The sequence below is a fragment of the Dermacentor silvarum genome, chromosome 3 (genome assembly GCF_013339745.2).
Source record: "Dermacentor silvarum isolate Dsil-2018 chromosome 3, BIME_Dsil_1.4, whole genome shotgun sequence".
NCBI lineage: Eukaryota > Metazoa > Arthropoda > Arachnida > Ixodida > Ixodidae > Dermacentor > Dermacentor silvarum.
This window is the reverse complement of record NC_051156.1, coordinates 167,475,798-167,547,886: the sequence shown is the minus strand read 5'-3', so window position 1 is coordinate 167,547,886 and position 72,089 is coordinate 167,475,798. Positions and strand designations below refer to the sequence as shown.

At 46.8% G+C, this 72,089-nt stretch overlaps 2 protein-coding genes across 2 annotated transcripts in view; one reads left to right on the top strand and one right to left on the bottom strand.

Annotated features, from left to right (window-relative positions):
* Positions 1-12,515: 12,515 nt before the first annotated feature.
* Positions 12,516-42,431, bottom strand: LOC119445007 (neprilysin-1-like). Its single transcript, XM_049664840.1, has 8 exons — positions 42,355-42,431; positions 38,457-38,575; positions 32,089-32,169; positions 27,208-27,369; positions 24,448-24,534; positions 23,598-23,800; positions 15,388-15,570; positions 12,516-12,719 (listed from the first exon to the last, which is right to left on the bottom strand). Exons 1-8 carry the CDS (start codon positions 42,429-42,431, stop codon positions 12,516-12,518), a joined length of 1,116 nt encoding a protein of 371 aa, XP_049520797.1.
* An 8,732-nt stretch (positions 42,432-51,163) lies between these two features.
* LOC119445006 (membrane metallo-endopeptidase-like 1) overlaps positions 51,164-72,089 on the top strand; it is a 30,905-nt gene continuing 9,979 nt past the window's right edge. The window contains exons 1-11 of the mRNA XM_049664839.1: positions 51,164-51,200; positions 52,455-52,605; positions 56,716-56,918; positions 57,473-57,634; positions 59,345-59,443; positions 61,274-61,479; positions 65,402-65,581; positions 66,150-66,233; positions 69,041-69,174; positions 69,971-70,190; positions 71,285-71,389. Coding sequence (XP_049520796.1) covers positions 51,164-51,200; positions 52,455-52,605; positions 56,716-56,918; positions 57,473-57,634; positions 59,345-59,443; positions 61,274-61,479; positions 65,402-65,581; positions 66,150-66,233; positions 69,041-69,174; positions 69,971-70,190; positions 71,285-71,389 — 1,581 coding nt within the window. The remainder of the gene's footprint in view (positions 51,201-52,454; positions 52,606-56,715; positions 56,919-57,472; positions 57,635-59,344; positions 59,444-61,273; positions 61,480-65,401; positions 65,582-66,149; positions 66,234-69,040; positions 69,175-69,970; positions 70,191-71,284; positions 71,390-72,089) is intronic.

The window sequence follows — 72,089 nt, the reverse complement described above, 5'->3', positions numbered from 1 at the left end:
ATGCTACTGTACGGTCACACGTTGCTGACAAAATATTACTTTCGGGCAATGTTCGCCTGTCAATGCCTGCTAGCGTCGAAGCCAGCGTCTTCCGCTATGATGCGTAGAGAGGGCAGTCGCAAAACCGATGTTGGAGAGTCTCAGACACTTGGCAGCGTTCACGGTTCGGGCTGCCCGTACGGCCAATCAGATGTGCATAGCGTCGAGTGAAGGCGACGCCCAGGCGAATCCGGAGAAGCATGTTTGCTTGGCATCGCTTAACTTTAGCAGGGAGGCGAAGAGTCCTGTCACAGTCTATTTCCCGCAGGCGCCTGTACCAATGGCATGGTTGAGCCCTGCAGTAATGTGCTGCGCAATCTCGCATGAGCGTAGTCAACAAAGAGTTTACATCGCTCCGCGAGTAAGGAATCTTTACTTCGACGGCTGTAGGAATAGCTGTTCTTGCGTCAAAAACAACGCGTTCGTGCATTCTGTCATCGGGTAGAATCATCAAAAAGGGGGAGCTGCGCAAGGCACACGGCTATGACCGTCGAGAGGCGAAGCGCTGTCTACCGGCACAACCACATGCATGCTTACAAGCAACTATACGTCGTCAATCCTCCTTCGGTATAGGCCATGCCGAGGGCCTCCGAACCGCACCACTCCCCCGCGACGGAGGCTGCACGTGCGGTCAATGGGAGACGGCGCGTTATTCGAAACTGCCGCCAACAAATCGAATATTGAGCACTTGTACAATGGGCGACAAACGTTTACGGGATGCAAGTCCAGAGATGAAGCTGAATTTCCGAGCGTATAGAAGTTAGTAGCGCACAGCGTACAACACTATGCTTTTAGCACCTTACAGTGCGTGCCTAAACTGCATTTCGGCCTGCCACGCGCTACCTTTAGAAGAAATTGAGCATTCGCCACAGGCCCCGCACCCCGAATACATTCGGATCCGGTAGTATCTGTCACAACACTGATAAGAAGCTGCGTATGAAAAGGTTTATCACCACGTCATTTTTCGGTGACCAGGAGGATGTTAGATAAAGCGACAATTTTTCAGTGACTTCGCGGACATAACTATACCCGAAATCGTTGGCTTTCTTGAATTGTCTCAGTCGGCCGTAGAAGATGCGGTAGTAAATCCTGGTCGCTATGAGCATGCTCCTGAAGAAGTCTTCTTTCCTGAGATCGGGAAGCTGCGGGACAACAATAAACGCATGCAGGATAAATCATTCGGCACGGCTGAAGACAGTCATTAAGAGTGGAATTACCGCCACGCCAAGAGAACCAGCGTCAGTTTATTTCAGAAACTAGGATGACCCGTCCACGTGATCAGCTCGTCTGACCAAGCACTCTCACTTTGAGATAAGCTAGCTAGGAGTGAATATGTCTGCCCTGCTACTTCCCCAAAATTAAAAATAGGGCGATGTCGAATACTTAGCGTGTCCTTTGGAAAAGTGTTTATGATTTTGAATGTTATATATGACGGCTGCGCCATGTGCATAAGTCATGAAGAAGTCACATGTGCAGGAATTATAGACGCCAATTGTGTCATTCACTTTCCAGGTCAGTTCGACAATTTAAATCATTCATATATAGGTACTAATGCCAGTAGCTTATACTTGAAACGTTGCGGCGAGTGCCTTGAGAAAATTGGTCAAGCACTCCAAAGCCGGAATGGAAGAAGTATCTTTTTCTGACTTGCAACAAAAAAGTTGTTTTATATGATACCACCATTAACAGATGATGAATAAAATACAATCAATCAATCAATCAATCAATCAATCAATTAATGAACAGATGATGTAGATAATAAAGTACGCATAGCGTGAGTATAGACAGACACTGCAACAAACGAGCTGCTGCTCGCGTTGTATGAACTTGCAATGTTACCCCAACTAGCCCAAGAAAAATTTTACTAGATAATAAAATGCTATATAATTTATTTCCGATTCTTTGTAAACATCTCCATATGTTACATGCACGTATTAGTAGGCAGTTTGTGTAAAGCTTCATCGACTTGTTGAGTGCAGAACGGAACGCCTGGAACCACAGTGTAGATATGGCATACCACAGGATAGAGATTCATCTGACGCTTTGAATACAATTTTACTCATATGAATGGCGCTGTTGCGCTTTCCTCGATCTAATCAGGTAGAAAACCAATCGAATACACTTCATTATGCATAAGCTATACGTGAGCAAAGAGGGAGTAAAAAACGCAATGCCAATGTACGAAAATGGAGGAGGCAGGAGGCGTACAAGCCCTATAGCTCGTTTGTCTACAGTCTCGCTTTCGCGCTATTACTGTTTCGTAATGTACAATGCCCCCAAACTGCTCTTTTCAAGTACACCAAGGTACCAGAATGCTGTTTCATTTTTAGTCAAAATACATTGCCAGACACCGAACAGCCGAAATGAATCGTGTACTGACTCATCACACATGATGTGCTGTGAAGAAGAACGGATTCCCCGAGATCAGATATGACTTGTAGACATTCTCAAGACATATTGACGCTGTTTTCGTATTATTTACACAGTAAGGAAGTGTTTCGACATCGAAAACACCTTGATTACGCTGCTGGCGGATATGCTACAATAAAGCTTCGCACATTGCAATGACATGAACGTTAAAACAGCGTCAACAGATTCTGAACGGCACCACCCAAGAAGAGAGGTTTCGGCAGTGTGCTGCCCAATATTTCCGCCTGATTTCGCCCGTTTTGTTCTTGCGTTTTGTAACCAACTGGGTCATTCAGCGTAACATTTGCTGTATCTGTGTCTGTGCTGTTATTGTCGTTTTCATTTTGTCTTCTCATTTACTAATGCCGTTCACAACTATTCTAGAAATAACACTATTTCTTGGACGAGCACAATAATTAGTCAGTTTCTATATGACTAATGAATAGCCTGATCACGAACTAAAGGTGTGGCTGATCGGTGTGACAAATAAAACTGCATTCAGTCATGGGGAAGACGACGGCTTCGCGAGGGGAGTTTATTATTATTATTATTATTATTATTATTATTATTATTATTATTATTATTATTATTATTATTATTATTATTATTATTATTATTATTATTATTATTATTATTATTATTATTATTATCAGTGAAACTGCGGCCCAACGAGAAGCAATAACAAGAGTTCCCGTCACACTAAAACCCCCATTAATTAATGGGACAGTAAAGAAAGAAAAAAATTGATCTGACCTGTATTAGTAAATTACGCTTCTGCATTGTGAAAAATGAGACTCTTACCACTAGAGGAGTCTTAACAACTAAAGAAAGACGCAAAAGCAAAAGCCCGGTAGCGACGCCGCAGTGAACCTCCCGCATTGGCTTGCCGTGACGTCATAAATTTTAGCGTGGTATGCCTGAGCCTAATTTAATTTTTATTGGTTAAGATGGACTACAATCTATTCTAAAAAAGCCAAAATAGTAAGCTTAGCAAGTTTCAAGGCCTTTTACTGGGCCCCGGACGGCCCACATACGGAAATATGTATTTTAAATCCGTGACGACACAATGATGCACCGACAGATGGCCTTCTGGTCGTAAATTTGAAAAAAAAAAGGTAAATTTGGTCAATATTTTTTCCTAATAACCAACATATTATATGGCGAAATTAACGAAATTACAGTTTTGAAAGAATACTTGATAAGGTCATACATATTTTGTGTCCTTTTAACTGAGTCGGTTTTTGAAGGCTCGCCAGACAACCTTCATACGACGCCATGCTCAATACAGCTTCAGAAAAATTGGCAGATACTTCAGTGACAAGGTCCGCCACCAGACTCCGATAATTGCTCGCTTAGTGTAGTACGCCAGGTGCTCTAAAGGTAAGAAGAATGAAGAGCACTCTTCCTCTAACTCACTAGAGCTTTATTGAAGTTTACTAGAGCCCTACTATGCGACACGACGACCGGTTCCGGCACATGGGCACTGAAGTTTGTATGTTTTGATAATAGCGGCATGCTTGTTCGGTAGTGCATTTAAAAACATTCCGTATTTGCGTCTAAGGTCCCAGATTCTATCTCATCCCAGAGCTCATCCCAAAAGTATCCATAGCTCATCTTAATATAATCGGCATTTACTCTTACGTCATGTCGCAGGGGACGCAAAAATCAAGGCAGCCGACAGTGCCCCAGAAGTATAAAGTCCAGGCTCAGCACGCACTCACCTTTTTATATATTTAAAACGTGTTGCGTGATCGCGTAGACATATGTTTAGCGTAATGTGAGGCCCAGTCGTCGTTAATTTTAATTCCTTTGTACATTTATTTATCATTACGCGACCTTACATGGTGCACACGTTCCAAGGTCAATGGGATGAATAACCACGTTTGATTAGCTTTGCAAATTGCAGTCTATGAACCCTGACAAGTGAGGCAAGTTGGGCGGGTTGGTAAAGTGTCATTGGGAAGGCAAAACAGCGCTCAAAAAATACCAAGGACAAAGAAAAGGTAGACGCGTGACATGCGCTGTCACGTCTACCTTTTCTTTGTTCTCGTATTTTTCGAGCGCCGTTTTACATTAACAATGCTATGAACCCTTTCAAAGTTCGCGGTCATCGCCTGTTCATTTCTGCGAGAGGACTTCACTCACCTCCTTGTAGTACTCGCTCAATTCGCGATCGCTCCTTATCCACGGCGGAAACCCGATATTGAGCTGCATGCGAGACAGCTGGAATGATTCAAAGCAAACGGAAAGAAAATGGGTGGTGGAGTCAATCACAGATGCCAAATGGTTGCTTTCACTGAGCAATGCTTATCGTAATGACACCCATGCACGCATGTGCACCTCGATGTGCTACTGCCCTAATTTTGCGCACATTTAACAAAGCTCGCCAATGCAGCCGTTCAAACGTAGGGGCAATGCAAACTACAAGCGCAAAAAAAAAAAGAAATGTAGCCGAGTAGCACACCTTGACAAGGGCCCGCTCCTTGGTCTTCGGGTCCATCCAGTGGTTCATGTCGATGAGAACGCTGAACGCTTGCCGCAGCTCCTCGGCCATATCGTACACCTAAGAAGGAATACTCAGTTGACACCTTTATTGCGAATAATTCTTGTCCGAGTAAACCAAGGTTTGGTGCGAAAGCTTACGTCAAATGGCTCATTGAGCGAAAAAGCCGGCGTCCGGCGTCTGTAGCAGCCTAAATTCCCATAGGTTGCGACGCGACGGCACGAGCGCACTCGAGGAAGCCGAGCGGGTGAAACTAGGATTACTGCATATGGCTCCCGCGGGGAGGCATATACATGCGGGCCCGGGAGCCATATATAGTAACTCTATGCGAAACGAAACACCAGCACGCCAGGTTATGCGTGAAGGGAAAGCGCATCGCCGCGACGTCGCTACGTCACCTTCGCTTTCGGAAGCCTGTGTTATCGGCGCCCTTGGCCGCGCAAGCTCTCGTTAGCGTTCTGTGTATCGATAAGGCCAAAACGCGCCGAGCGTCTCAACGTGCTCGCTTGCCCGCGGGGAGTTCATAACTCGAAGGACCCCTGAAAAAGTTCGCTATATGCATTAAAGGAAAGTGTTTGATTCGTTGAAACGACATTGTAAATGCGCGAGTCCCACTAGGAATTTGAAAGGAAATCGCGATTATTTCTTTGTCTTCGCTAGTTCGCTAAAACTCGCTTCGCTATAGCGAGGTTTGACTTTGCGTATACGGCAGGCATATCAAAGCTTACTTGACCTATCACTCGATTTATCAGTTAATCAACGTCTTTTAATCAAATATCATGGGAGCTTGAGATAAAAGTACAGGCACTATCGTTCCAGGGCGTGCGAGTCTCACAGGAAGAGCTCACCGCCTTGAATCGCACTGCTGCCTTGGTGACCTGGCGGTCGTAGTAGAGTCTGCCGACGGCGAATCCCATCAGGCGCATGGTGAGGCGCACGCACTGTCGCGGCACTTCGGTGGGTTCCTGCAGCAGGTACCGGTAGTGGTCGAAGCGGAAGCTAGCCTGCCGGAACCGGGCCATGGCGTGCTGGCCCATCACTTGCACGATGCGCCAGCCCAGGTAATTGGCCACGATCGAGCTGCGAAGCGCGCGCGTTGAGCCGGGATCTCCAGCAATATGGGTATACGTTGGCGGGCCTTGACACTCTCGAGGTTCAGCTTCAACCAGTGGCGTAGCCAGGGGGAGGGGACACTCCAGGCACCATGCCCCCCAAAATTTCTGTTAGTACGTGACCTCACCATCGCCTCATCCCCCCTGTCCTCAGTCAAGTGAGGGCACGCACGATAGTGCATGTAGTTTTGTTTATCTCAAATTTACACCTCAAGAAGACAACTCCCTCTGCTCATCCCCCTGTCCCCAGTCAAGTATGTGCCCCCGCCCCCGAAATTTCGGTTAGTACGCAGCCTGCCCAGCCTCCCTAGCTCCGCTAACGCCCCTGTCCCTCCCTAGTCAAGTGCGTGCCACGCCCCCTCCCCCTCCCACCTACCCACGAAAAAGAGTTCTGGCTAAGCCACTGCTTTGAATCACATGAAGCAAACAGACAATGAAGCCGGAGAAAGCGCAGGGGAAATTAAATGTTCCGTTTAATTGAAATGTAGATAAATAATTCATAAAATTAAAATGCACAAAAAGACAACTTCCCGGTACTTTTCTGAAATTTCCTGCAAATGTTCTCAGAAACTTTATCACCAATTATTTCTGCTTTACTTCCATTAAAACACCAGCGATTAAGCTGTAGTTACAAATTTATGAAGGCAATGTTCACTGAAGCCAGGGAGAGCATGGAGGCAATTATCTATTCTGTTTAGTTGACATGCAGAAATGATAAGCACATAAAGTCATATTTTCGCCCAAAAGGGGAAGTCTTGACAGCGATAGCGAAGTATTAGGCAACTACACGAAGTAAAGTTCGTAGTTATATCGGCTGTATAAAGTGCAGTAAGCATTCGCTTACTATTAACAAGCACGGCGTCACGCGCGCACAGGCGAGCATGAACAGATCTCTCTCGATAACCGCGAACACGCTGTTGCAACGTTGGCGTGATGAAGGGCGTATAGGGAGCGGTAGCGAAGGCTTCGTGCTGCCTCTCGCTTCAATGCGTCCCTGAAACTTGAGAATACGGTATTTAGGCGCGCGGGTAGACAGCGCACATGTAGCCACCAGCCATCTCGGCTCCTCCAAACTTTGCACCCGCCGGAGATTACCTCCAATGTAGGGCGTGCGGTACGCGTAAACGATCAGCCGCGCCCTGCGCTGCCATGGCTGGAGACGCACCCTTCCTATAACACGCGCTTACTCATGTTACTGCGCCTTGCAGGCATTACAGCGCACGGACAAAGGCACCACACCGTATTTTTAAAGATTGCGGTCGTGTTCTCTAGCTCTTTCTTTTATTCAGCGCCCAGTCTGTCGATGTAGCACTTGCCACGCCTAAGAGGAATTTGATACACAAGCACTGCATGTGGCGCATTTTCCGCATATGTCGTGCCATGTTTTCTTCCCGCAGCCTTGCCGAGTGGTTCTGGAGCAGAGCTGAGGCAGCTTCACGGGGCAAGAGAAGGCAATAGGTGCAGTATACAGGGCTGCCACCTTCTTGGGGTTCTGCGTGACCTTGTGAACATAAGGAATCACTGCAGGTATTACGGTTCTTGCAGTTGATTTCTTGTTGCGCTGCCGGTATACCTTTCACCTTCCACAGAAGGAATATCAATCGCAGACGAGCTTGTTCGACAGCTGGTTATCTCAAGTATTGTGATCAGCCTACGCATGCTTGGTTTTGTCTATTCATTCACGAGCCTGCACCCTATAAGTAAAACAGTTGGAAGTGCCGCCAGTGTTTGTCGTCAATGTGCCTTCCATTGTGTGTGTGTGTCCTACTTGTGGCAAAAGGTCCTTCAGCAGTTACTTACACGATGTGCAAATGGCAGTGTCATATTAGCGCATTAACCAAAACTCACTCATTTATTTGCGTTGGCACTGTTTGTTTAGTCGACATGTCGCACTTGCGGAACGGAATCCGGACAGTCTTATTTATTTTGTGTAAACCTGTTCTTAAAGGGCCCCTCACCAGGTCTGGCCATTTCTAGCTGACGATCTCAGTGCATGCAATGCGCGCTAACGATCGTGTCTGCTAAGTATTGCATCCCTACGCGCCATCCCTACGCCACCCAAATTTCACACCAAACGCCGTTTGCCCTTCTCCTCCCGGGCTTTCGTAGCCGGAGAGTCGACGTCTATCGCGCAAGTGCGCCTATATACGTACATGGCGGTGCTGTGACGGCGCTCATAGTGACACGTGACTTCGAGAATTATTCAAGGCGACATCGGCTATTGGTTTAATCTGTTGCTTCTATAGACGAATAAAAAAGTTTAAAGAAATAATGAGACATACAAACGGACCCTCCGAATGTCTGCGTGTTTTTGCTTTACTTCGTACCGTAGCAAGAGAGATGTACTTCTGTTTCGTCTGCTTGTTCCCACGTCGTGCAGTGGCGCCCGCAGAGAACGAAGAAACTATGTCATTTGCTACCGCGTTCCAGCACCGCGATCATGCTCTTTCATCCTCTCACGCCTACCTCAGTGCTCGTGATTGTGGCACTGATCAGGTGTTCTCGTGCAGAGCGCGCAAAATCGTCCGCAGCGCCAAACGAGACAAACGCAACAGCTCGCGCGCGTGACCGGCACTTCAAGTGCGCCACTCAGCAAAAACGCGCGCGAGAGAGAGAAAATAAAAATAAAGAAGGCGGTACCCGTGACGTATTCATGACGAATACCTTCGTGTGCGATATGGGAGAACACAGGGAATGAACTTCGCTTGCGGGGGTTAGAAGGAGCGATTGGAAAGAGTGACTAAGTTGGCGGTGACGCTCGGCATCCTGAAATCAAGGGTTCGTGGCACTTCAAATATTTAAATATCTGACTATTAATGAACTAATTTGAAACATTCTTGCGGTAGAACACTCGCTAGAGGACACTTAACAACTACCAGCATATAACCAAAATCGGCTATGTGGTCTGGTGAGGGACCCTTTAGCGCCATTCTCGGGAAATGCAGGCTCAAATTGTGTCAAAATGCATTCATATTCCAGAGAACCTTGACAGCTATGTGAAAAGATGCCGTGCCGATAAGTATAAACCGGAACACCAGCTGAAAGAACAGGGCCGCGTCAGTACCTCGTACCAGTCGCCGCATTGTCACCGAGGCAGCTAGGCGCGAGCTGCAGCGCAAGCCCTTTTCGAGGAATTATATTACGCTGGAAAATAAGTGTATGTACGCAGACTCAATTCGGGGCACGCTTGTGGTGTTCAGTCTAACTCGAACTCGCAGATTCAAGCACACCTGGACTGACACCAAACTCAGACTCACGTCTGAGCCCGAGTAAAAAGGACCACAAGTATAAGCGGACTTCAGAGAGTGAGTTTGTCGACATATGCTCAATAAAGCTCCGTGTGGGCAAGAACCAAATGCATCCTACGAAAACATAAAGAAAGCGCTTCGTTTTCTGTAAAGTCTATAGTCCCACATGTCGGGCTACTACAGTACCTGGAAACCGTCTTGAGCAGCCTGGAGAGCTTCTTCAGGTAAATAGGGTTCGTCACGACCACGTGATCGTTCAGATCCATCGAAACGCCCACGTCGCGCAGGATTAAATTGAGGAAGAACGTCCAGCGGACCTGCGTGCGGTACAGATGTGTAGAAATGAATAGGCTTTAAATATAGGTTCACGCGCATTAGTTGAACACAAGCATTCTTTCGAAAGTGGCTGCTCAGCATGTGCAAAATTATGCATATGTTTTGTCCTGAGCCCTCCTTCGTCCTCAAGGAAAGACTAAATCAGTGATTTTAGAAGTGTTAGATTGTTGAAGCGTTCCTTATGTAACTGTACAATAAACCGGCACATCGACACCTTCACAACTATGCAAGAACATCCTACGGAAGTACAGACACTTGTCGTCCTCGCTTAGTCGGTCATCGTCGAAAACATTTCCCAGTGCACATTATATACGTCTGGAAAGTGAAGCGTTCAGTGCAATTCCCTTTGCGTATTCCCTAGAAGCAACCGTGACATTGATAGTGGAGGAACGGCATGCTCGCATTTGCGAAAAAAAAAAAAAAAAGTGGCAAGGAGCAGATTTGAACGTAGGTGCCCGTTACAGTGGTCCATATGTGTGCGAGCATGAACGGCGGACACGACGAGCTGGGAGTCTCGGCTCGTCGACGGTGTCGGCGAAAAAGCCACGTTCATACGGAGACCGCTGCGCATTCGAGCAATTTCCCCACGTTCAGAGCGCATGCGCAGCAGACCTGCCGGCGCCATGATGAGCTCAGTTCTTGGCGCTTTCCCGCTGTACTAGGCTTCAAGGCATCATAAAGAGGAAGGCTGAGAAAAATATCATTGTGGGATCTTTTCAACTTAGATGGAAGTTGTCGGGAGGCGTTTTCTACGTATCTCACTAGAATAGCAGAATATTCTTATGGTCACCTCCTTGCCTTTTGATCTCGTGGGCTAAGCGGCCGGGTTTGTCACGGTACAAACACAACATGCTTCCTATACCATAGGCGTCGTTTGGCCACTACCTACTACTACTGTGCCGACATGCCTTGCAGCAACGGTGGCGCCGTGAAATATGTCTAATGTCAGAGAAGTTATGTCGGGCTGAGGCTGCTCGACCACATTGCGAGTAAATCTAACCGCCGGGTGCGGGTTGGCTCAGCTCGACTGGAACACTCGCTCTATGGAAACTCTATGATATCTATGCCAAAGAGTTTTAAAAAATACTACAGATAATTCATGGTGATTCAATCGTTCAGATAGCATGACACGTTCTTTATCTCTCTAAATTTTCAAGCTTTTCAACGTTCACGATCTCTATGCACGGCAAACACTAAAGGGGACAAGATGAACACCGACAAGTATAGAATGAGAGAATTCTGGCACGAAGGAGTGTCCGTTTTTGTTTTCCTTCCTGGTTGATGTTCTCTTCGCACCGGTTACTCTGTGCTGTAGGTAGTCCAATAATAATGAACGTAAATCTACTAACCCAATTCATCACTCTGTTAAGCTATTGACAAGGAGTGTCCGTTTTTGTTTTCCTTCCTGGTTGGTGTTCTCTTCGCACCGGTTACTCTGTGCTGTAGGTAGTTCAATAATAATGAACGTAAATCTACTAACCCAATTCATCACTCTGTTAAGCTATTGACAGTTTTACAAACCCATAAAAACAATAGGTTTCTGCGCGCGTGCATAATCATTGCTAGGCTATTGCATGCAGTTGGACGTCATCTATTGTTGAAATTATCTATTTGAAAAGCCACAAAATTATTCGAAGCTAGACGGACGGAGCAGTCCACGTAGTACCCATCATTCCCATGCCGGCGGAACTGTCCTATATTTGCAGATACACTATAGTGAGTTCCTACTCTTTTGTATAGGATTCAGCGGTGTATACGCGAGATTTCAGCGATGGAACAAAAATAATGATTAAATGCATTGAAGTAGAGATAAGAAGGCCTTTTGTTTCTTCAGCAACCCATTATTCGTGCCGGCAAGCACCAGATATTGTACGATAATCACTTAACAAGTCATTGTTCACGTAACATTCAGGAATTAAGGTAAAAAATAAAAATAAAAATGTGGCTGCAAATTGACGCCACTCAGTCACGGAGTAGTAGGTATCTAAAAGGGGCTTTATAGGTATTCTACGTAAAGCGCCAGTTTAGAGATATCTGCTCGCAAACTATAGCGGCGAAACGGACTGACGTTCTTTTCCCCCGAAAGCTTTCCTCGCGCTTTGAGGTACAAAACTACAGATGAGACAAGGTCAAGTTCCTGCCCACGACACCGGCGCCGACTGCTCCCCTAGCGGGCAGATTCGCACGCAGACGGTCACGTCCTATCTCGTCGGAGGAACGGCGCACCCGCTTGCATTATTGTTTCTGTATATGGCTATAGAAAAACACTATAGTAGCTTGCGTTGGCACGCGTGCTGATGGTAGTCGCGTTTTAACAATGGGAAATGCGACCTCGCCATCCTTCAAGCCTGCTACACAGTATCGCTATGTCATGCAGTAGTACCACAAGAGTCTCGAGAACACGAAACACCAAGACGCGCCAGCGATATTTCACAGATTTCTAAGCAGCATGGCAAAGGACAATCAAGCGTGGATGCAAACTTCGACGCGCAGATGCATGTAATGTGCAGCACCTGGTCGAAGTGTACCAGTAAAGACAGAACGCTGAACTACATGACGCAACGTCTGTTCACATCGCACTGCTGTTCTCAAGGGTCTCAAGGAAGCTGTCTAACGCCTGCGTCCTTCCACTATACACTTCACCGCGGATCACGAAAGTGAATGGCTGTGCGCCCCTCGTCTGAAGTGGTTATTGGCTACTAGATGCGCTTCAGTGACACACAACGATGAATCCTGAGCGAAAATGTTGTAAGGGTATGCTCTCGGCGTCTACTCTAATGCACATGCGTGAAAGTGCGTTTTTCAAGCCCCTCTTCGTAGTAGGAACCCTCCAGAGGCGGTTATTGAAGCTCACTGTCTTCTTAAGTTCTAGTGTGGCGCTATGTTCAACTTGGCAGAATCGAAGAAGAGGTTCGAGTAAAGGCTCGTTAATGAATACGGGGCTAAGTGGTTGGTTGGGGGAGGCTTGAGCCGTCTGAACTTTACCTCGGGTATGGCGCCCTCCAGTGTTCTCAGGGCCATGAGGTTGTAGACCTTTCTCGGGTTGTGGACGACATCCTTTTGCTCCACTATCTGCAGAAATGTCAAGGAACGTGTCAATGCTAGGGAGCGCTATAGCCTACCTGCATGCGTAATTATAATGTATACATAGTAACGGAATGCCGGAGATGCAGACGTGAGCGCTTTTGTGCTTGTATGCAGTGCCTTCCTGTGACGATGAGGTTGACTAAAGCCTGCATAATAGCTGCAAAGAACCATGCTCTGAACTTTCCTGCTGCTGTGAAGACGTCTGCAGCAGCAGCAGCAATAACGCAGAGGGGCTATTTTATTGCGATAGCAATTATATTGACACTCCAGGCGAAATGCCGCTGTCGAGGTCAACGTCGGCATCGCCGTGATGTTCCTGTTGAGTCCAAGTGCGATAACATTATATCGCGCACCGCGGCGCCGCATGTTGTAGGTGCCAGGGAAAGCAGGTGAAGGTGAACCGAGTAGGATTGTGACTTGATCTCGCGCTCAAGGGAGGAGGGCGGGGACGGTGCGCGCCGTCATCCATTACGCGCAAGAACGGGAGGAGGGGGGTGGCAGGTACGCGCGATTCTCTTTTACTCAGACCGAGGCTGCCTATCTTGAAAGTAATCTATGGTGAGCTCAAAGGTTGGCAACGTCGAGATAGCTGATGGCTTCGTGTGCTCTCTGTTCTCGCGCAGCGAGTGTCTGCAGTCATCGAGTGAGATGTGTTCATGTTTGCCTGTGCGCGCGTGCCACCATGCTTGCTAATTTGGTTAGTATATGCCTATGTTTACAAGTTTATACGGCCAACAAAAATACAAACCTTACTTTATATACTTGTCTAATAATTTGCTATCGCAATCAATGATTCGCCTTTCGGGCGAAATTGCGTCTTTTTACTTAGGTGAAAACACTTATTCAACTCCAGAACGTTCCTTAATGCGCTGTGTTGAATAAAGCGCCAAAATATGCCACTACGAGCGCTGCTACTGCCGTCCACGTGCATTTCCCAGAATTCCGTTAATGGTAATAGAACGCGGACGGCAAGACCTCATTCCCACAGCCGTCAAACGTTCCGTCGCGTCACCGTCACGGCACCAGTTTTCGTCGGAGCAGAGGGTTTCCGAATCGTTTTCTCCTCAAAAATGGATCGCCGGCGACTTAGAGCGGTGCTCTATGTTTCTGTCCCCAGCACGGTGACGGAGCCCAGCCCAATCAGAAAGCGGTTAGCGGCCAGTCGTATCCGAATCCACTGCTTCGTTTATATATGCGTTTCACGTGTGGCACATCGATCAATGAGCTGTGGGTTTCGGTGGTGCTGAAATGAAAAATGGGACCGGTCAGTCAACACTGTACAAAGCCGTGCTGCTGTCGAAGTCACCACCACCATCGCCTATTCGGACACTGCTCCGTCACGCCTGCTGTACATTTTTTTTTGACGTGATGGTGACGCGACGGAACGTTTGACGGCTGTGTGAATGAGGCGTAAAACAATCTAGTCCCATATAAATGTGAACTATACTTTTTCTGAATCTTTCAGTTTCCCTATCCATTAGGTTATACTGGTGCTTTCCAGTGGTACCGAAGTTTTCACATTATCAGCGCGTTTCGCGTTTGCTGACAGAAACATTTCCTACGCAGAAGGGATGCGTATTTTCATCGCACTATCGAGGCCTTAAGATACACTTTGTTCACAAGGTTAAAAAATGCGAACTTGTAATTACAGATATGACTATAGCGGGGTCGGTGGCGAATGCTTATAGTGATGGAGGCATCACATTGTAAAACACACAAGAGGAGCTGTTCTTGCAATAAACATCTATGTCAATCACCAGTTTATCAGTGTTACCATTTTTACTATACTCGCAGCCAGATCTGGCGGACTTCGCGCTTGCTTAGCGGCGAAATTTCATGTCTATTTCGAAGCGTTTTATCGAGGATCTTATGAGGTTGCATAGAATAAATTGAGAGGGTTGTTTAGAATGAAGTTACCGAGAGCAGCAAAGCTTAAGCCTTTGGTGCTTACTTTCGAACGCAATATAATCCTTGTTTATTGATAAACAATTAACCAGTCCCGAGGAAACTCTGTGTCGTTTCATGACGTCACGGAGAACTAGCGCTGTAACTGTAAGGACGTCTTTTGTTTTTACATATTTTCTTGCTTACCGGGACTCTTCTCACAGAAGGACTGACATTTCCGGTGTTCCGAAAGTGGAGTTTGCCACCAAATATCAACGTTATTCTATGCAGCGGCGTTTCTAGCACAAGACACTCGGCATCGCTGCGACAGGTCACTGCAATAAATGGAAAGCGGGTAACCTACCATGCGCTCATCACATATTCTGTGGGAATGAGTGACCACCGCTCGGATAAGGCTTATCAAGTTGTTGCCTCTGCGACTTTGACCTGGCAGCATCGACCAGCGGTGCCACCCCAAGCGACGGTCGGACGAGGCCGAGATTGCTCTGCACACCCTGATGGCCTTCGTCGACCAGCCAAGACTTTAGAACGCCATCTGAATACGCAGTCCTTACCCCATAAACTCAATTCACCCACTCCTCCGTCCAATCTAGTCAAGAGCTGACTTCGCGACCACCGAGAGATGAATCACTAGATTTGTCACTCTCTATCTTTAGCGTTTCTTTTGGGTTATTTCGTCGTCGAGGGTCCCGGAGATGTTGCGGCATATGGTGTGGTGTATACGAGCGCGCTGAGATGGGAGACTCACAGCGGCGAGCTTGGCTTCGAAGGCGACGATCTCGTTGACCACGTCGGCGGCCGCCACGTTGGAGCCCATGAGCAGAGCGCAGCGGTACATGTACAGCTTGTACCGGTGCAGGATGCGGAAGAACGGCGACCGGTACCGGCCCTGCAGCACCGACGGCTCCACGCCGAACGACGGCTGGCCGATCTGCGCGAGAGGCAGAGCGTATACTGTCGCAAGTGATCAGCTCGATATTCTACAGGTGGACCGTGCCATGTCGCAGCGGCACCAGTGAGTCCTGACGTCATGTTGGAAGCGTGATGGATTGTGCTAGTTGGCATTTTTTTGGGCTACAGAGCGCGAAAGCGGGGCACAGGACAAGGTAACAGCGCTTGTCCTCGTCGGTTCTTGCTTTGTCCTGTGTCCGGCTTTCCCGCTAGCTGTAACCATAATATAGTCGCGTTAGAGTTCGCTTCCTCGCTAATCAAAGCAGGAATTCATCTCTGTTATCCTCATAATAGGTATTGACGGGCTAGTTGGTGATCCATAATTTTGTGGAAATAGTGCACTTCGAAGAAAAAGACGTTCGCACAAACGTGAATGGTGAGTGCATACACATAGTTGCAGTTCAGCGCCTGTGTATGTCCTCAACATTTATGTTTGTGTGAACGTCTTTCTTTTCCAAGTGCCCTGCTTCAGCAAAATCTGTTATCTTGATAAAATTAGAGTGAGGGAGTCTATGGGCTCTGTAGATATAGCTTTTCTTTTACAGAGACACTCAATCAGCTAACCTTCTACGCGCTCAAAATGAATTGAAACATGTTTTCGAAGTTGAAATGCACGAGCACCCTCTCAAGCCTATGTTGATCCTGTTCAGCTAAGGTTAGGCCTGGTGCCGTCGAGTTCGTGCACCCGCTACCGGTGGATCTGAACTTACGAATAAGCACTTAGGACGACGAAAACTGCTTTTATAGTTCAGTTCTGGCCTTAGCAATTTGAAATTACTTACTCTTCCCTTGGCACGGCGCCTACACAATACGCGTCAAGCGGCGACACAGCGCTGCGCCAACATTTGTGCGTCACCGTTCTCGCGAAGGCTGCAGGTCGCATTCGCTACGTAGGTAGGTGGCTCTGTACGTGTTGTTATGCTGACACGTTTCTTAATTTCAGAGATGCGCTGTTTATCTCTGCGTGAAACGGGAAACTGAGAGACGGTGCATTCGGTACAGCAGCATAAACACCCGCCGCGCTCGGTTAAATATACCAACGGTGTCAGCGATGGCATCCGCGTTTTCGCGAGAGAACTACACGGCCTATAAGTGAGCGCAATTATGCCGAGCACAGTTTTTTTTTCTAATAATGCTTTATGGCACGAACAAACTGTAATTATGGTGAAGTTAAAGACAAGCAAGAATCAGTAATATATCAGCTCGTAATATACAGCACGTACGTATTTGAATCACAGTTGCCGTTGTTTAAGTGGCTCAGCCGCTCATATTTACTGGTCTCAGGGTGGAACAACGTGGCTCATATGCGCAGATATCCATGACTTGCTGCGTTAGGACATTATTTCATATAAGCGATGCGCCGTTTCCACGATATTTGAAGCTAACAACGATATGTTGTTCTATGCAGTTAAACCCGGATATATCGTGTCTGAAGGGGAACACAAAGAAGTTCGATGTATAGGTATTTCGATCTATAAAATGTTCAAGGGAATTTAACTGCTGTTCGTTATACACAATAATTCGTTATATGTAGGTTCGATATATCCGGGTTCGACTGTATGTCGATGTAAACAACTTCATTGTGTTGGTAAATTCGAGACAGAAGGCTGCATGCGCTCGAATACTTCTTGAATATGAGCAATGTCTAAAGAATGTGCAAAAGGAATACAAAAAAAAAGAATTGGCTGAGGTTTAACTCTTCTAAGCCTAGTTATCACGAGCGAAAGGTCTGTTTGGCTTGGTTTTGCAAAGACTGTATGCACACAGCGTTTCATTATTGCATGCTTCCGCGCTTGGTAAGCTTCTCTATAACGTGCTAATCTGGCCTTTCGTTGCTTCGGTGTTTCAGCGGCCAACTTTGCCTATGCTTGAGATTTCGCAGCCTGCCGTCTAGCTAAATCTACTGGATGATTGGATTCAGCCTGTCGCTTGCGCTGAAGCGCAGGCGCATACAGCCCAGCCGGCGCACCACCTATGGCGAGACTGAGTGACCAAGCGCCGGCGAAGCCAGCCGTTAAACCCTCGCCTAGCCACGTGGTACCGCAGTGGCGAGGCTCCAACCGAGCGCAGCTGCGACGCCTCTCCGCAGCGGATCACGTGACGTGACGTCACACCTGTCACGCTTGCTCTCTGGCGGCTCAAGGTCATTGCGACGCGATGAATGACCTTGCGAGACATGGCGCGGTAGAGCTTTTGCTGTAAAAGCGAGGGACAATTGGAGACATCAGCGACAACAAAACTCTCAGGCAGCCGCGCCAGCAGACAGAAAACAGCGTGCACTTATCGGCCGCAGTGTTAGCACAACAGCGCACCCAAGCCGGCTCACCCAGTAGTCAGTGAGTACTACATGGCTTCCAGGAACGACATGCTGCGCCGAAGAAGCCATTAAGAAAATTGACAGTCACTTTAGCATACGCTAAAGAGGGTGAATGCGCAAGCCTGCGCGCTCAAGAGACATTCATTAACTTACTTCACAATCTCATTCGAATGCGTTGTTACTTCTTATTACTTGTTTTTTTTTTTCGACCAAAGGTCCGGGCTCGAGTGCCCTGACTGACGCTACCTTAATTGACTGTGCCTTCATTAAGCTCTGCCTAATTAACACCAAAAGTCGTAGGTGTGACTCCCACCAAAAGTCGTGGGCTCGAGTGCCCTAAATAACTCTATAATAATTAAATGTGCCACAATTAACTTCGCCTTAATGCCAGAGATGGTGGGTTCGACTCCCACCGAAGATCGTGGGTTTGAGTGCCTGGATTAACTCCATCTTAATTAACACGGTCTAAAATTGACCGTGTTAATAGACCCATTGTTAACCGAGAAAGTGTAAGAGTGGGGTTGAAGATTAATATGCCGAAGACAAAGATAATGTTCAATAGCCTGGCAAGGAAACAAGAATTCAGGATCGCCAGTCAGCCTCTAGAGTCTGTAAAGAAATACGTTTATCTGGATCAATTACTCACAGGGTCCCCTGATCATGAGATGGAACTTGTGCCGCACAAACCGGTACAGTGACTCATTCACCCCAAGGCCAAGCACGGACTGGAATCGCATTTCCGCATCAGTCACACTCATCACCGACTCTACCAACTTCAAGAAGACCGCTGTTCAAAATCCCGTTTGTTAATATTTTTGTTTGTTTTTTGACTGCATTATTTGTTGTTTTTGACTCCACTCCTTTCTGTAAAGCCTTCGGGCCTTGAAAGTACGTGAAATAAACAAATAAATTTACAGAAGAATAAAATTGGGTAGGAGTGCATACGGCAGGCATTGCCAAATCCTGACTGGGAGCTTGACACTGTCGTTGAGAAGAAAAGTATACAATCATTGCATTCTACAGGTGCTAACATATGGGAGGTTAACCAAGAAACTCCAAAACAAGCTAAGGACCGCACTGAGAACGAAAAATGTTAGTCCTAACGTTAAGAGACAGGAAGAGAGCGGTGTGGATCAGAGAACAAACGGGGATAGACGATATTCTCGGTGACATTAAGCGGAAGAAATGGAGCTGGGCAGGCCATGTAATGCATATATGGATAACCGGTGGGCCATTAGAGTTACAGAATGGATACCAAGAGAAGGGAAGCGCAGTCGAGGACGGCAGAAAACTAGGTGGGGTGATGGAATTAGGAAATCTGCAGGTGCAAGTTGGAATCAGCTAGCTGAAGACAGTTGTAATTGGAGATCGCAGGGAGAGGCCTTCGTCCTGCAGTGGACATAAATATAGGCTGATGATGACGAATTAACACGGTGACAACTGTGATCCGTGCACCATCAAAATTGTTGCACGAGCGTTACTAGCTTACTCGTAGAAGACGATGACGACGGTGACCTGCACACCGTCACAATTGTTGCGTGAGCGTTTGCATATAGGTAAGACACGATGCCGAGATGGTGTAGTAATTTACTAGACCGAGTTGGTCATCGTGTACGATTTCGCGTCGACGATATGGTTTTCGCTACGCACCCCCGACTCGCACTCAAAACATGAGCGCAGGTACACAAAAATTCTGAGCGCTTATACTACTGTGAAGATGGAAGCCAGCGAAGCTGTGACTATGGGAGGAATGCTGCAGTGAATATTGCTATAGTGAATTTATACATTATCATTATTGATCATATTGAGCGTCTTGGGCATGTTCGAAAGAGCAAGGACACCGGCGCCTTGTTTTCGCCCGGCGCGATGACCAAGTAGTGCGTTTGCTGCGCCAAGTCCGCCCCATCGTCATCGACTATAGCGTATGAGCCACAGCATTCATAGCCACAGCGCAATGCAGTGACTGCATGGCATCGTCATGATCCCGTGAGATCTCTCCCGCTCGTGCCCTTGGCGGCTCATACCCACATACATATGCAACGAGGGTATGAGCCACACGTGCTTTCTTTCTTTCTTTCATTCTTTCTTCTTTCTTTCTTTCTTTCCTTTCTTTCTCTCTTCTTTCTTTCTTTCTTTCTCTCCTTCTTTCTTTATCCTTTTCTTGATTTCTTCCTTCTTTTCTTTCTTTCCTTCCTTCCTTCTTTCTTTCTTGTCCCTGGCTCATACCCGCATATCCCTTGCTCATACCCGCATATCCAATGCGCGTATGCGCCACACGTGATTTTATTATCGTTAATCGTGACGTAACTGACGAGCATGTGATGTTATTGATGTCATGACCTGTTAGTAAACCGTTTTGACACCTTTGGTACGGCACAACTGGCAGGAAACCGCCACGCACAAGGAGCCAAGCCACCACGCACATGGAGCCGAGATTGTTGTACACGCCGGTTGGTCTACGGTCGTAATCTGCGCGTGCTGAGCACGCGGTCGTGCTTAATACGGCATCCAACGGCACGAGCGCAAACTGAGGGGCGCCAACGAGCCAGCTGTGGAAGAAGACAACGACGCTCGAGCCAATGCTGATGATGATAGTTTTATTCTACACGCGGTCACGATCCTGGGGAACCTAACCCTTTACAGCTTCGCTGCAAAACTTCCTTGGGTAGACATATCAACCGGCGAAAGCTCCGGCACCCTTCCAAGACGTTCTCAGCGGCGTGAATGAAGAAGCGCAGGAAAAGACTAGGCTGATGGGTAATTCAATCCAAGGACACACATCTCATGCCTGGTATACTGTCTGCAACCCGTATTCTCTGACTGCTTTTATAAATGATATATTTCAATGTAACTTTCAGAATGCAACGCAGCCTTGCTAATTAAGAAAACATGTGAAAGAATTGGGTGTACAGAGTAAGTCTGTTATATAAATATACTGAACGCTTATAAAAATTTTTGAAAAGCTTGAATCTGTAGTCGAAATCATGACATTTCACGCTTATGACGGGTAGACTGCTTATTGCTTGCTTGTTTCTTTCTTTCTTTGTACGTTTTGATTTTTTTCGTTTGGTTTCTTACCTTTCCTGCTCCTGCTGCCACTGCCGCCTCTGCTGCCATCAACCGCATTTTTTCACCCCTGTTTGAGTCTGTCCAGCGGCCATGGCTTGAGTCTCCCACTTTTTTTGCGGACTCAGTGCATGAACTTACTTCGTATGTACTGACGTAGAGTCTAGTTGGGAATCCATGATTTTGGTGAAGCAGCGCAGTTAGACGAAGCAGTTCAATGCATGAACTCTTGACAGACCTTGTACATCGGTCCGCATCGCGTAAGAGTAGCACCAGATATTTCGATCAAATAAGTTCGCCAGTGAGACTGGAAAACGTTGTTCTTTAAAACTCTTAATTCTTCTTAATTACGAACTGTTCCGAACCCGTATGAACCGGTTCAAACTGGTTCGAACAATTATATTCTTGCTCTAGAGCTGAACCTGAACCTAACCGAAAAATATGTGGAAGCCTGAACCCGAACCCGACCCGAACCCGAAATCATTTCAGTTCGGCACCCTGATTTTCACTGAAACAGGCGAGTAATGGTCAAAAATGTGCATTAAACTGAACCCACTTCAAACTGCCACCTCTGAGCAAAATCGTTATATATAGTGATCAATCAGCAGTTTATCTGGGAGAGTCATGGTATGCCTTGAGCTCTCATTTATGCAGTACTCACTATGTGCCTGCGATGTGTGCTTTCAACAGATGTAATTCCAAGTTGATAAGTCAGTCGACCAAGCCGCCCAACTTCTCGCAATAAATGTGCTCTCTTGAGCGTCAGGCTGTACAGTCTAACCCGGATATATCGAATTTGAAGAGGATCACAAAAAAAATGTGGACAGCTTGCACTATTGGTGCATGACTGGAGTCAACAGCTGACCTTGTGATCACCTAGCTTCTTCCAGCTAGCTTCGTCTGACTAGCTTCGCTTGACTAGCTTCTTAAAGTGGGTTGACGTGCCCCCTCCCGTTCTCGAAACTCGGAGTCCTCGGCTCGGCGACGTCTCTTCCCAGCAGCAACCTCGGTACGGTATTCCGGATCGGCTCGTCGTCGTTGATCGCGTTCTCGCCTGGCAGGACGGCGCGCGCGCTTTCTGGTAAGCCGTTTCTTATTCGGGTGTCGGGATCTTCTTTGGTCCTCCCATTTCAAGGCAACATGCGCACGGCACAGAGTCGACGAGAATTCTGCCGCCGTCGGCTGCTCCGAGCTTTATCTCCCCGGTGATGTCACGGCGCAGCTGCGCCTCCACACTTGCCGGGACGTGGCTGGTCGAAACCTGCCGAGCCGCTGCCAGTGGTGCCGCCTGCAGTCACGGACACCGCGCGCGTTCGGCGCGAACGCTGGGAAACGCGGACGGCGTCGGCAGCAGCTCTGCGCGTTGCCGCGTTGGTGCTGCCAGAATTTCTCTCTCGCGCGCTCTCATTTTCTCTTTCTCTCTCCCGAGCATAGCACGCGCCGCGCGCATGCTCTCCTTCCCTCTCCTTAACGTGTCATGCCAAGGCAACATGTGCACGGCACAGAGTCGACGAGAGTTCTGCCGCCGTCGCGGCGGCTCCGAGCTTTATCTCCCCGGTGACGTCACAGTGTAAGAATTGGGTTGAAGATGAATATGCCGAAGACAAAGATAATGTTGAATAGCACGGCAAGGAAACAACAATTCAGGATCGCCAGTCAGCCTCTAGAGTCTGTAAAGGAATACGTTTATCTAGGTCAATTACTCACAGGGGACCCTGATCATGAGAAAAAAATTTACAGAAGAATAAAATTGGGTTGGAGTGCATACGACAAGCATTGCCAAATCCTGACCGGGAGCTTACCACTGTCGTTGAAAAGAAAAGTGTAGAATCATTGCATTCTACTGGTGCTAACATATGGGGCAGAAACTTGGAGGTTAACAAAGAAGCTCAAAAACAAGTTAAGGACCGCACAAAGAGCGATGGAACGAAAAATCTTAGGAGTAACGTTAAGAGACAGGAAGAGAACGGTGTGGATCAGAGAACAAACGGGGATAGACGACATTCTAGTTGACATTAAGCGGAAGAAATGGAGCTGGGCAGGCCATGCAATGCGTAGGATGGATAACCGATGGACCATTAGGGCTACAGAATGGATACCAAGAGAAGGGAAGCGCAGTCGAGGACGGCAGAAAACCAGGTGGGATGATGAAGTTAGGAAATTCGCAGGCGCAAGTTGGAATACGCTAGCGCAAGACAGGGACAATTGGAGATCTCAGGGAGAGGCCTTCGTCCTGCAGTGGACATAAATATAGGCTGATGATGATGATGACGACGTCACGGCCAAGCAGCGCCTCCACACTTGCCTGGGCGTGGCTGGAGTGAGAGGAGGCGAAGCACACGCCGCTCCGCGAGGTGGTTGCTAGGCAACGCGCGGTGAGGTCATCGCGAGGCGCAGTTCTTGTTCGCACTACGCGGCCTAACCAAGAGCTTAAACAGCTCCGCTGTTAAAAAGTTCGATGTATAGGTAATTCGATATACAAGATAAACATCTTATAGAACATTTGCAAGGGAATTTTACTGCTGTTCGTTATACACAATAATTCCTTATATGCGTGTTCGATATATCCGAGTTCGGCTGTATAGAATCGCACGCGAAGGCATATAGAGCTCGAAATTACTCACGTAGACCAGGTACCGGTCGCTGTCGTAGTAGTCGAGGCCGACGCGCACGGAGACGATGGCGTCCAGTCCCAGCTCACGTATCACGTGTCCCAGGATCTGATAGGTGGGGTACTTCGCCGTCCGGTTCAGGATGGGCCACCGTGAGAGGCCCACGTACGACAGCAGCTTCTCCAGCGGACGCGTACCCTTGCTGTTGCGCATGTCTACGTGGAAGCGTTGTTGATGTGTGAGTGTCTCGGTCGTTGCCCCGTTAGCCACAAAGAATCTCGCCGGGTTGATGAAGGCATAAAACAATATGTAATAAACTATTTGCCAATGAGCTGCATGGACGGAAGCGGCTTGGGGGAAGCGGATGGTTTCACGGCTTATTTTGCACATTTCGCTGTGACTGTATTACTCTTGATCACGAACACACAAGAAATGTGGGAACAATTCCTTGCTCGAATGTGATTTGCCGGCTTATTTCGCCCAGTTGTAACAAACTGTGTAAAATTTCTATGTGTAAATGTGCGCGCTGCAAATTACCGAAGAACATGGCTTCTTGATTTCCTCAGTTCAGGATATACGTGTGCTCGTTCTGATACGTTTTCTCGACGGAAGCGGCATGTATGTGAGTGCATGTGTGCAAAGCAGCGTGCATATGTATTTGTTACACGTGTTGCAGGCGCAAAATCAAACGGCACGCAACATGTATCACAACGGTAGCGTGTATAAGAAATCGAGCAGCCAAGTATAGGCCGTTTAAAGGCATTAGTTCCATAAATATATGCGCGATGATATTAGAAATGACAGTCGAATTTCCGCATAGTGTTGTGGGGAGACATTTCGCGTCTGTCGCCCAGGAGCTCACCGACGTTGATGCAGGATTGGTAGAGCGCGGCTGCCTTCTGCGTTGCCGTCTGGTATCGATACGTCACCACGGTGTTGTTCAGGATCTCTGCGCAGAATGGGAGACAAGTACGAAACTCGGTTCGTCGGAACTTCGGCTTAGTTTTCTCAGAAATCGAGTTCCATGCTGTTGGCCTTTCCAGCGCCTCACTCGTGTCCTCTGCAAATGCACTACTGTATATTGACTTGCAACCGACGCCGATGGCTATGGCACTGCGCAGCTGAGCACGTTCGATCCAGGCTACGGCGGGCACATTTCGATGGGGGTGGAGTAAAAAAAATAATACGTTCGTTCACTTTGATTTAGATGCATGTTAAAGAACTCGCAGGAGGTCGAAATTAATCCCGAGAATCCCGCTACGACATGCCTCATAATCCCGTCGTTGTTGTGACACAAATAAAAGAAAAAGAAAGAAACAAAAAAGTTATTTAAATCAGTTTATGGGTTTACGCGTGGAAAGATTGATCGTACGCATGCAGGGATATTTGATTTCTTCGGTCTGTGGATGGTGGCTGGCTATTGTGGAGCAAAATTTGTTTGATCCGGTTTAACCTCATAACAACAGCATACGCGGTGCAACACTAACGGCGGAGCTTGTATCAAAGAAAACTTACTCTGTCAAATATTCTATCCAGGGCAATACAATTATCAATGCAAATTATGTAAGGGTAGGGCCGATCTGCCACATATTCTATGGGCATGCTAAAGGGCGGCCCCTTTCGAGGGCCGCAAAATTCAAAACAGGCAGCAGTGGGAGACCTTGCTGCTCAGCTCAGACCAGGGAGACCCGGTCTGGGCCGTCCAGCTAGCCGAGGCAGCCGCTGGGACCCACGTGATCTCGGCCGTCTGTTAGGCGGAGGGAGGCTGCGTCCGCACCCGTGACTGCTGGCATCAATAAAAGTTGAACCTCTCTCTTTCTCTGTCGCATACACAGCTTCAGGTTCTGCCGGTGCAGCGTTATATGCATGGTTACAGAAAACACCCGTACTCGTTCGTATATGCATCGCAGAACAGCTCAGGCCACGCAAGACGGCGACGACAACAACAAGAACAAGAGCAGCAGCGACATCTTCGTGGGTAGGTGAAATAAAACCAGAGACCCCGATTTTCTAGCCAGGCTGCTAACACGATTTGGGGGACTGGTGATGCGGAAGAAGATGATACTGATAAAATGCTTATTTTAAGAGAGACAGGTGCGTTGGCTTGCTTTTCGGAGAGGATAAAAAATGTCGCAGTTTCGCCCGAAAGGCGAAGCATCGATTGCGATAGCAAATTAGTAGAGAGCTATTCGGAGTAGGGATAGTAGTTTTATCGGCTGCATAAACTTGGACACATTGGCTTACTAACTGAATTAACGAACGTGGTGTCAGCGCGCACAAACAAACATGAATAGATCACACTGAATGACCGCAGCCAACGACTGTCAAAACGCTGGCAGCAAGAGCAGGTTCGCGTGGTCTATCGCTTCAACGAAACGATAGACCGCGCAGCGGAAACTGAGCGGCGAATGCGCAGCGCATACAAAGGTCAGAGCCGTGTGGAGATAAGAGAAGGTGCGGGCGACCGGCACCGCCGGGCAAAGGGCAGCGGATAAGTTGTTGGCAGAGGAGAAGATGATTTCGCCTCCATCGAAATGCGGGCGTCGTGGGCGGGATTTGATCCTGTGACCTCGTGCTTAGCAGCTCAACACCATAGCCCCTAAGCAACCGCGGCGGGTGAGCTAAGTATAGTACGTACAACCGGTGTACAGTAGCTGTGCGCGACTATCTTGGAACACTCAACAATAAGTACGCGGCTGCGGGCAGTTCATTGAAAAAGGACAAAAAGAAAGAAAAAAGAGGGATAAAAATATTTTGTTACAAAATGCTGGGCCTGTATCCAAAAATATTTTCTTGTAGTATTCCTCTTGCGTTGGAGCTATTTTTTGACTGAGCGCGTCGCGTATTTCGGCTTGATTCCGAAGGGCCTTCCGCTTATTCTTCCAAGTTCATAACCCTTGAATGGCCGGATGATCATTAGCAGAAAATAGGGCAGCTATTATTTGCGACCCGATCCTGATACCAAAAACGCGACGGCGACCTGGCAGGCGATTTCCCTAAGCAAGCTGCACTGCCATATAGTTCCCGGGGGGTCGCAGCACGAGTCTTGAACTTACCCGTCTCTCTATTGCCAGAAAAGGCGCCACCGTAGGGAAGCTATAGGAATCGTTTTAAGCTCCATTGCACCGAGAAATAGGACGGGGAACAACGTTGACCGCGCCAACCATACCGTGGACGCCGCTAAGCTTCCGTTGCTTTCTCCCACGAAATCCCCTGTGTGCTCGCTATTTCGCACTTTCGCTGACCGAAAGACCCAATACGCATTTAGGCCTGTCGTTTCTTACGTGTCACTTCTGAACTGGTCTCGGTGTACACTTAACGTATTAGGACAATTTTATTTAATACTCCCGAGCCAGTCCTCACAACTTTCCGTAAACCTTAATACATCGATCAGAGTGGTTACATTGGCCCGTTATAGTGCGTCATCTTCTAATGTGTTGTAGCGCAGGTTACAACGACACGGACATATAGAAGACACACAAACGGTATAGCTCCGTGTGCTGTCTAGTGCGCTTTCTATGCCGCGTCGTCGTACCTGTGCCACAGCGGATAAGCCGGAGAGATCGACACGTGACTGTGGTGCGGGGAGTGTCGCGCAGAATCCGAGGAAACCACAACGCACCTCCGATCTCGTCCTCGACGCGTCGCAGCAGCCGGGTGTGGACGCTGGCCGTGACCTCGTCGGGGGGCACGACGACGGCCTTGGCCCAACCGCCGCAGGCGAACTCGTAGAAATCCTCGCACGGCTCCATCGACGGGACCTGGCTCGAACGGAGGATGTTCACTGGGTGGAAAAAGCCGAAGGCCCTTGCAGTGGATCACGCGATCTCTGCGCGCGCTGGTTGATGCGCGTCTAAACCGTCCGTTGTAGAGACTTTTTCACCATTACGGGAGAAAACGACGCTACAAGACGCAACGGTGCATATGAAAAGCACCACTAAAAGACATTGCACTGACCTCGTGACTATGGTCGCAGATGGTAGCATGCGCTACCATCGGAGAGCGATGGAATCCGCGGAGAATATCGCAGTATACTTATCCGAAACACCTTCAGAAGCTTGAAGAGATACTGTAGCGAAAATTCGTGCACCCTGCGCTTGTGTACTTCAAGTCCAGCGCTAACGCAACTCCACTAGCGTGAAACCAGGGGAAGTGCGAAGCAGTGATGCACCGGTGTTTCTATTGTGTTTATCTTGTTTTATCCTGTGTTTATCTTGTGTTTAGCGATCCATCATCCAGGCACAACTGGTGGGAAACCGCCACGCACATGGAGCCAAAGCCTTTGCTGATGATAGAAGAGATTTTAAGGAATTTGTGTTAATTAATGCGCTTAATGCTTGATTATTCCTGTCTTTTAAATTATTCTGAATCATGTTAGTTTATTTTGAACCGGTTTTGATCAATTCTGCACTTGTTTTGACCCTGTTTTGAGCACTTGTTTTTGAGCGTGATCACGACAGATCACACGCGACGGACGCCGACGACAGCCCGGGCCCCTAATAAATTAAAGTGCTTCGCACTCAATATTACGTGCAGCTAGACAGTAGGTTGTCATTTTTGGAAACCTATTTCATCTTTTGTCGGGCGAAAGAAAGCGACTATTCACATGACCATAATCCATCGAAAGTGAATGTGTGACACCGGTATTACAAGCGCATGACCATAATCCATCGAAAGTGAATGTGTGACACCAGTATTACAAGCGCGGATCATCGAGCAAAACAGGCCGGCTGATTTGTCGTGGATCAAATGCAACCAAAATGTCTCCCTTCTTCTACAATTGTAAAAAAAAAAAGTTGCCATAGCGAATGGGACCGACGCCACCAGTTTCTGGTCTAGTTCTGAACATTTATCCCTTCGCAAAAATATTTTGGCGGAATTATGGGCGTGCTTTTAATATGTTAAAGACCAAGATGTTACTTAAGAAGTTGTTGCGTGCGGAAAGAAAATAGATTGGGACGGGTAATACGATCAGCTCTACCTTAATTACAAAATTACACAAAATACTAGAAGTTGACTTAAAATCAAGGGTTGTTAGTTGCGTTTTTCGTTTAACATGTGCATTCAAAAGCTCTATTTTAAACATAATATACCTGTTGGTTGCAATGAACTGAAGTTGTGGGTAACGTACGATTATATATTATGTCTCTGTGCAGACAGAAACGTGATTGTAGAATATGCTGTTTAATTTATTTGAAATTGTGACCTAGTAGGCTATACTGCTGTGACTGCTGCCGAAATGTTCTTGCCCGAGTTCTTACGATGTACATTTTATTTAGCATCCAAAGAGCATTCGTTTTGTTGTTCGGCCAATATATTGTTTCTGGCAGAACAAACATTTCATCAAATGACGTTAGAGCAGGTAAAGCAGTATTTCATCCCTGCCCGGTCGCAGTAGCCCAGTGGTTATGACGTTACGCTACTGAGCTCGAGGTCGCGGTTTCGATTCTGGCCGCGGCGGTCGCATTCCGATGAAGGTGGAGTGTAAAAATGCTCATGTATCGTGCATTCGGGTGCACGTTAAATAACCGCAAGGCGTCAAAATTATTCCAGAACCCCTCACCTCCCTCTTACTGTGCAACAATCAGCATACCTTTGCACGTAAAACCACGGAATTTTCTTTTTGTGTGCACATAATCATTTTGAGTGTTTCTAATTTGAATATCATTTTGCGGGTGAATGTAATAAGATATGCCCACCGTTATATCTGATCCACAATTTCAATACAGTCCAACCAACAGGTATAAACAAACAAAGCTTGGAGTTGACTGTGATATTCTTTAAAAGCAGTGCCTGTCAATGGACACTTTTTTTAATTTTGAGAAAGTGTATACGCTTGATTAATCGTATGTTGTATTTCTTTCCAGAGTACACGTGCACCAAGTTCCCATCGACCAGTGTATCAGCATAACAAGTAACCTGTTCCTTATGCTGGCCAGTGAAATGAAGAAGAAATAAATTGACGAAAACCTTGATCAAAAAAGTATTCATATGCTCCTTTTATTGCGATAGCAATTATATGGACACTCAAAAGCAGATTTCTGCCGTCGGCGTCGCCGTCGCCGTCGCCGTGAGGTTCCGTATGACGTCATTTGGAGAAGAAATCGTCGCCCCGCGCCGAACGCTGTATGTGCGAGTGAAAGGGCGCGAGGGGCGCGTCTTTCACGGGGAGTGAACGCACGGCAGAGAACAAACGCGCGTTCTGCGCCGTGCTCGCTTAAGGGCTGCAGAAGTAGGCGTCTCTGTTCTCCTTCACAATCACCATGTATGTAGAGCAAACGCGCCTTCTTCCGACGAGCGAGAGGCCGTGGGGGAGGGGGAGGGAAGGGAGGCGACGTTTAGCTGCGGCACGCAGTGCCTATTTATATCAGAGGCTCCGGCAACAGTCAGCAACGCCGCACGCATTTTGAGTGAACGCGGGCAAAACGCGGATGGCGTCGACAACAGTTCTGCGTGTTGCCGATGCTGCTGCATGTCCAAGTTTATACAGCTGATAAAGCTAATATCATTACTCCGTATAGCTCTCTACTAGTTTGCTATCGCAATTGATGCTTCACCTTTCAGGTGAAACTGCGACAACTTTTTTATTACCAAACTGAATGTTCATTTTCCATAATTATACAGGGAGAGGCGTCTTGGAATGAAAGACTACAAAAGGTAGCTTGAAAGTGTCCAATGCGCGCTAGTGCCTCAATAATAAATGTCAAAATTAATTTATTTACCATTATAGTCCACTTTAAAATCCACAATTTTTATGGTGCATTCGACTTACAGTTCAGTAAAATACAATGTTTATTCAATACATGGGAATCCCATATGAAATCAACGAATAACTGGTAAATGAAATTACAATGGTTCCACGGTGGCCACTTTTCAATAATGATCAACGAATCTACAATGATAGGTCCATGATATTTCCACAAAACCTTTATTGATTGAGCAACAAGACGTCAATGGAATTCCTACTAGAATTCAACAACCATTTTCGTAATGGTACGGTGCGCACGACCACCCGCCGCCGCGCCATGTGCAAGCACGCAGTTGCTCGCAGAGAAGAAGCCGCACCCCCTCCCTCCCGCGCTGCCTTCCCGTTTTCCTCCTTTCGCCTGCGACATTCGTGCCGCAGCACAACGTCGCCCCGCTCCCTCTCTCCCTCCGATCCCCCCACGCCTTTCGCGCAATGGAAGACCGCGCGCGTTTGCTCTCCGCCAGTGCGTTCGCTCCCCGTGAAAGGGCGCGTTCCACGCGTGCATTCACGTGCACATACAGCGCGCGGCGACAATTTTATCGCCCTTGGACTTTATACTGAACCTTACGACGACGGCAGAAATCCACTTGGAATGTCCATATAATCGCTATCGCAATAAAAAGAAGAAAAAATAACGCGAGAGAAAAAACTCGACACAAAACAAAGAGGGTGCGAAAAAAAAAAAACTGCAAGAACTGACGATGTAATGAAGAAAATAATGCAAATGAAAAATACTCTGCAATTCACTGCATGATATTTAATGCCCCAAATTCAGTACATATAGATACATATACCAGCTACGTCAATCTTGCCGCCTTCGCGACAAATTTTGTTGAGACGCTTTTTTTTTCTGTCGAGCTCGAGCGAGCGTCGCACTCTATCATGAATACCAGTGTTAGCTGTTTGTTGACGGGCGAAACTGAGCGCAAGAATTTTAACACAGACACATGGAACCGACAAGGACCAGCGCTAATACCAACTGTCTATGCTTGCAAACACGTAATCGATTTATATTTTAACGCATGCGTATCGCCACCTCTTCGCATGCGAAAGTGTGAAGGCACATTAAACAGCGCGTGACAGATACAAGAATTCAAAAACTCAAGCTTCTTGTGCAACGCAGTTGACGGATCGCTTATGCAGATAACGGAATGCTTGTTAACAAAGAATGTTTCCAAAGTGAACTTGCAGGCCTACCTAGAGTCCCCGTCTCGCGAAACCGCGCCTCGCATCCACACTCCGTAATGGGGGCGACCAAATTCGCATGCTTGTCGTCTTTCTTTATAGTTTTTAGAGCATGTTCCCTGAGTCGGTCGTTTGCACACCATTCTGTCTGACCGATGCATAAACATTCCCACACGTCACGGGAACAGAATGTAGCCCTCACTTAAAAAGTTTTCGGAACCCGGAATCCGAGCAAAATATATATTTCATCGCCACCTGAGCACACGTCCTCGTACGGAAAGGCAGAGTTGATACTTCTCCGAACAATCATCACATTCCTAACTTACATTTGAGACTCTGTGGTGAGGTCGTGAGAAAAATTTAGGTTATTCTCATTTTTGGGGCTCCGAAAACTTCTGAGGTCGGCTGTACGACCCCTAATGAGCACTTCACGACTGGATATACTTATGCCTCGTTTGGCAACCTCATTTGATGTCATCGCAAATCCGAGGACAAATCCGAGCTGTTTGGCCGTGCAGAACGCGTACACAATTCATCGGAAGAGCATGCCACCCAAGAATGCTGACTCACCGTAGTTCTGGCACTCTTGGGAGTCACAAGAGAGTGACGTGTTGGTGTACGGGTTGTAGGGCGGCTCCGGGCGAGGACAGACTGCAGCGAGAAGGAGAGTGCTCCCGGTTACAAGATCACAGTGGGGAAAGAGCCACCGCATTTTTTTGTCATACTACGATAACAAAGTGTAAACGATTTGATAAACCCAAAGACTTCTTTCTTTTGGTCTTCCTGGCTGCCACGGGTTAATTTTTTTCCTCCGTGGTCTGCACAATGTTGTGTATACGATCGCGCAGGAACTGTGCCTTACTTGCAACTTCTGACGTCAGTCGATTCCCGGGGCAGCGCGAAATTCCAACAGGAATGGAATTCCCACGGGAATCTTCCCACAGGAATAAAAATTCCCACAGGAATCTTCGAAAATGAAAGAATAAAACGTGTTCGCAGCCGTTCTGTGGGATAGAGAGAAACAGAGGAGAGGAACTACAAACACAGAGAGGATGGGTTAACCAAACGCCAGTCCGGTTTGCTACCCTGCACTGGGGAAAGGGAAAGGAAATAATGTATCTAAAAAAGGAAATTTCGGTTTTCTGCCACGACACAGCACACAATGGTCCGTCTTGACGAATCAGTTTTAGGCTAGATCCGTTCGTAAAAACAAATACTAGTGAATGGTGACTGCGGCCGCATGTGATTAGCGAAGGCGACCGGCATATGACTTAAACATCTTGCGAATGAAAGATTTGTTGAATTCGGCACAGGATTTTTCGACAGAGAGAAAATAGAAACGCAAATGGCAACATGCAACATGCCAGAATTGTACGATACAATGTTGAAACTGCATAACCTTTTTCAGTATCTTTAATGGCCTTTAAATTATCCGTGCAGAGAAAGCCAAATCTTGTGTGCAAACCATCTGCAGACCAGCATTACTACGTGACAGCTTTAGACAAGGGTTCGCCTATCGACTCACCCATGGGTCCATCCAAACCCACCCATGGGTCCATCCGAACCTACCCACAGGTCCAACCGAACTAACCAAGAATTCACCTCGCCAACCGTGTTTCCGGCAGCTGCCACCACTTTTCCCGTAGTTCTCGTAACCAAATTGCGGAAGAACAGCTACGCGAAAACGAGGCAAAGAAAGGGCGCATTACGACACTATATGCAAAGTGATCATCTCTATACCAGCTTTCGTTGTTCGTAAGATAAGCTACATTGGGCACGAATTACTGTGGTCACACCATCATTCATTGAAGATTATTTCCTAAAAAGAACGTGGGCAGCTCTTCTGTACATGCATTTGTATTCTAGTGACGCCACAGTGCTCGCGTTTACTAACACACATGACGTTTACACTCCATCTCACCAGCTCAGAGCAGTCCAGCAATGGCGTCAGCAGGGGCGGATCCAGGTTTTTTCTGAGGGGGAGGTCAGCTTCTGTCGATGATGATGATGATGATAGTAGCCTTTCTTATTTACCGAAATTCACCGTTTCTGCTCACGATAAACCCGCGTTTTATACGGCTAGAGCAACATCTGTAGCCCACCGTGGTGGCTCAGACAGTTTTGCGCTGCTGAGCACGAGATCGCGGGATTCGCGGCGGCCGCATTTCGATGGAGGCGAAATGCAAAAACGCCGTGTGCTTGCGTTGTAGTGCACGTTAAAGAACCCCAGGTGGTCAAAACTAATCCGGAGCCTTCAACTACGGCGTGCCTCATAATCAGAAGTGGTTTTGGCACGTAAAACCCCAGAAAGAGGAAGAAGACCTGTAGCGAAACCAGATATCGGTTTCTCCAAGCTTATAGGAAAATGACGTTACCCAATACAGCCATGTGCTTGGTGGCTGTGCCTGATGATACCGGGTGTTCAAAACTAAGCTTTATGCCTTTCTTAAAATTAGGCACTGGGAGGCACACGAAGACCACCTGTGCAAATAAGTTATGTGGTCAGGCGGGCACAAAGTGAGATGATAATTATCGGTGTGAGCAGCCCAATTAACTAAAATTGAACAATTATTTTTTGTCGACTGCAGTAAGTGGGTATGTTTGTATTGAAAACTTAGAGGCAGTCGTGTTTATTACTGCAGTCAATAAAAAGTTAATTATTCAATTTTAGTCAGTTCAGCTGCTGACAGCAATAATTATGATCTCAATTTGTGCCCCCCTGGCCACATGACTTATTTGCGCAGGTGGTCTTCACGTGCCTCCCAGTCCCTAATTTTAAGAAAACCATAAAGCTTAATTTTGAACACCTGGTATATCTAGCCTGTATTGTTTCTTAAAATAAAATTTGGGATGATCTGTTGCAGGTTCGTTATAAATGTGTAAGCATGGGCCCGTCTTTGGAGTTCTGTTGGGACACCTTGTTTTCTTTAAGGAGATTGTATGTGTTCGGCTGAGACACCTTCGTTTGCTTTAGAGCTCCAACGCGGCAACCACTACGCTGGTTGTTTACGATATGCGAATCACCGCGTATGAAGACTCACGACGCCACCTACAAGAAGAACGATGCGGCGTAGCAACCGAGAGCGCGAGCCAGCGTCTTCATGTTTTGTTTCCCACACGACGCCATCCTTTTGCACAAGGCGCGCATCTGCTCCCGTTTCTCTAACCACGTGACGCCATCCTAGGCCCGCGCGCTGGCGTTGGCTGTGACGCTTCGCCACTTCGCAGCCGCTGCTCGAGGCTTCGCCCCGCTCCGCAAGAACGCCCACTCAGATAAACGGATCCGGCTGCTTTGAGCCTCCTATGCTTAATGTACGACAATAAAACTGTGAAGTTACAATGAAAAACTTGTAGCGTACTGCGCTCGTACTGGATATTGTCAACGTGTAACTGTGCTACAGTTAAGAAAAAGTTGCCCATGTGTAGTTCTTAGTTTATCTGCTAGTTGTTATTATTTATACAGGGTTTGCCCGAAAAGTAATGTCAGTAATGTCGATTAAAAAGAAACTATTGATCAGATCGGTACAACACAATAAAATGTTTCAAAATAGGCTCCTCCTGCGTCGTTACATTGCTTCTAGCGAGATTTCCAACCGTCGAAGGCGTCACTGACAGTAGGCCTCCTTAGGAATGTCCTTTATAGCCTTGGTGCAAGCCTCTTCGATTTTGCCAACTGTTGCGAAATGTTGTCCTTTCATGGGAATTTTCAAGCGCAGAAAGAAGAAGCCTGGGAGAGCCACGTCGGGACTGTTGGGCGGCTGGGGAACCATTGGCATCTTTCAATTGGCCAAGAAGCGGGTCACGAGGAAGGCGGTGCAGGCTGCATGGTGCATTGTCATGGTGAAGTTTCCAATCGCCCCCGATATCAGGCCGGGTGCGATGAATCCTTCGTTTGAGTCGCTTGAGCACTTTTGACCTTTGACTTGCTAATTCTGGCCTTCTTGGGGCGAGGGGACGCCGAGCTGTGCCACTTGGCACTTAGCCTTTTTGTTTCGGGGTCGTATTCAAACACCTAAGTCTTGTTACCTGTGATGACATTGTGCAAAACGTGGGGGTCACTTTCGCACAAGTTCCAAACCTCCTGGCACGTTTCAACTCGGTTCGATTGTTGGTCGTTCATTCGCATTTTGCGCGAGATCTTCGCGCACACTTTTCGCATCTTAAAATTATTCGTCAAAATCTTGTGAACGGTACTTTTTGGAATGTTTACGGTCTGTGCCACTAAATGGACACTCAAACGAGGGTCTGAGTACAAAAGATCTCTCGCGGGCATCACATTTTCGTCGGTGATGGTCGTTGATGGCGGTACAGCGCGGGCTTCATCGCTGACCTCTTCAGAACCTTCTAAAAAGACCCTGTGCCCCCGGTAAGCTTGACGTTGTGACAAACAATTATCACCAAAAGCTGTCTTTATAATAGGAACAGTTTCCTCTGCAGACTTGCCGAGTTTCACACAAAACTCGATGGCGGTCCTTTGTTCCAACGAGCGCTGCATTACGGCTTGCACGGTAAATGAAAATGAGTTGACGAAAAAATGCCAGGCCTGCGCGGCACACGCAGCACAGTCACAGCGTAAGCTAGAGGAGCGTTTCGACAGTACTACCTAGTAATTTGAGTGAATGCGTCAGGAACGCGTTTGGGACGCCGTCGCGCGTGCAAGCCGACGCGTTCCATCGCCGATGGCTAGCGCCGTTCGGCCCAGCCAAGCGGCGGACAATGCAACTACGGCTGTCACATTCGCTCCCACTGCAACGCGCCCGACGCGGCCTGCTTGGGACTCCGTCGCGCGTGCAAGCCGACGCGTTCCTCGCCGGCGGCATCATCGCGACCCGAAACGGCTATTGGAATGAGCCCATAACAGCTTACGCTGTAAAACCTTGTCCTTACTCTCCAGATGGTCGCAGACGACTGAGCGACCGCGCGTGCGTAAGCTAACTTCCCCCTACACCAATTCCAACTGGTCTTAGCGCCCTGCGACGTATAGTCGCTTCGCAATATAACCATTGACATTACTTTTCGGACAAACCCTATGTATTAACACTTCAGCAAGTGGTCTCCTTCATCAAGCAGGTTGGTCGCGGAACCCATGACAGCCAATGAGGCAACCGATGACACCCCAAGGGGCAACTAAGTTGATCAGGCGCGAAGGCACTCGCGCGGACGTCGGCGTGCTTGGCAAAAGGGACGTCTCCTCGTTCATTCGACGCCATCGACGGGACGAGTAAGGCACTGCCGGCGCCAGGAGGTCGAGGTGTTCATGAGAAAAAATAACTACGGGAACTTCGCAACACCACACCCCGACGGAATACAACTAAGCTTGTGAGCGAGCTAGCTTTACTTCCACATGGCTGATATCACTGGTACTCGCGAAAAATACTTTTGAAGAATGCTAGTGGCCATATTTTTTTGCGACAGGGCCGTCCCGCTGTCACCGAGGGGCCGATGCGGAAATCTGAGGGGGGGGGGGGGGGGGGGGTCAGGACATCCGGACATCCCCCCTGGATCCGCGCCTGGGCGTCAGCCAAACAAAGGTCCCGTCAGCCAATCATCGAGATCCGGGGAAGGGTTCATCCTTGTCCACTAGCTGCTAACCCCCCACCCCCGCAGTGTGCCGCTAGCTGAACTGCAGCATAACGGAATGGTTATCGCGGGACAATGGTCAAGCTCTGCTCCATTCTCTTAGGTACGGCTGGTTCTCATTAATGGCCGGCCGCAGGTTTCGCGATATTATATACTGCACGTATTTCGTGAAATGGAGTACGCAACGTTCCCTACATGTTGCCTGCGAATGTTGACTAGTATTTTAAATGGTGGGGCCTAAATGGAAAGTCTTGTCTAAAACAGTGGTAGATTACATTAATTTTTTAATACAACAGGCACCATTGAATTCACTGAGGTGGATGCTGAGAAACATTACTTTGTTCCCACAAGTTTAGATAGGAGCTCCTGAGGTGGCAATTCCTCGTAAGTTATAATACGCGGCAATTCATAATTCGGCGTCTATGAAAACGCAGATACGAGAGAAATGTAGTAATTATCATTAAAAAAACGGTATTGCTGACGTGTTCGGCCATGAATGACCTACTGATGTGGTCCGTGTAAATGTCCAGGAGATGGCGCATCGAACAGGACAATAAAGCGCTAATGAATCTGGAAAGTATACTATGACAGAAATGTTTATTTTACCCCCCCCCCCCCCAAAAAAAAAAAAAAAAAAACGTTATCGCTCCGCACAAGCTAAAAATCCAGACTCTTTCCCCACGTGTTTAAGAGAAAACTTGCAGCTGAAGTGGCTCCCGCACTATTATGGAAGAAAGCGCTTCCTATAGCGTAGTATCTATTGAAGGAAAAAGTCAAGGGCACTTAGGTATCCCTACGTGGATGAATGTCAAAGCATTGCGACGGCTGTCGCAAGCGCACGTGGCCCAAGCGCACGTGGCGTCAGGTGCGCTTCCACCAATGGAATTATCACCTGGCACGCGGTCTGTCTCTGTGGCCACGTGACTTTTTGTACCATCTCCGGCCACGTCGCCGGATTTTCCACTTCATGAGCCATGTAATGCTTTCGCATTAAAATGACGAGCATCCGTTCCGTGCTATCGCCGCCGGTTCTCGAGTAGAGTAGATATTCGGAGTCAAGCGCAACGTACGTTCAGAGCTCCCAGTCCACCGGTGACTCCCTTCTAGCACTAAACCACTTTACAATTTTCACTTTAATATACATGTTATCCGGTTAATTTATCTTTCAACGTAGGAAAAAAAAGTTCTGCTATTTCCTCCCTACGACCTCAGGAATGCTTCACGTCGTCTTCGCTGCTTGTCAGACTACGATGCTGTAGTGGTCCGGCATGTGAACATGGACGCTATCCGGACCATTCAAATTTGCATTGCGTCGCATGCAACGGGGTGCTCTGTGCAACGAAGTCGCGCACTCTCACCGTCCGTGGGCGAGAAACACTTCATCATGATGATGGCCATGCAGATGAGCGTGATGACAATCAGCACGGCGATAACGGTGATGCACGTGTTGAAGAACGTGTCCGGTTGCTTCTTGGAGCTGCGGTGTAGAACACAGTCGTTGTTATTATGACGCGCAGCTCTTCGCTGTGCAACTAAACCGCGTGCTGCTTCAAGGAGAAATCGCCCGGAAGCATGATATACTTCGTACAGAAATAATCGATGGGCGTTCGCGTTCCCAGGTTACGTTTTGTTTACGGACAGTTGACAGTATTATCGAGAGCGTTTGATGCAATTCCAAACACTGGTACCGACGTATCGACACTCACACGTTTTTTTTTCTTTTTCTTTTTTTTTTGCGGCAATCAGAGCTGTACACGTTACAGAAAAAAAGTAACCGATTACAATGACAATTACGTCTTTCAAAAAATGTGGTTAATTATGAACACTAATTACTGCCCCACAAAAGTAAACTGAGCCATTACTAAAAAGTCATCGATTATTTTAGCGTTACTTTCCTGCCTACTTTTATTAAAGATTGCACAAGTACAGTAAATAGAAGAAGCTGGCATGGCTATTTCAATATGCGTCCTCTGCAGCCCTTCACACGTTCTTTATCTTCACTAAGTATTCCTTTAAAAAAATTTATTCGATAATCTTCCCTCGTTTTCTTGTGAGCGCATCTACAGCGTCACCGGAAAATCACTCAATGTGCGCGCTGCAGAGATGGGCTGTGTGGTAACCTACAGGCACCTTTCTCGATCAAACGATTGCGATCAAACGCACCCCAGGTCTGCGTTCTAGCTCTATAAAGGGCAGCGCTTGTAATTTGTTGCTGGGGCTAGGGGAAGGCGTTCGCGACAGGGCCAATGAAAAAACTGAAAAACCGTATTAGGCGATTCCCTATCATCAACGCCCGAAATTACCATCGCTGCGGCCGCATTTCGATGGAGGCGAAATGCAAAAACGCCCGTGTGCATGCGTTGTATTGTACTTTAAAGAACCCCCGGTGGTCAAACTTAATCCGGAGCCCTCCACTACGGCGTGCCTCATAATCAGAACTGGTTTTGGCACGTAAAACCCCAGAATGAAGAAGGAAAAATTACCATCGCTACGCTATCGAGCCATCTCAATTTGTCGGCCAACCTCTCGTGGACCTTCTCTTGGCGGCCTTCACTCGTTAGCCATAGACTTAAACAACCAATTTTAACGGACGCCAACAAACGTTCGCGTTTCTTGAAAAGGTGTCAAACTCTGTAATGTAATTTAATATAGTGCTGCAAATTCGTCCCTAGAAATACTGTTCATGTGTTACAATCACACAAATAGGTGTATGTCAGTCACGTAATATCAAACAGATAGAAACATGCGAGTTTACCGCCACAAACGTGTGTCTATCTCAGGGAAATCATATACTCTACAATAAGCGGAGAAGAATGCAGCAGCAACTCTTATCACCTATGAATCGGCCTCGTGTGACACGGGTGGATCTGAAAACTCGTGCACCCGTCTTGAGTTGAAGGCTTGGTTCCCGTAATTGTGGAGTTTAACGTCCTGAAACTGCAGAGTGGGCCATGCGCACGACACCGTAGAGGAGGGCGTAGGATCTATTTTGACCACGCAGGTTTTTTTTTTTTTTTTTTTTTACTTGGGCGAGCGTTTTTTGTCCTTCGCAGCCACCAAAATGCGGCCGCCGCAATCCTGGGGCGCTATGACGTAAAATGATTCCAAACTCTTGACGTCAAATTTACGTAACCACCGACGCAAGCGTCGGGCTTTGACCCGCAGCGTTGTCTGAACAATCCAATCAGACACTCTCCTCGTTGATAGGAGGTCACCTTTGTTCGCTGTCAAAACCAATAACGCCTACACTCGGCGGTTTTTCTTATCTAATTGGCTGACAAGAGGCGAGGAGCACGCTATAGTGGAGAGGGTTTCGTTGGGGCCGATCCAGCACAGTGAAAATAGATAACCGCATGAAGAGGGTGGTGCCGGCTTCTCCGATTGGTCCGCTTCGCCTTACTTAGCTTGCAATGGCTGGTTGAAAATCGCGGCGGCGTGCAACGGAAGGATAAGAATGCCGCTAAAACGGATCCTCAGCGAGGAAGAGTTGGCAGAGCGATGTCGTATACGTGCCGAAAGGGCTCGATGACGTTTTATTGCCGCGCAAAAAGTTATATCATGCGCAAATAAATAAATGCTCACCGGCAGGGACGAGTAGCGAGGGCCTGAGCGATCGGCGGGCAGCCATCTTCTATTCCTTTCAGTACGGGGCAGTCTGTGGCTATTCAGAAATTTTTTTCAGTTTTGTTCGGCATATTAATGCATTTTTTTCGCCTACGCGTTACTTTCACGTGGTGAGTTTTCGCGGTTTTGTGAGGTCGCGTGACAGACAGGCGAAGTGGGCGTATCCAGAAAACATTGGACCAATAGCAGAGTGCTAATGGTGAAAAGGCGTCGAATCAGGAATGATTATTTTTCTTTTGAGCGGTTTAATCATGCATAATCAGTGTGTACACGTTATATCAGACCGGGGGCTATTGCGGTTTTTGTGATGTCGCGTGACAGACAGGCGAAGTTGGGAGTGGCCTGAAAATGTTTTGACCAATCGTGGAGGCTGATTGCAGAAATTGGAATCAAAACAGTTTGGAATGATTTTACATTATAGCGCCCCTGGTACGAGCGACATCGTGCTCAGCGGCCGTTAGGTTCCTTCGTGATTAAGAGGAAAAAGCTAGGCCAGAACATAGCACCACTAACTCTCTGATGTTTGCCGTCAGAGAGTTGCATGCCAAACCAAGTGTGCGACAGCGTATACTGTAAGATTGCGACGTCTCGACAGCTGCAAGCGTGTGCGTTCTTGCAGGGCTCACTTATCCAAATGACGCCCTCTGTACCTCGTATCTCGACAAACATGTGAATTCGTGCACACTGTGACGCGCTCGCGTACGTTCAACACACCTCGAGTTTTTTTTTCTGTTAGATACACCTCCAGTGTGGGTGAAGGCCGCATATAGATGCTGTAAAGCAATGTGTGACCGATGGTGGGATCGAACACCTTGGACTGACAGCGCAGTAGCCTTAACCGTTAGGCCACGATCGCACGAATGCTTCTCTTGTGCCAAAAGTCGCCGTTCTAAATGTCTGGCGCTTGCGTCACGTGCCAGATTCTCGCATTCTTGCTTCGTGGCATCAATTATGCACTGCCTTCGGGATCGACCGATGTTTTCCGCCAGAAGGATGTGTTCCACAATGTTTGTGAGGCCCGCATATATCGATATCGCGTTAAACTTGGAACAGAGCACAGCTAGTCTAAAATGTCTAAAAAACGTCTTGGATACGGAGCCTCGAGGGCAGTTAATTAACTGAGAGCTGGATCTGGTGCGTCTCCTCGATTCCTCTGCTGAAGTGTCGCCAAGCAGTGCTCGCCATTATTCCTAACGTAAGTAAAGAAAACAAGGCACGGCAAGGTGCTGCGCGTCTATGGGCTGCCCAGCTAATCCAAGACCTCTCGGTGCCCTACAACACCTGGCATTAGTTTGGCTATCAGCCAAACGTTCTTGAAAGAAAGTGTTCCTGAAAGAAAACCCACGAAGTGCGAAAAAGGTGCCGCGCGGTAGCGTTTTTATCAAGCCTCGATCTAGGTTGCTTCATGTTCGCCCCATGATGAGGCGCAAACAGTCACATCGCTCATGGGCGTCTCCTAAGGGCCTGTCAGATGCGCTCTTCAGCTTTCAGCTCTTCAGCAAGTTAACAAAGTTAACTTTTCGCATTTCTGGAAGCAGTATTTTTCTTTGTTAATTTACGGTTTAACGTGCCAAACCCCGGTATGATTATGAGGCACGCCGTAGTGGGGGGACTGCGGATTATATCAATCACCTGGAGGTCTTTAACGTGCACCCAGTGCACTGGAGACAGTTCTGAGCTCCTCGGATGCCAAGCTTCAAGTCTTCCATTGGGATCAATCGCATGGCTCTTTTGCTTAAAAAGTGAAGTAATCTACTTTGTATAACTGCCAGTTTAATTAATATATCGAGTCGTTTTAAAATGCATATGGCTCTATGATGAAATTATGAAGAAGAAATTGTTTGATTATCTCAGCTTTCCTATATTTAAGGAATTTCGGACACATTTCGTGAATCACCCGGTAGAAGAACGTACAGCATTACAATGAGTTGGATCCCGGCCACGGCGGCCGCATGTCGATGGGGGCGAAATGCGAAAACACCCGTGTACTTAGATTTAGGTGCACGTTAAAGAACCCCAGGTGGTCAAAATTCCCGGAGTCCCCCACTACCGCGTGCCTCATCATCAAATCATGGTTTGCCACGTAAAGCCCCATAATTAATTATTTATTTATTTATTTATTTATTTATTTATTTATTTATTTATTTATTTATTTATTTATTTATTTATTTATTTATTTATTTATTTATTTATTTATTTATTTATTTATTTATTTATTTATTTACTTACAATGAGTCGGATAGCAAATATTAGTTATTATAGCCATCTAGGCAATCTACAATTTCACCTGCGTCATTCGTTTGTAGACAGAATACTTACACCTTGGCTACAGCTTCCGCAAGTTTTGCCTTGCTGCATGGGAGAAAGAAAACAACAACACTGAATTGAAATAATTATTCGACGATATGTTGCGCTTTGCCTAAATAACTGGCTTTAACAAGCCTCTTGTTCAGCTTTTTATCTTTCTATTTGTTCAATTTTATTGTAGCCTTTCGTTACATAGCGTGTGCACAGCTGCCTCAGTGTTACGTGTTTTGTCGCGGAATATGACGCCTACAGCCAACCCGTATCTATCCTAATGATGCAGAAGAAAACTCGTTTACTACTCGTTTAATTAGAAGAAATTACAAAAGGAACAGCCTCGGGACAGCCTCGGTATACCGAAGGTCTTTCTGTAGCGAAGGATTACGGGCTTTGCATCGGCGGCTCCGAGCGTGCGTCATTTACTTCGTGAATTGAGCAAGGACTTCACATTACTTTTTTTTTTGTACAGGGTGCCTTAAAAGTGTTTTTAAGGGTGCTTCGTGTGTCCCGTGGCTAACTACCCCATCCTTAAGGGGCTATATTGAATCGTTGGTGGGTAGAAATTAAGTTTTATTTCTTTGGAGACTTCTTCTGGCAAATAAACATGATGATAGTTGCGACGCATTACACAAAAAAAATGCATGAAAAAAAGTCATTAATAGCTGTCGCTCCGAAACTCCCGTGTCAAATTTTTGGTGCGTGCCAGGTGGTCAGATTTATTACACTTTTATTTTTTCAACTATAATCTTTCTCAAGTCGCAGATGCAGTTTCAGCTTTTTCTCCGCGGTTTCAGTCCTACAGCTACGATTCAGCTCGCTGTCTTGCGCAATGCCAATTCTTACCACCTTAAAGGTAACTGTGGTTGGTATAGCCATGGGACAAGCGCGCACGCTCAAGGGTGTAAACATTTTTACTGTGTATGTGCTTGAAATTTTAACGCCACAAATGTGTGCCGACGTTTACATTGTTTCTATAGTTAATCGCATGGCGTCTTAGAGCAGACGCGCGACGTGCCTGACGATGAGCCCTGCAATCGAAGAGAAGCTACGGTGAAGTACATCGATTATAATTGAACCGAGGGGTGGCGCGCTGCCGTTCTGTTCCCTGAAGAAGTTCGAGCATGCGCGCCTCAGTGACGTGATGCTTGTTACGAAAAGGGCATAAACCACTGAAAGCACATGGAGGCCGTAAGGCGATTTCACCAGCTCATTGCGCGACTAATTACAACGCCCACGGTACACTTTGTTACGCCAAGAGAAACCCTAAAACACACACTGCAGACGAAAAGTGCCTAATGCCCTCCCCTCACCACACACACACAAAAGTATGCGCTAATAATACCAGTCAAAGAAGGGCATGCCATGTGTCTTAACTCTCTGTCCTCACTGATTCGTAAAAAAAAAATGCGCTGTTATGCAGCTATAATTATCGTGCACGCCAAACAAGGTATTCGATGTGGAGCCGGCATTTTCTGTTCGAGAAAGCAAGACTTATGGGTGCGTCAGCACTATACGTGTTGGTGAAGTATCAATGACACTTTGTAGGTTCCTTGATATAGGAAATTTTGTTCAATATATCCCCGCCTATAGGGTGTTAAAACCAGCAATAACGCAAGCCACGACTTACTCTTGTTTCGGAGAATGATTCTGCGGAAGGCTGCAAGAAATTGGACAGGAAATATAGCACAGACCTGCGCAATCATTTAGAAGGCGTACGCGTAGAACAGCGTCAGCTGTTATACCAGCGAGACCCTTGATGTCCGCAAGGATATACAAACGCGATATTGAGCACTTGCTGGAGTCTGGCATCGAGATCGCTTGAAGAAACACGGCGTTTAGAAACTTTTGAGATACAGTATGCACCCGCCGGCCTGCGTAGTGCCCAACCAGGTTTCTCGCAATTATGTTAATCATTTACGGGCTTTATATTACCGTTAATTTTTTTAAGGGTCCCACTAATACCTACACAAGATCTACTCACTGCGTGCATCGTTTTGCTTCGATAACTCTAAACTCCTCTCTTTGAGAGAGATTCTTGTAGATACGGTGACGCCCACTGCAGAGTTCGGCCGAAGGTTATGTTCCCTCGTGTTCACTGAGCAGAGAGGTCACCATAGGCAGCGAAGTGCGGATACGCTCTTTAACTTCGTTGCAATGTAAAGAAAAAAAATGGAAGAAGGGTCCGTCATTTGACGAAAGAATAAATAGCGTGAATTGAGACGAAGACAAAAAGTGGGGAAAAAATGTATGTACATGAAAGGCGCCGTCCTGCGTGTTTTCCACCTTTTTTTTTTGCCTGCGTAAGAAGCTTGCGTTATTAATCAGTTTGCAATTATGAACTCATTTGCCCAGCAACACGTATTAAGAAACAGGCCGCAGCGGCCGCATTACGTTGAACGCAAAATGCACGAATGCTTCGTGCTTAGATATAGGTGAACGTTAGCCCCGTAATGACCAACGTATCATACATATATACCAAATTTTGATTTAAGTACGGGAACCTTAATGCATAGTCTAGGTGCAGTGGCGTTTTTGATATGCTTTAGCGAGTATTCGGTTGCGGATTGTACGGCGAACCAATTACTTATCAGTTAGTTATACGAATATTAGTTAGTCAAATAATATTACAGTTTTTTTTTTCTTTTGCAAATCCAACTCTTCCTGGGCAGTAACAAAGATGAAAGAGTTGTTCCAGTTTTCCTTGACGTGGAACTGCGTTTGGGCATTACGGTATCAGGAGCCCCAGATTCTCGAAATTAATCAGCATATAGCCCTCGATCTGCAGCGTCCCTCACAGCTGGCCCCAGCCTGGATTTGCAACATTGAACTCCAGGAATCAATCAATAGATCGATCAATCAATCGATCGATCGAGGCAAAATTATGTGTCTGTAACCACCACTCCCACTTCCCTCTTGATTGGACCACGCATGAACCAGTCGACGAGATGTCCGAAGAACTGGAGACAAGTGAATCAAACAAGTTACAAGGTAAATATACCTGGTAGCGAAGCTTCCACAGAAGCCCATACGTTCAAAACATGGCGGTTCATCTGCGGTTCATGGGGCTTAGCGCCATCTGTGTGAGGAGGGAACACTTCCGGCGGAAGAAAAAATAATTTGACATCATATTCGTCAAAACAGAAGTGACGTCGTTTTCCTCTCAAAGGCGCGAAATTTGTTTTCGAAGGCCTGCCATTAGAGCTGTATATCGTATTCAAATGCCCCGCCATTCGACTTGGTGGGGGTTTCGAGCTTTCAGCGCGGAAAGCGATGCAGGACAAAGTTCAGTCGTACGGGTGTCGAAATCGCATCGCTGCACGGAACATACTTTCTTTGAAGGCCTACGAACGCTTTGGGCGTAGAGTGCTCGTCCTTTCGTTGGACGTCAAGCCTGTCGGCCAGCGCTGTCCCACGAAAACAACCAAAGTAAACAACTATCTGGCGGTCGCAACTCACTACTTTTGACTGAACAGGTTAAGAAACAATGAAACTACCCGCGTCACAAAATTCAGGAAAACGTGGACAAGCAAAGCAACACAACATGTGAGAGGGGCGTGAACTTTACGCGCGCGCCTTTCTGTCCATTGCAAGTGATAGCGGCGTCAACGCCCGCCGCTATCGGTGGGAGCTCTTACGTTGGGCACTGAAAAAAAGGTATTTATTGATAATTATCAAGTAAAATAGAGTTGTTCTTTTTTCGCCATGCGTATATAAAATTTATTATCAATTTTATTTTCGTTGAATAAATCAAACTGTGCCTCGCTTTAATTAAAAAACGCTTTTTTCTTTCCCAATGTTTGTTCCCTCCAAACATTGTCGCGCTGTAATCGCTGCTCCCATAACCACCCTTGCTGATGTCGGTGACAATTAGTTCTGAACCGTTTTTCGCCCGAAGCTTCGCGACCATTTGGATCGACCTTGCAAGTTATACTTACGGCGGAATCGGGGTCTTCATTTTTTCTTCTTCAAGTTTTCCTTGGCGCTCCCAACAATATTCTGTAACGGCCCTTCAACAAAGTGTGGATTTAAGCACCTTCTAGTGATGCGCTTCTTCGATAAACAAGCTTAAATGCGCATTAGAAGACATTAAGAATGTTTAAGAACTACCGTAAACAACGAACGTTTCGTCACAGCGACGCTTTCCAGCTCTTGGTGAGAACTGGCATTCTGGCCATGTTCCTTGTAATAAATGTATGCAGTGTAGCATACACAGACACCAGGAATGTGATAGTTGGTTGTTGTTTTTTTATGTCTTTAATAAAAGAAACCGTGCAGCAGCCAGTCGTGAGCGATCGTAACCAAGAGTCTGCCTGCCCGCGTGCAGTAATGCATGTTTTTTTTTTTTTTTTTTTTCGTTTCCGAAGCTCCCAATCTAAGCAAAATAAACCACTTGCAGTCACCTTGCAGGCGAACAAGTTCGATGCAGCACGCAAATATTAGGTTTAAGTTATAGTGGAAGCCAGCTGTTAGATGCAATACAGTGGTCGCGAACTCAGACGCCAAAACTATGTATTCTTTTTTTCTTCAGTAATTTTGAAAACGCTGGGAATTTCGATGAGTATTCATCAGTTTCTTAAAATATATCAAAAGTAAATGCTGAATAATGTTATACTGGCACATATGACCTTTTCGGGAGCATCTTCATTTGAAGATCTGAAATTTGGGATAGTTAATTGGCATAGATGCATCATTGTGTCTATAGGAGACCACTGTATATATTTGTTTGTTCGGTGGAGGAGAGAGACTGCTTATTAATTAAGAAAATGATAGCAAATTTAACTGTTTTTTAACTTCGCGCTTAAACCCCGGAACCGAAGACGCCAGCGTGACACAACGTGCTCGGCTGTAGTTTCCAGTATTTGGAATCACCTTCTGCACCAAATTTCTACAAGTATCGCCAGGTTTAAATTTTTGTTTTTCTGGACCATCTTTTTCGTGCCCTTGTAATAAGGAGACACAGCACACGTAAAACGGACTAAAAATAAAGAAGTAGGAGAATCAGTTGTCCACTCGGTCTTCCGTATACATCCACGGCCCGTATTCACAAAATGATCTTACGCTTGAATCATACGTAAGAGCAAATTGCAGCCAATCCTGACGGTGGACATAATATTGGCGAAGGCTCTCACACAATGGCGAAAATCTCTTACGAACAAGTAGCTCTGTCAATTCGTATGCTGGTTAACGCTATGCAACATATTTCAAGTGAAATGAATTGCCTTTCATTTCATAAGATGTAGATGTAGATGTAGATGTAGATGTAGAGCCTTGGAGTTACTGGATTTCATAAGAACGACGGCCACTCACCGTGACTCGCAACTTTCTTGTTCTTGTTACAAAGCAATGGCGCTAACCCACTACAAAAGAATGCGAAGAAACAGACCGTTTTCGAAATTATGCTTCATTCAGTATCTTAATCAGTTGAAAGATTTGGTCATAAAGGTATGGGGGCAAATAGTTTCGAGTGGGACTTAAAAAATTGCGGAAATGAAAACAGTCTTGATAATTAGAAATTCTAGAATAGTAACAACTTCACAACAAAACAAAAAGAGAGGGATAAGTTCGGGAAAGCCAACTATGTCATGTAAGAATATTGAGAAAAACTTATAAGTTTTGCTCTTTGTCAAGTATATGCCCAATCAAATGTATTTTTTCCCTATAAGTTACCCAATGCTTCCGTTTTATGTTTTTTATTTCAATTGCTTTTCTTGTGAGTGGCTTTCATCACCTTCTATGGGCATGAGCCATGCTTTGAAGCCACAACAGAACAAAGCTTAACGTGTCAGTTGTTTTGCGTCACGGTTAAAGTTATAAATTGTAATACATGTGATGTACTTCCCATTATTTTATAGCATATTCCAACACTGTGGGATTCATCTAACTGTTCTTTTTTTTCAGATATAGAAAGAAAAGCAGCAAAAATTGGTCAATAAGTAAATGAAACCAAAACTTACTATTTTTTGAGTCCCATAGCAAATGTTAAGTGCGAAACCGCGTAGACTCAATGACAAACAGAACAAGTGCTACAACTGTCACTTTTGTCCACGCCAGACACCCCAATTGAAAGAAGTTGATCATCAACCCTTGGACGGCAGTTCAAAGGTTGAGTTCAGGTCATCAACCCTTGGCGATGGCGACTAATTGCGAAAGGATATAATTTTGTTATTCACGATTCAGTGAAAGCAGAACAATGCACTGGATTTGTCATTGCCACACAGGAGTTGCCTTTAATAGCCGAACCCCTGAGACTAATCTGTAAGTAGCGTGCAGAGATGCACAGTCAGTAACATGCGGAGATAGACCTCAAAAAGGGAAAGAGGAACCTAAAATGTCTGTCATCCGACGATCTAAATAACCCCTTTAACCACCCACTTAAAGGTAGTAAACACAGCAAGATTTTGAGAGTCGGAATCACGAAACATGCCGTTGTTGACGATGCCTGGGCAGGAAAAACGTCATAGCAACAAAACAAATGTAACAGGCATTGAAGCGCGCCGCACCACGCAGTAGGAGCGCCACCGTCACCGTGTCGTATCACGTGACACGTCGCGTCCCAGCAGAGACAGACGGGAGTGAAGACACGTGCCACGCGGGACAGTTGCCTCGAGGGACGCGGTAGGAACGGACTCTTTGTGTGGTCTGTGTGTGTTTAGGGTAGTAAACAAGAAGAAAGGGAACCGAGGGGCCCGATTTTCATTAATCATAGCATAAGAAGCCACTTCTTATGATAGAGTAGTAGAGGAAATCCACACCTCAACGACTGGACTAACAAGTGTGCTTTATTGAAAGCAGTACATTCCCAGCAAGGCTAACAGCGCATGCGTAGCACAACCAACACTAATCACAAGGTAGTGACAAAGGGGAGTTAGACACCAATTCTATCACGACCGATCTAAAAAAGAAAATTCATTTTCGAGCAAGCGCACCGAAGTTGTGCGAATGAAATCATCCCCATGTAAAAACGGTAGTAGTAACCTTCTAGAATCTTGTGCTCTTCTTTGCCCCTGCCTCTGCCAAGAATAATAACATTGCTGAACAGCGGGCAGCAACCACATTCGCGGCAATGGCGAGGCAGGTTTGCTCCTCATCAATACCCAGGAAGGTGAGGTGTATGGCCTCATTGTATGGCCCTGACACCTGCTATCACCGGCTCCTGAGGATTTGACAATCGTGGAACGTGTTCTGAATTCCCGACACCCTGCGTATACTCCGGGAATCACCTTATGCGGATGTGCCGTAGCACTCAATATGTTAGGCACAAGATGAACATGTTTTACAGAAGCATGCCTTATTCATAATAATTGTAAACTCTACTATTGTACATTGTCGGCTAAGGTCTGTAATTATCTGTAGCAAATCATTTTCGTATCCGAACAGGAACGATATCATCTGCGAACCACAGGTTGTTGACATTTCGCCGTTGATCCTTACTCTCAAGCCTTCCCAATGTACTATCTCGAATACTTCTAAGCATTCAATAAATGCCATTGCTGAGATTGTGTCTCCTTGCCTCACCCCTTTCTTGATCAGTATTTTCCCGCTTTTCATGTGAAGAATGAAGATAACTGTAAAATCTTTACAGATATATTTGAAAGCTGTTCCTGGGTGCTTCCTGTACTCTCTGACTACGCAGTACCTCCGTGATTCTGGCATCTTTGCTGAATCGAACGCCTTTTCGTAATCTACGAAAGCCATACAGACTGGTTGGTTGCACTCTGCAACTTTATCAATGATCTGATTGGTGATATGGCACATGTATGATCCACCGTAGAACATCCCTTCCCAAAGGTTCCCTCTGGGTTGACTGCAGTCAAGCGTTGTCCTGATTCTATTGGAAATCAGCTTAGGGAATCTTGGCCCAATACCGAAAGAAAGCTAATGGGCTTATATGTAATTCTTCAATTCTTTAACAACGTCCCTCTTCTTATGGTATAACAGGATGTCGGCATTCTTCCAAGTCTCTCGTACACTTCTGCGGTACACGAGTGTCTGGTATTAGCTTTATTACACCTCTTTTGATTTGGGTCTACCATCTCATATGCCACCTCTTGTTTGCCCGTGCTTCTGTAGTGGGCACATATCAGTGCGGAGGAGCAACCTCAAAAACAAGACGGCGGAGGACGTGTTTTACTCAGCCATGTCTGGAACGGCGCTCAGGACCGCTCGAAAGCCCCGTGAGTGGCGTTAGCGCTTACATTTTGCACGCCGTTCTCTGTTGAGCCGCTGAGACACGGCGACTAAAATCTTTTGTGATCCGAGCTTCATGTTTTGTTGCTGGGATATATCCAGGGCTAGAGCCTATAGCTAGAGTTGTATATCGCTCTCAGCGTATGTGTGTGTCTGTGTGTGTGTGTGACGTAGTCACCTTGGGGTGCGATGAAGGTAGTGTCTGAATTGATCAACGAAAGTGGACGTAATGCTGTTTTATGGTCTTCTTGTAAGAATCTCTTTTCGTTATTTAGGTTTGTAGCGCGAGGATACCCGCATATCAAAGCGCAGCTTTGGTTATGCCTCGCAAATGGGGATTATTAAGTTTCTGGCGACGTCGGTGTTCTCAGCATGAAACCAGGATATACGACATAAGTTGGGTCTGCTGCGGGGCCACGTGGCGGTGAAGCACTACCGCTTATGACTTAGGCCGTACATTTTGCTTGAGGTGACTTCACGAGGGCTAAATCGCGTTGTTCCCTTCCATTCGCAGAGACACAGGTCTGGGCTTTGTAGAAAAGGCTTGAAGTTTTTTTTTTTTTTTTTTTTTTTACTGCGAGATTACCGTATACCTGATGGCTACCCAGGCTACCCAGGCCAATGCAGCGGCCACACAGGCGAACCACACAGCTTCGAGCGCCCCAGACGCTACGCACCCCCCCCCCCTCTCCCCTTCTTCTATCACGCTACCAAATAGCTTAGTCTCCACAAACACACGCTGCCACACAGTCTGAAGGTCTAAGTTTTATTTCTTTGAACTGCAAACCCGAATTCAGAAGCGCCCGAACCATGGCGTCACGAATTTCAAAGTATTTTTTTTTTCATTTGGGCCCGTAGTGGCTGATTAAAATTTTTAAATCCTTCTACATCCAGACTTTGAATTTTTTTAGAATACAATGTAACCCATCTTTATAATATATAAAAAGAATTAACTAGGACCGAGCGGATAGCATTAAGATTCGTAACGTCACGACCTGTTGGTGCAGAAAAAGGCTGCAGAAAATTCAAGGTGGCGCCACCACCCGTCATTCGTTATTGCGCCTTTCATCGTTTACCAAGCCTCCCATCACGGTAGGAGAGTGTTTTTTGGTATTGCGCAAGGGTAGTTTACTACTGCAGACTTTTTTTTTTCTTTTTAGCGTTACTTTAGGCGTCATGTTACTTTTTTCCTTGTTTTTCTAAAGTGTCCGGCTGCGTTATTTTACACTCTTTCACCCCAGAGAACCGGTCATGGGGTCACAAGCTAACCTCGTCCCTCGCGGGCTACGGTCGCCGACTGGAGTCCATGTCGACCATCATGAAGCCCAGGACGAGCCCTCGAAGGAAGTCCGGTGGCGACTTCCACACAACCTTCTCCGCGCTTTATCCGAGGTAAGCGCATGTCACAGTCGTTCGTTAAGTGATTAATCGGCGTCATCTCGTTGACAGGGAATAGAAATCACGCGAAGCATAATAATATATACTTAGAACAGTCGCACCTAGAAATCATTGGAATATAACAGTGCCGCCAGATTTCCCGATTTCTGATGCAATCGCCGCTTTGTTTTATTTTGGATTCGGGCCCTGCGCGAACGCAAAGCTCGGGGTGTGCACTTTGTAGCCTGCATATATCCGCGACGGTGAGCAGTTATTTCTCTAGCCATTAGAAGACGTTGCGCAAGCTGTCACTCGCCGAGTACAGGCGCAGTATTGTCTATTCTACCCTATGTTTTGTCAATTTTCGTCCCCCTTCTAATAGTAACACTTCACGAACTAGCACAACAAGAAATACGCCCATTTCCTCGGATCACTCAGGTGATCCGGTGCGCTGTTGTAAATATTTGGCGATCCTCTCCCGGCCCGAATCCCTTCGGTACGTCCGCGAGAAGAGAAATACCACGACGCAACAAACCGTGTATCTCTTGTTCTCACTTTGGATTTCTAATGAAACCAGTCGCATGACAGTTGCAAGGAACGCAATGCGGATAAAGGTAAGGGTTCAATTTATAACTTCGTGACAAGGTCATGGCATTTGAAGCTGCAATTGCAAACTTGGTGGAGACGAGTCTCACGCACAGTATAGCCGTCGGGCAACCCCAACATGCATCGCGTTTTGAATATACGCGGGCGTCGTTTGCTGCACCTTAGAAGACCGGATGCATGGAGGCACCGAATTTATATTAACGCGATAGCGTTTAGGGCCCCGTGTCGCAGAAAATGCGGTGTCGGCAACCGGCGTGTGATCGCGGGCGGCGGAGAAAATCATCCAACCACATTGACCGCGCAGGCCCTCCACGTGGTGCAAGGTGTTGGGGAACAAAAATTGAATTTTTCACAGTGAAATCCGTCAGAAAAATGGTAAAGTACTTTACCATTCGGCGTCGGATTCGCCGTCGGATTGTTTATCAATCGGCGTCGGATCGCAATTTGGATGTATGAGAAAACCTAATTCTGCTCAAACTCAAACACAAAGGAAACTCAAACACAAACCCCTTTTCCAGCATTTCTACCAGACCTGCGCGCGTCGGGGCAATAGCAAACAATTAATAAAATAAGAAAAAAAGGTGCTAGGGCTTTCACATTTTAATATAAGACCACTTATATTGCCCCTGGAAAAATTTCTTTCCAGCAATGCATTTCAGTTTAAAAGTGAAGCCCACTTTAAGGAGATCGGTGTAAGCTTGGTCTTTGTAAGCTGGCTTTCCCACGTTCACTGGTGCAGTGAATGAAGCCTACTTGCCGTATGCGAACGATGCGATGCGAACGGGGCCCGATGACGCTATCGCGTTCAACTCTTAAAGGCGAAGCTTGAGCGTCCTCCATTTTTTTCTATTTACTTCATTGTTGTTTTAAGCGAAGCTTTATAGGCTCACAAGTGTCGGCGGTGGTGGTGGTGGTAGAGGTGGTGTCACGCTGAAAAGTAGGCCGATCCTAGCGATAGTGCAGAAAGGGTCCAAGCTCAATGGCACGTACCAGGGACAAAAAAGAAAGAGAGAAGAGAGAAAGAAAGATAGAATGGAAGAAATACAGAAGGAGAGAAAGAGAGAAAGATAGAAAGATAGATATAGAGAGAGAAAGAGAGAAAGAAAGAAAATCACCACGAAGGTCAGATACACACACGACAAGCTTAGCTTACCCGCATTTTCTCGACAGGGGAAGGGCTGGTGATTTTTTTTCTCACGTGATGCTTTGAGTGGGCAAACAGAAGCGTCCTTCTGTTATCCGGTCCTCATTTTCTTGCTCGGCGAATTTCCAATTCATTAGCTTGTAAATGGGTGTACGTCACTCTAATTAAAGTCAAAAGTTGTTAGGCAAGCAATAGCTATTGCAGAAAGGCACGATGGTTCCGCACTGATCTTTTTTTTTTTTCCAGGTGCAAAGCCGTTGCATGGGGTCCAAAACCTAACTGACTATTTTAGAGTTCAAAGTACCGGCTCGGACACGCGCGCGTTCTACAGTAAAGTGTGTATAGCACATGCGGAGCGCTTCCTATTAAGTGCAGCCACGATATCAAACTACACATTTAACTGGGAACTGTGATGAAGATACACTCTGTACATGAGAAGTTTCTTCGTTTTCTGGAAGCAGAACGAATGGACTGAACGCAGCAATAAACACGGCCAACAAGTGACTTTCATTGCTATTTGTCACGCCACTCACGCAATAACCATCACAGTAACCTGTGGTTTGGGGGGGGGGGGGGGGGGGGGGGGGGATGCGCAGTTAAATAAGCGCGTATATCCTTCTATAGCTAAAAAAAAAGTTGTTGCAGTTTCACCTGAAAGGTGAAGCATCAATTGCGATAGCAAAATTGAAGAGAGCTATACGGAGTAATGATAGCAGCTTTATCAGCTGTATAAACTTGGACATGCAGCAGCACCGGCAACACGCAGAACTGTTGTCGACGCAGTCGGCGTTTTGCCCGCGTTCGCTGAAAATGCGTGCGGCGTTGGTGACTGTTGCCGGAGCCTCTGATATAAATAGGCACTTGGTGCCGCAGCTAAACGTCGCCTCCCTTCCCTCCCCCTCCCCCCACGGCCTTTCGTGCGTCGGAAGAAGGCACGTTTGCTCTACATATATGGTGATTGTAGAGGAGGAAAGAGACGCCTACTTATGCAGCCCTTAAGGGAGCACAGAGCAGAACGCGCGTTTGTTCTCCGCCGTGCGTTCACTCCCCGTGAAAGCGCGCGCCCCTCGCGCCCTTTCACTCGCACATACAGCGTTCGGCGCGCGGCGACGATTTCATCTCCATTGACGTCATACGGAACCTCACGGCGACGGCGACGGCGACGCCGACGGCAGAAATCTGCTTTTGAGTGTCCATATAATTGCTATCGCAATAAGAGAAAGAAAGGGCGCAATACGTATACCGTTGTTCAACACAGAAAAGCCGTACACAAGACTAGCCATCCTTCCTACGCTTAGAAAAAATGAGAGCTTTTACATGCGTAAGCATTTCCATGCATACCGAACGAGAAACCTGTCCGTCCATCACGTAAGACAAATGGCTGCAAGACAAGAGGCTACAAGGGTTAATAACAGAAGTGCGCGATCACCACGCGTAGGGGCAGGGAAAAACAGGGTTCGAGGAAAGTAGTCACAACGAGCAACCGTAACCATTGGACGTGCAGTCGCTTCGTTTCTTACAACAAGCTCTCAGCAAAGTGAAGCAAACAGTGCATACGTTCATTGAAATCACCCATACAACACACAGAACAGCATACGTTTCTATAAAGAACAAGCTCAAAACAAGCATCCGAACCATCAATACAGCATTGCATACCCCCCTCAGCAGTTGTAGTGGTGCTTTTGCAACAGCTTCGCTGGACATCCACTTTCGCAGGTTGATAACTACCGATAAGGGTTGATAAGGGTCCGATCAAGTCCGATAAGGGTGGTAACAACCGATAAGGGTTGATAAGGGTCGGATGTAGTCCGATAAGGTTGATACGACCGATAAAGTTTGATAAGTGTTTATGCTGGTGGAATCATGCTTGATAAGATAGATAATGACACCGCGTTGCGTGGAGATGAGCAAGTTGCACAATGCTTACGCATACTTAGACAACTCCAGTGGAGTTTCTGCGTGAATTATTTGATTAGGCAGGTGGCGTCGTCCACTGACAAAGCACTCTTCTTTTTTTTTTGCGTAGGGTATCGTTATCACGTTGTTCGTTGTCGGCAAGGACACCGTTCGGATGCCAGTCAGTCAGACAGCGAACGAGGCGATAAGGAAGACGGTAGCGAAGGTTCCTGTACAATCCTCGAAATATAATATGTAAAGGAGTAGTTTAAGGACTACTGATTCGAACCTGAGCCGTTCCTCGACGCTGAAACTGTCTTTATTATTCGCAACTACGAGCCTACAGATGGCGCTGCTATTGTGTACTTGCACGAGCAAACTCTGCGGCCTCTTTGGTCGAGGACAGTCGATAGGTCGTGACTCGCAACGCTGATGGGGTCCTCGTTTTTCGCCTCCTTCGCTCGTTCCTCGAAACGCAGCATGGACTTCAGCGATTCTCTGTGGGACGACCGCACCCCGCTGGAGCAGCTGCTGCTGATGTGCCTGTGCTTCGGCCTGTTCCTGCTCATGATCAGCGCCACGTACCTGGCCTACTTCTCGCACACGTACAACCTGCCCAGTCGCCGTCACGTGTTCGGCATGGAGTTCGACGTCTGCACCAAGGAAGTCTGCGTCGAGCACGGTATACGCGGATGCGTGGCGAATCATATTTGTTTGGCTCGAAACATGAGGAGCCCAGTTAGCCTTTCACATATTTGATTCCAATTGATGTCTTTGCATTGGTTTGGTTTTCTGTCCAGACCCCGCATTAAACCGGCTCTAGATACAATCAAAAGGTTTCGAAGGTGAATATTTCGTACGCACATCTATATAGCTGGCCCAAAAGGCTATTAGCAATATGCTTCAGTTCTTGAAGTGTATCAGCGGCAATGACCACCTCTATGTTTGCCGGGCAGAATTATTCTCTCCCCATTTTTTTTCTTTTCTCCATTATCCTTCAAGTTATTTTTTGCTTACGACCGTGTATAGTAATAAGCAAGATACCAGTCCCATTGCCCTTCCTTTCTTTCCTCTGTTTACTTATTCACTAAATGAAGAACAAGTTTTCTCTGACAGGTTTTATTTGATATCTAACGCGATATAAATCTGTAGATAATGATTTGCGCCTGTAGATAAGGGAATAAATATCCGGACGCGAAATGTTTCTTAAAGAGGTGTCCCTCCCCCTCAATGCAGCGCGCCTGCTCGAGTCTACGCTGAACCGTTCGGCCGAGCCGTGCGGCCACTTCTACGAGTACGCCTGCCACCGATGGCCTCGCACGGTGGCCGCGGGACTCACCGAGAACACTAGCAACGTGTGGACGCTGCTCAAGCGCAACGTCATCGCCGAGCTCGAGGGTGAGCGTGCAGGCGCGGTTTGGCTTGTCGCTTTTTAACTTCCCAGTTGCACGTGAAACCCCAGAATTCAATTTTCTTTAACTTACGACGACGCGAAGCCTATGAAACAATGACCCTACGGTGTTGCGCCGAAAGAACATGAGGCAATTAAAGCCCTCGTCCAGGAGATGCTGGATGATGGCGTCATTCAGCCTTCGCATAGTTCAGTAGTCTTTTGGTTCTTATTGTTTCTGGGCCACTACATCAGGTGGCAATATGCGCAGCTCTTGTGGGAAATGAAAGGAGTAAAACCCTTTCACTATCTCTGCGTACTGATGTAAATGTTTAGTTGTAATGAATGATGGTGTCGATTTTTTTTCTCTCTCACTCTCATTTAATGCGATGATTCCTTTTCCTAGGCCTTCGGGGTTAGTCGTGGACGGTCGGTGTTAGGTTTCTCGCCAAGTAAACTAGGACAATCTCGGAGACCCCGTTATAGTTAACTGGACTGATTTAGGAAGTGGGGTAATCATAATTGTCCCCGATCCTGAAGACCATTTAATCGAAGGTGGCAACATGGCGGGACGATTCTTGCACAAGTGCACCATATATGTGTCCGCGCCAGGGCTTTAATGCGGTTGCTAACGCTAGCCGATCCGGCAGGCAGTGCAACCCTGACGATATGCTATTGCATTGCCGCACATTGTAGTTGTTCAGGTGTGACACGTGGACCTAACTGCCATGCTCATTTCTTCGTGTTTAGCGTATGCGTCTCTCCAAGTAGACCGGCGAGCAGGGGAGGGAGGGGGGGGGGGGGTCGTTAAAGTTTTTTTTTCCCTTACACACTTTTTCGGTTTGTTGAGTGCTTCAAGCAACGATTGAAGGGCTCTACTAGACAGACGGTGCCAAGTTCACCACTCTTTCTTTAAAACACCGAGGAATGAACATCCTCTTAGATGAGCCTAAGCTGCAGGCTCTTGCAAACTGTGCAAATCCCTCTTTACGTCCGAGGGCTTTAAGCTGGGAGTAACACACACAAAAAAAAAACGTTGTTTCTAGTTAACCTACAATTATCAAGAAAATCATTCGTAAAAGTTACATTTGACGACGAGTCCTTACGCACACTTTACGCATTTCTGAATATTGCCCACGCTGGAGGCGGTCCGTGACACCCCACGAGTCGCACCTATACCAAGCCTACTCCGTATGCTCCACCGACACAGCGAAATTACGAGCACAGCGCTGGAGTATGCTCTCGTATTCTCGCGTTTTATGAGCCTACCAGCCTTCCTATACGTGCCGCGTAATTTTAATTACTTGCCTAAAACTGTTTAGAAATGCACACGGTGACGAGATACACTTGTGATGTCACATATTGGCGCCTAAGCAATTTGGAAAGTTTCGCACACCAAATCGCGTGTGCGTTGTAAATGATTCGACTGCCGGTTGGTGCCTAAAGGGGAGACCCGTATGTTGCTTGAAATTGAGGATCGCACGGTGTACCTATATAAAATATCAAAGTGCTAACGGCGCAACTGGATGGCTTCCTGAACTGTGATGTACTCTTGGAGTTCAGCGTATAGCCAGAGCAGGCCCGTTGTTGAAAACAGGTGCAAACCAAGCGCGCTTGTTTAATGTTGGTCATTTATACGGTGCGTGCACCCCATGCCTTGTTATTGTTGCTGTTGGCTGTTTTTTTTTTATCTCTTGCTGTTCTTGATCTTCATTTAGGCATCACGGGAAGACTCGTGAAACAACGGAGCGGCGGCGCGAAGCTGAGACCCGTGCAGGAGACCGCAGTTCAGTTCTACCAGTCATGCACAAACTGGAGTGAGTTGTCGTCATTTTAGTTGTGGACCGGAGTCTCAATGGAGAATTCACTTTAAGTGAGGGTAAGCAAAAGATAATCAACATTTACAGGTCGTGCTAGTGTCGAGACCAAGGCTCCGCTGCTATTGACAAATGAATGGCTGCTGCGGTCGCACTGAGCGCCGCGTCACAAGCACACACAGCCTATATTTCCAATATATCGTGCTTTGCCGGGCGTGAAAGACGCCCGCGAATACACGCCTCGAGTGGCTAGTCGCGCGGCATCCTTGCGTATATTCGCGGGTTTCTTTCATGTAGCACGTATTGAGCAACAGAAAGCTGTATCGGGAGTTTTTAATGTTGCTCTACAATTTTCTCATTGACACTTTTCATTTAACTGTAATAATTGAGAAGTTGATTAATTATTTAGGACTCATTATCAAGTTAGGCGGAATGCAAAAAGCGATCTGAGTATCTCCAAGCGACAGCGAACAACATTACCTTAGTTTGGTCCTGCTACGTGGCCATTTGCATATTTTTTTTTTTACATTTTGGCCCAAGTTACGTGAAACTTTTCTATCTTCTTTTCTTTCTATCGTATGGATGCATTACACGCTGTCCTGTTCGGCTTACAACTGAGAAGTTAGGCGTCACATCATACGCTATAGGCTATATTGCACAACACTGTGCGTTAGGCTCTAAAAATACGCAACAACACAAGATGAATCTGGGTAGACGAAATTGCACGTTTCATGGATTGCGCAGGTTAAAAGGGTAGCAGGGGGAGAGTTGTCTTGTTAACGTAAAAACCAAAGACTGTGCTATACACCGAGACAAACATAAAGCAAGACCTTCACTTGGCTGATATGTTTCATACTTGGATAGAACGAAGTGCGGATGGGACAAAAACAGAGGAAAAGAACGCGCGTACAAACATATTTTTCTATTTCTGCACATGGAACGCCTCTACAGTCTTGTTCTATATTCCCATGTCCTATTATGCCACTTGTGCGCGCGCTGTGAATATTTAAACAACGCGTCAAGCTACACACCTTGCTGAACACAATTGTATACGAAGACTCGGGAGCACTGTGTCTATGTTTTCATGTCTTCGTCACAGTCCTGCTCTGTTCTCATAAAACACGGAGTACTGCGCTCGCTGATGCCTGCAACGTACAGGGGCAGCCATCGCCAAGTTTCTCTAGTGCTATATGTAGCCGTGTGCTGTATCACTCAAAGAAAGTGACATTCATGGTGCTATACTGCATACTAGAATTTCGCCATATTCTCAAATTTGCCACTTCGTCGTCTCTGATTGCCAAACAGGAAGGCGACGTGTCCCCTCTGATTGGCTCAAGACCTCAACTTGGCAGAATTTCAGTGTCCAGGATAGCAGCCCTGGTCGTGGCTCATCTGGGTTTTGGAAGTTAGTACTTCTGCGCATTGGTAGCAGCATAGAATATACAAGTCACGCAGACGTGAAGTGAGAAAGAGAGATAGAGAGAAGATAGAAAAGACAGGGAGGTTACCTAGACTTTGTTCAGTTTTCTATTCTAGACGTGGGGAGGGCAAGGGCGAAGCGAAAGAGAAAGAGAAGACAGCAGTCTATAGAGATCAATCACACGCACTATATACAAGGTGCTGCGCATCCCGTCAGGCACTCAAGTACGAGTATGTTGCTGGACTAGACTCAAGCGCCTGACTTGAGTTAGCTATGAAAGCCCTATAAGTATAGAACCAAAGGCCTACAGTCAGACTGCACGCTGTCTCCACCTGAGCGCTCCGTGGACAACGTTGACGCAGCCCTGGGCGTGCGCAGAGACTCGTCAACCTGTAGCCGTGTGTATGCAGCGCTCCGCAACGCGGTCGGCCTGGAGCCCCTGCGCGACGTGCTCAGCAACCTGTCGGTGCGCTACTGGCCCCTGTTGGACGTGTACGGAGAGGAGTACAACGCGCCGCGCATCCTGCTACGGCTGCTGCTCAGGCTGCGGCTGGACGTGTTTGTCTCGCTGCGCGTACAGAGAAGCCTGCGGAACCGCTCTCACTTCGTGCTCAACGTGAGTTGCACTCATCTCTGTTCCCTGTCGTCCCGTCGTCGTATGCGCTTTAAACATGAGACTACGGAATACCCACTAGCCCAAACTGCCACTCTTCTAAGTGAGTGCAATATATACGTATATAGGCTCCTTCATTTTCAGATAAAACCCGACGATTCCCAATTTTATGCACCCAGAACAAGTACTGTTAAAGTCGGGTTAAATACGATTTCTTCCTGAAATTTCGCCCCCTACTCCGTAAAGGATCATAACAAAAGCAAGTGTTACAAAACCTAATGAACGCTGTCCACCTTGTGTAAGCAAGTGGTCAACATATATACTATTATTCACATTCGTATATTATTATGGTATATGCCTAGGTTAAAACCACCCTACATAAACACTGAAACCACCCACCCAACTGCCAATCAACGAACCGTTACCTTTTCTCTTATCACTCAAGCGAGCATAAATATAACGTATTCAGTGCCTGCCGAATCCAAGTGAACGAAACCTTTTCTTTTTCTTTTTTTTGTAGCCGCGCGTTTGCATGAATGTGATGATGGCGCAACGGCGCTACATGTAGGCTCCCTATCCGTGCGTAGTAGTCACGTGAACGACGTCCTAGTGCGTTAGAAGGCGAATCGCAGCGTTGACGTTACTCTGCACTGCGAACGGTAGCTGTGGTTTTGAGAGGACGTTTGCCTATGATAGGTTCAGAGGCGAGGGGCTGATTCGGCTAGTTGCTATTCCACTAATTTTGTTGCAAGAGCGCATAGCAGGAACCATTAAAACAGGATGACAGCAGACAAGGACGAAAGGCGCCACGGGCCTACAGTATGAACACAGAAATGCTAAAAAATAATATAATAAAGTACATTATCAAAGCCTTGTAAGTAAAAAAAAGTGCCACACCTCTTGATAGCATGCCCGTTTTACTATCTGTACTTTTGTCCTTTGTTAAAGAAGTGCAAAGAACAAGGAAGGGTTCGTCAGTCTGGTATTTGTAGTTCTTGTTCATGTGGTTTCTTTTAAAAGTATTAGTAATGCCTGCCAACGAGGATTTCTATAGATGAGTTTGTCAAAAGATTTACGAGCAGCTGTCCTTTTCATTATATGTTTGTGTAGTGATTTTGCTTGTTGAAACACAACGTATATGTCAAAATGGAGACCATTGCCTTTGTTGATCCTTTGCTAAATTTACCAGAAAATTCCCAACTTTGAGCTGCCAGACAACAAAATCCCCGATTTTCCCCCGGTATTCCTTTGTAAAAATAACAACCGATTCTTGCCTCCCAAATGTAAAAAAAAGAAAAAAATTAGAACGTGGGAAAGAACCCAGAACATATAATATGTGATCAATAAATACGGGAATGAATTGCTGGCGTGCGGTATAATTGGTGCTACTGGTTGACGGTCAGATCAGTGAAGCCCGAGGTCCATCAGCCATCGTTCGCGAAGCCGTGTGGTTGTCCAGACATGCAGTTGTCCAGACGTACACACGTGAAGTAACGTCTAGCGCAGCAATTCTGTTACTGGTGAAATGGAGCAACGTGCGAAAGCGAAATTCTGCTTGAAACTTTGGAGAACGCCAAAGGAATGTCACTATAGGTGCTGCGCCAGGTGTGAGGAAAGAGTGATTTATAGAAAAAATGGCCGCGTATCTGCGTGCTTCGCTGCAAATGTCGTCGAAAGACGATAGTCTTCTGCCGGCCGTACTACACGTTTCCTGGGCACGCTTGATACGACGAGCGTCGGCACGCCGGCGCTTCTCCGCTGCAATTTGGTCGTCGGTCTTTTCCCTGCGTTGTCTGGGCATGTCTTGTAGAGTGGGTTGTATTTCATCAAGCGGCCATTTATGTTTTGCCCTGCCTCAGACAGCGCTTCCTTTATGTTGAATTGGCCGCATCTGGCTGGCATTGATAAAATTGAGGACGCGGAATCGGCCGCATCTGGCTGGCATTGATAAAATTGAGGAGGCGCTGCGTGAGACATGGACGCCATCTGGCAATACATCGGGAAACATGAGCTTGTGCAGAGGGTTTCCTTCCTCCATGGCAGAGGGCGCTCGTCGGCGCGCAGTCGGGGAAACACGAGCTTGTGCAGAGGGTTCCCTCCCTTCGTGGCAGACGTCGTTCGTCGGCGCGCATAGCATGGCATTTTCAGCGCAGCTTAAGAAACTAGGGTCTTTAGAGTTACGTATCTATGTATTTTCTATTAAAGGAACACACCTCCTAATACTTACCTAGTGATGGTGCGCCTCAGATATGCGTAATATTTACTTTTTGATCGATAACGTTCACAAGTATGAACAGCCGTACCAGTTTAAGTAGTGTGGGCGGTAAGCAAGTGGTCCAACTTTGGCCGGGTGGCTGAATCGGTTGACAGACAGACAAACAGACAGACAGACAGACAGACCAAATTTTCAGCGTTTAAGTTCCCCAAGAAAGACTATCGTCTTTAAAAGTGTGTGTGCGAGTGATGCAAGCGCTTCCGCGACGTTCAGGGCAGCGTGAAAGACGTGCAATGGCTAGGCCGGCCCGCGAAGTCACGCAACGACGAAAAAAAAAAACAGAACGTGAGATTTTGCAAACTCTTGACCGAATATCGTCCACTGATGGTGCGAATGTTGGCGGAGGACACATGAGTGCCGTATGGAGATTTGCTTATGCAATTGTAGTATCACCTTTCCTGCAAACAAATCATGAAATCAATCACTCGGTGTATTTATTGGTCACAAGTTGTACGCGTATTGCTACCTGTATTTGTCAAAGGCATTTGACAAAGGTGTGCCGCGTTTCCGCGAATATGTTTTCCCCACCCTTGCAAGATGTGAGCTCTAGTTGAATGTACAGCTGCTGCAGAAAAAGATTAGCACATGTGACCGATCACCCGACCAGATAACTTGCGGCACGCCGAAAACCTCCTCTTTGAAACATGAATCATTTGACACCTTATATACCAGTGTGCACGGGAACAGTAGCGCCGCGTACCACAGTCTTCCTACTCGCGTCATCGGCCACCTGTGCTAATCGTTTTCCGCTGCAGCTGTACATTTGACAACCGTGCCTGCTTATTTCCATGTTTTCGTTGTGATTATTGTTTCGACCCCCGTACAATAATGACCAACTGGGCGATGTAGGTTCTTGAATAAATAAGTAAATAAATAAATAAATAAATAAATAAATTGTTGACTCTTCCATTTTGAGAGCAGATCTAAGCATGAAATGGCTACCGGCAAAGCATATTGGTTGGAGATGATACTAGCCACAATGTAAAAATGGGTGTAGTGCATGTTAGCAACGGCACACCCCACCACACCACACCACACCGCACCACACTGCAGCACGCCATACTGTGCACTGATCCATATGGACGCTGCCCAGCTAGAAGAAGAAAACCAGCGGACGGCTGCACAGGCAGAGCACAGGCAACCCTGTCTCAGCACCAAAAGATCTCAATCAAGAGTACGGTGCCCTGTATCTGCCTTTTGAACGTCGCTACTGGAAACGACAAATAAAACTTCATCGTACTAGAAGTTGCAGCTTGAGTGATATTGTGAAGAAACTTTAGGAATAACTCGAAAGCAATATTTTTTTTTTTGTAACTAGTTTGGGCAGTAACTAGCGCATTTAATGCGGTCGTGTAGAAAGGGTTGGGGGCCAGAGACCGCATTTTCTTAACTTTTGACTGGTATCCCGGATGATCTCGTTCTCGCTACGATGCCCAGATAACGGCTCTGGCTTTTGGCTTAAGGTCACTTGAAAGTCGCCGACAACGGGGGCGCTAAAGAATAAATAAATAAATAAATAAATAAATAAATAAATAAATAAATAAATAAATAAATAAATAAATAATAAATAAATAAATAAATAAATAAATAAATAAATAAATAAATAAATAAATAAATAAATAAATAAATATGGCGCATGTATGGATGCAGATCGACAGCCCCCGGTTCGGCCTGCCCGAGGGCCTGCTGCGCTTCAACTACCCGGACAAAGGCGTAGTGCTGGACCACTACCACGACTTCATCGTGCTCGTGGCGCGATTCTTCCGCACCGACGTGCGCCTCTCCACCGTCGCCAGGGAGATCGTCGAGTTCGAGGAGAACCTGGCCATGGTGAGGACGTTTCTCCTGCCTTCCGCGAAGTTTCTGGCACTCTTGTTCTTTTCACTTGTACCTGTACCAGTTACGTGCTTTTGACACTGATTTTTACGGTTGTAAAACACCTGCTGTCTGGCCTTGTTCACCGTTTGTACAACGCGTTGGAGTCATATTTGGCAGGGACAATCATCATTTACACATGTGTGGACACGACCGTGGAATATACACTATATCGATGTTTCACGGCTGGTAACGCTATTGTGTCTTTGCACCGGAATTATATGAAAAAGGTAGACGCTTCCTGCACGACAACTGAGAATGATTATTCGGCCGAATAAACATAAGACGCAGCTTCTCAAACATTGCCTTTGTCGTTAAACACACGTTCGTCTTATACGGGGGACTTTATATTATCTGCATGTATTTAAGGTGGAAAGCTTGCTCAGCATTTTACAGTATATGTCAGGTACTCCATTCCTGCGCTATAATCACATGAAAAGATTTCAGTGTAAGTGGTACGTTAGTGTTTGCGTATCGATCATTGTTAATCGAAAAAGTTCGAATGCAGCACTGTTATTTGCAGACTGTCGAGGCGGTCTACAGCGAGAAGTCCTTCCTGTGGAGCGGAGCGGTGACCGAGCACTCGGCGCTGAACGACACGGTCATGGTGGGCGCTGTTAGAGCTTTCCATTCCGTGTGAGCGCAATGCTATAGATTCATTTAAGTTCGCAGTTCATGCTTATGCGCAACAGAAAGGATTATGTGGCCGGGGTAAACAAAATGTATTACATTCCTCACTGCGTATGACTGCACAGTTTAGGACAAGCTCAGTCCAAACAGCCTCTCCACCCACGTGTTCGAGACCATATATATAAGAATAAATGCATCGTCCTCAGTGTTTAGTAGAGCGATGATACATCGTTAACACTGCAGTATGCTTTCGCGAGATAGTAGGGAAGCGCATGGAGATAACATGCATACAGAGCACAAACATTTGCTGAGATAGGAGCGGTTCAGCTTGTACGTGCTCGTGAAGAGGAGGAGGGGGGAGATGTGCAGAAACTACCGAAGATGATTGTCGATGTAAGCGAAGCATTGTCAAGCCAAGCTCTGCTCGTCCGTGTGTTCTTTTCTTGTCTAGTTGAGGCGTGGTTGTTGTGTGCGGCCAATATCTGGCTGCTCCTCGCTTGTCCAATACGATGCCGGTTAATACGGGTGGATAGCTCCGCCATTACATGATCCTTATAAATATTTTGAGCGCGGTAGTAAATTAGGTGGGGTGATTAAATTAAGAAATTTGCAGTCGCCAGTTGGAATCAGCTAACGCAGCGCGGACAAGGAATATGCAGGGAGGACGCTGCACTCGTATAGTCTCTAATTTTTCGTGCAACTACTGCGGCAGTGCAGTAAATATGACGTTATGTTCCTGGCGCCAGCGGTCAGCTAGGTGTTCAATTCCCGTCCACGGCAACCCCAATCCGATGGCAGCGGATTGCAAAAAATAAAATGTCACAGTTTCGCCCGAAAGGCGAAGCATCAATTGCGATAGCAAATTGATAGAGAGCTATTCGGAGTAGGGATAGTAGAGTAGTTTTATCGGCTGCATAAACTTGGACACATTCGCTTTCTAACTGAATTGACAAGCGTGATGTCATCGCGCACAAGCAAACATGAATAGATCACACTGAATGACCGCAGACAACGACTGTCAAAACGCTGGCAGCAAGCGCAGCCGCTAAAGCTGCAGCGGGGGAAGAATCGTGCGGTCTATCGCTTCAACGGAAACTGAGCGGCGAATGCACAGCGCATACAAAGGTCAGAGCCGTGTGGAGATAAGAGACGGTGCGGGCGACGGCCACCACAGCCAGTGCAAGCGTATTGGCAGAGTAAAAGCTGCTCCCCCCTTTTTTTTTTTTTTTTTTTGCTTTCGCGTGGGAGATTGCGTTGTCAGTTCCCCTTGCGCTGGGTTGCAAGATACGCATTTGGTGCCGTAGTACAGCGTCGCCCCGCCTCCCTCCCCCCAATACCCCCACGGCCTTTCGCGCGACGGTCGCGTTTGCTTTCCGCCGTGCGTTGGCTCTCCGTGATAGCGCGCGTCCCCCGCGCGCTTTCACTCGCGCATACGGCGCGCGGCGACGATTTTATCGCCCTTGGAATCTATACGGAACCTCATGGCGACGGCGACGGCAGAAATCCGGTTGAAGTGTCCATATAATTGCTATCGCAATAAAACGCCTGTGTACCTTGCTTTTGGTGCTTGTGAAAGAACCCTAACTGGACAAAATCAATCTTGATCCCTCCATTACGACCTGTGTCATCACCCACTGTGAACTTTCATGACATTAAACACCATAATTAAACGTTGAAATTTCCTTGTCTTTGTCTTCATTGCGCCGTACATTACGAACTTATTAGAGCAAATCGCAGTGATCCATTTTTAATTAGTTCAAACTATTTGGGTACCTAATTCAATCATTTTGCCTTGTCTTGCAAGCAAAATCAGTTTTTTTTTTCTCCAAGTAACTCAAACAGTCGGAATCGAGCTATCTGCCGTTAGCGGTATTCTAAATACATATTCGCAATAAACAAATGCAATCAAACACAGTCAAGCAAATAAGCAAACAAACAAACAAACAAACAAACAAAAACGGAATGTGGGACTCACTGCATTATGGACGCTTGTCACTTATTACGCGTCGGTATACATTTTGCCGGTCAAGGCGCACTCCGCGCAAATGCGAATGTTTCTATCGATGGAATTGCGCTCGCGCCCTCCAGTATACATATCTCATTCACTGACAGTATTCGTGCTGTGGCTTTGTGTTGGCTTCACGAGCACTACAAGTTGCCCTCGGCACTACAAAAAGGGGCTGTTAACGAAAAAACGGGGCCAATTAAAGAAGCCACATCGATGACTGCATCACGGCCATAGCTGGGCAAGTTATTCGCAAGCTATCAGTAGATTGGGATAATTACTTTTCGTCTCTGTGCATCATGCGCCTATATATGTCATGCGCCATCATGCGCCTATATATTTCGTGCTAAAAAAGAATAAACTGCCAAAACTCATTTTGTGTTTAATGCAGCAAGAGTACACGTTTCTGCGCCATATTGTGCACATTAATTAACGCACAAAAAGCAGCGTTAACGAGCGCAAAAAAAGTGTCACGGAACAAAAGCAGGAAATGGTGGACAGTTGTGTCGCATGGCCATTTGAAAGAGAGAGAAGGGGATGGGAATAGTTGACGCACATTAAGTAGTGCAGTTGTACATTGTAGAATTGTAATCATGGGTACTAACCGTTTATCAACACACCTTTTATTGTCGGTCGCGTTGCCCCCGTAATGGTATACACACTTTTGTAAACAGTGAATGGCTATAGGGTCCGCTAATTAGCATCAAAACATGAAGAAGGTGACAGCTTGCACGTAAGAGACGCTTGATCAACTAATCTCTTCTGCCGGATATTCGCAGACTCCCTTCACCGAAATCATCAGCAAGGTCACGGAACGCCTCAGTGGCACCAACCGAGCCGCGCCGGAGGTAGTGCTTTGGAGCAAGGAGTACCTGCAGTACCTCTCGCACCTGTTTCACCAGCCCGTCATCAGGTGAGAACGTATAGTGTTTCGTCTTCATCAATTATTTCTCGTTCTTTTAATGGTACTGGGGTTTGGTATAGGGAGGGGTTGCGGTTCGTGATGGGGGTATGGCGGTATATCGAACTAAATATGCATTGAGGGAGGAACACAAAATAAATTTGGAGCCAACAAACGATTCAACTTTCTGCAGTGTATAGGGTATACCTGTTCGCAGCCACAAATGCAACTTCTACAAGATGCACTCGGTGGTTATCCAGAGCAGATAAAGAATGTACGTAAGATGGCTCTGAAGTTTTTTAAACAGGTTCCTGCAAAGCTCACAAAGACTTGCTGAAGCTAATATTTGCTGATGATGGTTGTATGTAGGCAATTTAATAATGACATACCTGGTAACCGCCGTGAATCATACTGCGCACGTGATAAGATTAGAACAGTGTGCTACGTGTCCAGAACAAAATGCAGCCGAGAACTGGGGCTTCTTAAGGTTTGCAGCTCAGGGGGAAGGGGCGAGAGTACACTTGCCTCCCCCCCCCCCCCCCCTCAATGGTCTCGACGCTTATGAGTGCCAGGTATGCCACAAAGAGCCAACAGTTCTCCAAATCATAAAAAAAAATATGCTGTCTTGACTGTTATCACACTACCGCTGCTATAGTAGTTGATCCATAATTAGCCGTAAGATATCCAACTGTATATATCATACACGACGAAGAAGAAATTCTGGTAGCCTGATGAGATGCTCAAACGCCCGAAAGCACCAGTTCGCCGCCCCGGTTATAAGTTTGCCGGGCGTGCTACACTGCTGCAGGCGTCACCTGATCAACTACATGACGTGGCGCGTCATCCTGGAACTGGGTCCGTACACGAGCCAGCTGTTCCTGGACATCCGGCAGGAGTTCCTGCGGCGCGTGGGGCTCGCCTCGAACGCGCCTCGCTCCGAGCACTGCCTGCACGACCTGCTCGCCACGCTGCCGCACACGGCCGGGTGGCTGCTGCGAAACGAGTCCGCCTCGCTGCGAAACTCGCAGGTCGGTTCTCTACTCTCTAATAAGATTAAAGTAAATTCCGGGACGCTGTGTGCCAAAACCACGGTCTGATTATGAGGCACGCTGTAATGGTGGAGACTCCGGATTCATTTCGGATGACCTTGGTTTCGTTAACGTGCACCTAAATCTAGGTGCACGAGCGTGTTTTTTTTTTTTTCGTTCTTTTTAATTTTTTGTCTTTCTTCTTTCTTTTTTGCATGGAACGCATCAGAGGTTCATACGTTATGCTGGACTAACTGGGACAGCATTCGATCATGCCAAATGCGCTTTGTTACACAAGAGGACATACAAACTGCGAAGGCGTACCCCCCGCCTTTATATATATATATATATATATATATATATATATATATATATATATATATATTATGTGGCAGTAGCAGGCGCGAATGTTCAGACATACACGCATGAACGGCGCAGGTGGTAGACACTTTAAACATGACGCCAAAAGCCGATAGGAAGTCATGTAGCTTCGCCTTCGTCGTCTATGATTCGCTAGTCCTCGCTTCATTCATTCCGTGTTCTCCGTCTTTTCTTTTACAGTGACAATATTTCGTTAAATGTTAAAGTTCTTGACTGCAGACGTTCACTGCAGTCGGCTCGCATTAGCGTAGAATAAAGCAAAAAGAAGTTTCCAAGCAAATAAAGTAATTACGAAATTTTTGTAGACATGTGCAGAAATGTTTTTCTAAGCACCTACACAATAGGTTGCCCAAAATTGGAATGTTTGTTACCTGTAAGAACTGTTTGACTCAGCATTGAGCATTGCTACGTTACAATTAACTGCAGGTTGGCATGCCGAGTTATAATAGAGATCACCGGATGCTCATTTTGATAACTTGGCGTCTTGAAAAAGAGAATACTATAAAAATAACTGTGAAAAAAAACGAAGCAATATGCTGCACCCACAGGGCATGAGATCGAATGACAACTTATCTCAATCTGGGGAAAAAAACTCTACCTTTATTATAGTGCTATTTGCTTGCCCCATATTTCGAAGGCTCTGATTTAGATTACATCGTCGGTAGCTGTGCTTACAGTGATTACTTTTTTGTTGTTGTTCTTCGTTATCGTAGAAGCAAGTCGAGAGAATGTGCGAGGAACTGAAAGCCACAATGGCTCACAACTTGGACTACAACGAGTGGATGACCCCGGCCACGAGGCAGCACGCCATGTCCAAGGTATATCAGACCAAGTCTCCACCAAAATGTAGTGGAGACACAGCTACGAAGCCACAAATTGGTTTTAGAAACGACTATGCCACATACGCATATAAAATCATGCCGCGGTTTCGTGGTGAGAGTGGCAAAATGCTTGCGCGTCAGAACGCTGTATAATGTAGTACTATGCATTGGTAGCATGCCACTGATGTTCAGGAGTCAAGCGAACACACGTGCGTATGCACTTACGCAAGCACGCGCTGGTGGCAGCGAGCTACTGTTGGTATTTAACAGCGGAGCTGTTTAAGCCGACTGTCAGTCCTTGGAGCGTGTACAAAAAAAACCTCGCTGAACGATGACGTCACCGCGCGTTGCCTAGCAACCACCTCGCGGAGCGGCGTGTGCTTCGCCTCCTCTCGTGCCGTGCTCATGTTGCCTTGACATGGGACGTTAAGGAGAGGGAAGGAGGGCATGCGCATGGTGAACGCTATGCTCGCGATAGAGAAAGAGAAAATGATAGCGAGAGAGAGAGAGAGAGAGAGAGAAATAAATTGTAACAACACCAACGAGGCAACGCGCAGAGCTGCTGCCGACGCCGTCCGCGTTTCCCCGTTTCACCGCATTCGCGCCGAACGCGCGCGGTGTCCTTGACTGCAGCAGGCGCGTCTGGCGGCGGCTCGGCAGGTTTCGACCAGCCACGCCCCGGCAAGTGTGGAGGCGC

Coding starts and splice junctions, on each gene's coding strand:
- LOC119445007 (XM_049664840.1), bottom strand. CDS start 42,431: ATGGAAGACTTGAAGCTTGGCATCCGAGGAGCTCAGAACTGTCTCCAG. Junction 38,576..42,354: donor TGCACGTTAAAGACCTCCAG/GTGATTGATATA, acceptor TCTACACCGCAG/CTCCAAGAAGCAACCGGACA. Junction 24,535..27,207: donor CGTCGAGGACGAGATCGGAG/GTGCGTTGTGGT, acceptor CATTCTGCGCAG/AGATCCTGAACAACACCGTG.